The sequence below is a fragment of the Rhamphochromis sp. 'chilingali' genome (genome assembly GCF_963969265.1).
Source record: "Rhamphochromis sp. 'chilingali' genome assembly, chromosome: 18".
In the NCBI taxonomy this organism is placed as follows: Eukaryota; Metazoa; Chordata; class Actinopteri; order Cichliformes; family Cichlidae; genus Rhamphochromis; species Rhamphochromis sp. 'chilingali'.
Genome location: NC_137945.1, coordinates 10,000,279 through 10,072,367, shown reverse-complemented (window position 1 = coordinate 10,072,367; position 72,089 = coordinate 10,000,279). Strand labels below are relative to the sequence as shown.

Below are 72,089 nucleotides of genomic sequence, written 5' to 3'. Positions count from 1 at the left end.
GCTATGTTTCTCTAAGAAGACAAAGAACAAGAGTTCTAAGAACTTAAAAAGAGAGTGGGGTCAGAAGAGCAGGTAACATGTAATAGACAGGCTGGTCCACTGTCCACAAATGCAGATGTGGGATTACTGCATGCAGAAGTTGCATAACCAGGAGGAGGAGATTTGAATGTTTTTTATTCACTACCGACTTCTTGCGTTAAAATGTATGAAGTGCTTTCCGGGGTGCTTAAATGCCAGATATGATTAAGCTAGTCAGCTAACATGTATATCTATGTAAATGTGTTAATAATACCTGTTTAAGCGATTTCCCATGATTATTTTCATGTTGGCTCAAAATAAATTATCTCTCCCTCCTGTTACTGCAACTTACTCCAACTTCTGCATGTGTGTCTGTCCTCTTCATATTTTGGAGAGGCAAAGCATGACACGGTGGACCGGCATGCCTATTACACATTTAGCCGTAATATTGGGTTGCATCACAATTATGGAGGTGAAGAATACTTAAATGACTTACAGTTTTCCCCCACAGGATCCATCACAGTCAAGCGGACCTTAGCTCGCCTCATCACCTCATTGTTTTCGTTTTTCCAAGCCGTTTATAGCATGCAAGCATTTAACTAACAATAAACTCATTATTATATGTAGTATTTCACATAAAATGAGAAATTGTGGCATTTTTTGTTGTCCTTAATAATGTGAAACTGTAAACGTGAAATGGAAATGTAACAGTGTGTGAATCATGTGACTTACAGGTCAGAGACAAAGGTTGGCCCTTTTTTTTCTACTTAAGCACTAAATGTGGCTAAATATGTCTTTCTTTTTGTATGAAAGTCACACAGTGTGGCAGTGTTACATCAACTTTCCCTCAAGGTGAACTGACAAGATGAAGAGTAGTGCAAAAGGTCACAGAGAGTTGGAACAGCTGCATTTAACCAGAGCCCACTGAGGTCAAGGATATCGGTGAGCATGTTTTTAGGGAGCTGAGGCTGAGCTGCAGCATTTGTCTTCATCGCCGTGATCAGCCGCAGGATGGAGAGAAAGAAAAAGGATGGAGATGATGAATGGTATTAAATGGCAAGATAACAAACAAGCATCACATGGCTGTGTGCTCATGTTGCATGTGTGCGTGCACCCAGGTGTAAATCAGACGACGTGCATGTGTGGGTGCATCTGTTTGAGAGTAATTTGCTGTGATGAATATCCTCATTACTCAACGTGTTTTTCTTTTCTTCTTAGGAGCTGTGAATGGGTTGCCAAAGGAAATGTCAAACACAGTGATTGAATGGATGTGTTTAAAATATTTAAAATATCACATAAAAAGCACGTGGCTATAAAGAAGAAAAGACCCCCCCCCCCCCACCCCCCTTAAAATAATAGCTCTTTAATTATGATGCAAAATAACCACAAATAAATGAAAACTTGCAGGCAGGATGGGATTACAGTTTAGTTTTATTATGTTTTCATGAATGCTTGACTTTTCATGTGAAGATCTCTTAGTTTTGGAAATTTTCATTTGCACTGTTCTTCTAGTGTCTGTGACTTTAGAGTGTACAGACATTTTTATTAATAAGACCTCAAATTGCACATTTGTTCTACACAAAAATGGAGTAATTAAAAAGGCTTAACACCTTAGAATTATGTGACGAAGACAAAGGACAAGTTACCAGAGGAAGGGAAGCAGGAATAATTATTGCGAGAGAGACAGATGCACAGACAGGAGGGTATAGGGTTGAAAAGGAGAGAAGCATGCTGAGTGCAAATTATCACACTGGGAGGTCAGAAATGTATGGTGAGCTTATAAACTGACAAGATAGTACAGAACGTGTCTAATAAACTGGGCTTGGGTGGGACATTTGTTTTGATCTATGTCCTCCTAGATGTCTTCATGATAACAGTTTTAGATCTTACAGCTGCAGGTGAAAGGGCTCACTTGTTCCCACTATTCACTACATCCATTCCCCAGATATCAGTGTGGAGTGCCGTCAGGTATCTTCAATTAATTAATTCAATTTTAACCTTTTTTTTTTTTTTTTTGGATGTTCTCCTTCTCAAGACCTGCCAACCTGACAGCTACCCTGGTGCCAACTTCTGCCACTTTCTGAGAAGGCTGGTGTAAGCTGTGAGAAATCACTCTGGGTTTAGAGGAGACTTGGAGGAAGTGGGGGAAGGGAGGGCAGGGGAGTCCTTGTCCTTCCCCTTGATTATTTTGAATCTGCCAAAGGAGTTTACTTCATTCTCGGTACAGGTGAGAAGGATCTTACTTTCGACCTTACTTTCGTTGAGCTTCGACCTTCGTCAAATCTTGGAATATATGGGGGTCAGTGAATTAAAAAAAAACATGATTTATTGTCCTATCCAACTGGGAGCCAGACTGGGAAGCCTAAAGTAACCCTGTTAAAAGTTTATTTAAAGCAGACATCTGTGCATACAAGGACTTTAAACTGGATGAAGAAAGGCCTGAGCCTTAATTGATGCTGAGAAGCAGATGATTAAGGAAAAACATGGGTATTGTCATTAAATTGGTCAATAAAAGGCCACAAAAGAGTTCTCATGGATAAACAACAGTATAGGCTGTAAGCAAATAGACAGCTAGAAAATAAACAATACTTTAAGCAGATCCCCAACACAAATCATCATCTAGTCCAAGGAAATTAGAAGACAATACACTTTCCATATCATGCTAAGTCCATACTGTACCTGTAAAGCAGAGGAACCTCTTAAGGACTAAGGACCTGCTTAGTCTGTTGTATCTGCTGCCCAAGATCCATAAAGCAAGCGCTTTATGGATCTTGGGCAGGTAAAGGTAACGTCTCACCTGACCAACCAAGCTATGTGAAGGACACCAGGACTCCAAGAAGGATATCACTTCTTGGAGATTATCCACCTGGCAGCCATGCCCCTAAGAAAACCCTCCTCTTGACAAGTGATGCTAATACTCAAATGGCTTTGAGGCCTGTTTTCAGACAATGTCCCAATGTCAAAAGACTGGATTAAGGAATCTGAAAAAAGCCATGAGGGGAGAAATGTTCACAATCATATGCGAGCATATATATGAGCGAGTTGGAGAGGGGTACACTGGCTTTGTGCTCTCAACACCAATCTTTTACTTTAGGTTCTGGGATAATATGTGCTCAAGGCTATGAGCGACTTTGAGGCTTTGCATACATACCCAGTGTGTATGCAAAGGCACTTTACTAGGCACTGTGGTGTAGTTTGAGCAGATTCAGGGAAGAAACCAAAACAGGATGTTGACAAAGGTCTGCTTCAAGTAGAATGATATGCATGCACTCTTGCATAGGTCCACCTAATATTCTTCACACACATTTGGGGGTATAGTGAAGTTTCAAATGATCCACTTCCACAGAATAAGAGTAATTTACATTGGGTGGCAGGAACCCTGTTTCAGAAATTCAGAGTCTCAAACGGAGGGGATTTCTGTTCAAGAAACAAATTTGCAGGGAAATTCTGACATTCTTCTCTTACACCTCTGACACAAACCCTCAGACACATGTCCTGTCTTCAAAGAATGGAGAAACTGTAGTTCATGTCCTTCAGAGGCCCCAGATATACAAGAAAACTATTTTTGCCCTTCTTGAGTACTTTCAACACTATATTGTTCCGGAGAGAACTTGAAAGAATTGGCTAAAATTATGGTTTTTGAAATGAAAAAAATTAAAAAATGGTTTGATGTAAATGAGTTATCACTGAATTTGGAAAAAACAAAGTTTATGATATTCGGAAACCGTGTAAAGGAGAAAGAGATAGTATTATCTATAGAGGGAGTATTAATTGAAAGAGTGACAGAATTCCGTATTCTGGGTGTAATAGTGGATGACAAGTTAACATGGAAATCACATATTGAACATGTTAAAAAAAGTTGGCTAAAAGTATTTATATCCTGGGTAATGTTAGATATATATTAGATTACAAGACAATGAGAATATTATATTTTTCATTGTTTCTACCCTATCTGAGCTATTGTATTGAAGTATGGGGAATACATACGTGACTAATATGAAACCATTATATTTATTACAGAAGAGAGCGCTTCGAATTATGCATAATGTTAAATATAGAGAACACACTAATAATTTGTTTATAAAATCGAAATTGTTAAAACTAGAAGACATAGTGAAATTACAGATTTTAACTATTATGTTTAGGGCGAAAAATAAAACACTACCTCTTAAGTTACAAAGTTTATTTGTATTGTGTTCAGAAAACGGGGACGGCAGAAGGAAGTTTTATTTTAAGCACCGGTTTGCTCGAACCACACAAAGGCAAATGTGTCCAACACTCATAGGCATAAGAAACTGGAATTCTCTCAGTGATCATCTTAAGTGTTGTATAAATGTTTCTCAATTTAAAATCTGCTATAAGAATAAAATGATAAACCAATATGAAGAAGTTGAAAAGAATAGAATTTAATTGTAGAAAAATGATCCTTTTAGTTTGATATTTAGTGGTATTGCTCATTGTTGAGTATATTGTTCTGTTTGCTTTGTTTTGTTATGTGCAGAAAATTGTCATAGTGTCATTTTGGTTGCCTACTTGTATTATCACAGATAGGGGGCAGGTATCAATAAGAATTTATTCTTCTTCCTGCTCCTTTTCATGCATGGAAACAGTGTTACTTTAATTGAAAGGACGGTTGTGTATGGGAATGCATTACTGCTGTACCATGTGTGAAACAAAAAAATAAAATAAAATAAAAAATATTCCCTTTCAATAAATCCTAGAGACAAGCTTTGAAAACATTCAGGTGGAGTTATATGCCTCGTAGATGTAAGGGGTCATGAGGGCATAAAAAAACATAGACCGATAGAAGGGTGGTGGGGGGTGGGTTTTGCACTCTTTTGCTTAACTATTGTCAGCAACATCCTGTCACCGCCTGGAGTGGTTGACTGGTGGTTGTAGATTCAGAAAGTAGGTACTTATGTTGAACATTTTTCATTTTCAGTGTGTAAGTCACAACAGATGTAAAGTTCCCCTCTTTACACAGTGTTTTGTAGAATACACTTTCCCCTTCCTGCTCTCCTCTTTATTTCTTCTCACTCTGCCGCTGTCTAGTTATGTACTATAATGGATAATCCTTAATATCCCAGGGGTGGCTGTAGCTCAGGATGTAGAGCAGGTTATCTACTAGTTGGAAGGTCGGTGGTTAGATCCCTTGCTGCTCCATGTCAAATAACCTTGAGCAAGATACTAACCCAAGTTGCTCTCCAGTGCATTCATCAGAGTGTGAATGCTAGATAGAAAGCACTCAAGCTTAGAAAACAGTCCTTGTATGAATGGGTGAATGAGGCATGTTGTAAAAAAGTGTTTTAAGTGCTCAGGTAGAAAAACATTATATAAGAACAAGTCCATAACCTCTCCATCATTGGTGGATAGCCACAGGAGCACATTTCAGGAAAAAATCTCCATTGATGCAACACAGGAAGTCATCCCAACTAGCAGTCATCTAACATCACAGCTCCTCCCTAGTTACTTATTTACTTTTGCCATATTGGCTCTTGAATGGCCTTAGTTTTTATAGAGTTGCGTATGGTTTTGATATTTTTCCTGTCTTCATATTTTCTATCTTCAGTATTTACTTTTCAGTTGTCTGCAACCAGTTTCCTTTTGGATTAATACAATATTCTGATTGTAACAGAACTGTGTCATTTCATAACTCACATTAAAGTTACCCAACATTCTCGGGATGCACACATTTAGAGGCCATTTTCATTTATGACTATAGCTTTGTAAAGAAAGCACAAGTAGCTAGATGTCATGTTTTTTGCACTTTGAAGGGCTAAAAAACACAAGGATGGGCTACTCTTATTTTTTGGGCCCAAGCTGAGGACACAGTCAGTGTTGATTGTAATATGTCAAATTAATTAATCGGCTCTCTCAGAAGTCCCAGGTGGCCTACATCTGAGTTAAGTTTATTTATTTATTTATTTGAATGACTCAAAAATTCAGATGAGTGGGTTAACAAGTCCAAAAAGGAGTTGTTTTCTAATAAGGTCCTGCTTGTCGCATTTAATGCATCCCATCTCCAGTTGAACTGATTTGGCCATCACATGTAAGTCACCGGTTAACTGAACAGAGCAGCTCTGATCACACTGCAGACACATCTGACATCAGGTCTTTAGGATGGTGTCCTTTGTCATTTATACATAATTATGCCAATGTGGATCCAAAATCACACTTCATGGTGTTGGGAAATATAGACTTCTGAAAATAAACCCCAGCAGTTTGTGAAAACAGAATGTCAGGATTTTGTTGTCAGTGAACATGAAATTGTAAACAACATTGTCAGGAGAATGTTTGTTTGTTTTTTTATTTATGGAGAGAAAGCAGGGAGCATGTTTTGCCAGTTACCATGTTACCATGGTAACTGGCAAAACATGTTTTGTTTTTTGTTTTTTGTTTTTTAAAAAACATGTTTATAAATAAGTGGCAACATTGTATCCAACACATGGTATTTTTCTAAACCTAACAAAGTAGTTTTCAATGCCTAATGTTGGCAAATTCACACTGAGGAAAACACACACACACACACACACACACGTGAAAAGTTGTGTCCATCTACATGAAACAAGATCAAAGGTTGTGACTGTATCATGACCTGCCATGAGACAGGGTTGTTGACTTATTCCTCGTGCTCCATATTTGGTTTCTGTTTAAAAACAGGTGGCGTGATCAAATGCCAAGTTTTAATACCACAGATTTCTGGAAATACTATACAAACAAGAACTATTAAAGTGTATGTTGTACGGGTTTCATTAACTTGCCACTGCTAGTTTTGATTTGGGGATAAGAGGGGGCAAAAATAATCAATATTCCAAATTTTGGAAGAATACTGAAGTTTGAAATGCTCTAGGTCACTGCTGATTGGTCAGATGTAATAACGTCGCTGCTACTTTCAGGTGCTCTTACTGTTACTACTCTTACTGATGTAAATCAACACAGCGTGCATGAAATATAATGAGCTGACAATAATAAGCAATAATAAAAGGGCATCCAGCTGTGAACTGTCTATTCAGAATAATGAAACGGAGGCTACCTCTGTCACCGGCATGACTGTCACTGAAACCATGTTGATGATTATCCCATCATATCCTGTGGTACTTCATCAACTGGTTACCTCAAGCGAAAAAGTGAGTCAAAGGTGGCTGACAAAATTATTTTCAGGCGAAATTGAACATGTGCTTCAAAAGCACAAAGACGTGTAACCAATCACGTAGAGATGAACTGACAGTTCATACAGAAGAAGCGAGATTTGTCTTTGTCACGTAAAGAATATGGAGATGAACGGCACTTATTTATTTGCTTACTTCCCAGACACTGTGCTTTACATTTTCTGGCAACCACCTCTTTAGCTTTCCTGTATTTGGTTCTTTAAAAAAAAAAAAAAATTTAAAATATATATATATCTTTCAGTGCATTTTGCTCAGAAATATAAACAAAGAGCTCTTTTTTAAAAAAAAAAATTATTAAGCGCTCAGTTTGACTTATTGCAATTGTCAAACATTTTCTGACTCACTAATTACTTAATTTGGCTCTTGTAATACAAAACATTATATAACCTACTGGTACTGTTATTTCAATTTGTAACATTCAGTGCCTGCAACTTCTCAGTATAATTTGATTAAAATACAAGCGCTGTGTTATGACACTCCATCACAACAGAGTAACTGTTTATGATCTAGTGTGATATAAAGGGCACTGCAGTTAGTTGGAGATGTCTGGATCTGATAATCTGCAACCATCTAATCTGTCTGATTATGTAATTGGTGTCTCTGCAAGTGATAAGGCCATGCTGCACAGTTTATGATTACATTCCAGACAGATAGATTCAACACAACCTTATATGTACATGCAGGAAGAAAACCTACTGTGAAATATTATATTCATGTTGAAAAAAGGCCAAAGCAACTTCATGTTTAAAAAAAAAATCTATTGAAAAAATTAATTCTACATGTTTTTCTGTAGTATTTATGCTGTTCCTTTTATAATATTTTAATAGAACTGGGTTGTCCTTGCAAATAAGCTTGAAATAACTTCAAGCAAGTGTGATTCTCAAATGCACACCAGAACCACTTCTTCAGGGGATTCAGTCATTTTGGTTTATAAGCCTTCATCCATTTCTAGCCTAGCACAGCATGGTGCTAATTCCAAAAGGAAGCATAGGTCTGTGCAGCAAAACATTTTTAATTGGCTAAACTATTTATGCAACATGGTGCAACATCATCACTCAAAAAACATCCTTAGATTACCTCACATGTGCAAGCGTGCATCCAGTGTAATATACTGAATAAGTTGCGATATTGAACACATAGTGTTCTATGTGTTAGTATTATAAATTGGTGACACTTGGACTTCCTGTAATACCATCTCACTGTACCTTCTATCTACCTGACACATCACTAGCATGTCAGAAAATGGGGCTCCCCTCTAACACAGCAGTAGCTGACACTCATGTACAAATAGTGACTTTGCTATACCTCTTGTACTAAACCTCTCTACTACCTCAAAGTTAGAAAATGATTTGCATTTCACTGAGATAAGTATTTGATCCCGAACCAAAACATGGCCTATAACACAGCAGTAAGATGCTTCTTGTAGTCTGTTACCAGTTGGTTACTCAGGATAGATTATGGCCCACTCCTCTTCACAGGAACTCTTTAAATCCTTTAGGTTTCTTGCCTGCTGTTTGTCAATGAAAAACTTCATCTCCCTCCATAGATTTTCTACAGGATTGAGGCCTAGAGATTGGCTACTACATGACCTTAATGTCTTCTTTAACCACTCCTTTTTTGCCTTGGCAGTATACTTTGGGGCCAGACCTGGGGTGATTGATGGTTATTTTATATTTCTTCAGTTTCCATATATTAAGGTCAACAGCTGTCTTCTTACCAACTTTCTTGCTGATGGTTGTGTAGCCCATTCCACCTTTGTGTAGGCTCACAATCTTATCCCTGATGTCCCTTGACAGCTCTTTGGTCTTACCCATGGTAGTGGGCGGTGTGGAGTGGAAGAAATAGATTTTGCAGACAGGTGTTATGTGAGCTGAGATCAGTAGTACAGGGAATTGACTGATTATAATCTGTGTACCGCATTTCTCTCCCACTGTAACATCTTTTTATACCTTCTAATTTCACTCCTCAAAAATGGATCACAAACTTTTTGGACAAGCTATGCCATCACAGCAGACCATATTATTTTTTATTTTATTCAATTAAAATGCTTCAAATGATACCAGCAGTACAAATATAGTGGAAAGGTTCAGTTCAGTGACTTTAATTAGAGTAGGGGAGGGCTAGCAGATGATATATCCAAATGAATAAAAATTTCCAAAAGACTTCTAAGTAGCCTTCAAGTCTGCTGGCTGTTTGATAATAAACATGATAAAGGTGTCACTTTTCATACTGGAGGAACTATTTCTTTACACTTTTTGGGGCCAACTTTAAGCGGCAGTTAAAACTGTTTTTTGGTACTTCTCCACTGATGAGGTAGTGACCTAGTGGTAACATGTATGAAACTAAAAATCCCTGATAAAAGTGTTTTCAGTGTAATGTAACTGAAACTGTGTGGAGCCACACTTAATTCCTGCAGCATACCATCCTCCAAAAGATGAGATCAAGTAATCCACTATGAAACCTCTGCTACTGACTTGAGTGAGTGTGTTTGCAGCCGTCAGCTCATTACATATTCATGGCCGTCATTTTGTAATATTCCATTCGAATGCTCCAAATACTGTTTGCTTCTCAAAGAGGCCAAGACTGGTAATCTGTTTACTGGTAATCTGTTTTTCTCTCTGTAATAATGCCTGTGTTAATAATTCATGGATTAATCACCACATGTGAATATGGAGAAAGTAAACTGACACAGTAACAGTGAGCTAAAGCTTCTCAGGAAAGAGACAAAAAAAACTTTCAATGAAGGAAAAATACTGAGACATCCCAATCTGTTTCGGACATTATTTCATTTATGTTGCATAAGCAAAGGAAAGTACATTAGGAGACAACACAAAACCACACTGCCACCAAACAGAGAGACGCAGCAGTTTTAGAAATATCAGCAACTCAAAACACTGAAATACCTTACATGTCCCATGTAACGTGGTGGAAGGTCCCTTTAATGGCTTTTGTAACAGTCCCAGCTCTGGTGAAAGGAGACTTATATGCAGCAAAGTGTAAATAAAGATCTAATAAAAACCATCTCAGTACTAAATTGCATGAAATTACTCAAAAAATCCTTAATACTCTGTATCAAATCCTCTAATAGCCTACTGGTTTGGAAATTGGGTCAGGAAAAAATGCTTACCCTCCTTCTTCAACCAAATTGGAAAAAAAATCCTGCTACAGTATCTGCAAACATAGTTGACAAAACATCAAAAGCATCATCCAGGTAAGGAAATTCCAAAAAGTTGATTCTGCTTATCTGGACGTAGCGTTTTCATCTAAGTGACTTCTTCAGTCTCAGCTGACTGCAGGTTTCCGCAACCTTATAAACAGTGCATGTGCATTATGAATGAAACTAGCACAACTGACGAACAATGGGCCGTGATATCAGTTTCCTGATCACAAATGATCAACAACCACTGATCAAAGACCATTGATTAATGACAATTGACAAAGGGCCACGAGTAACAATTTACAGAGTTCAGGAATGGCTGCAATCACAGCATTGTAAGATGGGGAAAGATGTACCCTTAGGTCCCCTCCTCGATTCAGAGATGGCCTTTCCTTTTTCACATAAATGGCCTCCTCGACTCCCTGATCAAACCAGCGTTCCTCCCTGTCCAGGATGTGTACATCCTCGTCATTGAAAGAGTGTTCATGGCCTGTAGATAGGCTAAGGAGTCTTGGTCTGACGAGTTTGCTCTTCTGTGTTTTGCATTTCACTTATCCGCAGGTTGTCTGGTTTCCCCGATGTATAAATCATGGCACTCCTCCTGGCACTTGACAGCGTACACTATATTACTCTGTTTGTGTCGGGGAACAGGATCCTTGGAGTGGACCAATTTTTGGTGCAGCAGGTTTTGGGGTTTGAAAGCCATGGAGATGCTGTGTTTATAGGAAATGCATCTCAGCTGTTCTGATACTTCTGACACAACAGATCACTAAGGGCTTTTGCTTAAGCAGCAGTTGTCCTTATTCTCTCCTGGATTGACCTGGATTTCACAAATGTCCAACTAGGATAATCACATTTACTCAGGGCCTTCTTGATATGATGTTCTTCTGCTTCCCTGGCCGCTGTATCTGTGGGGCTGGCGTTGTAGTGTCCTGAGTATGCCCAGCATACTCCAGTGGATGATGAGAGTCATAGTAAAATGGACTGATTCTTATATAGCGTTTCTACTCTCCCAGAGTACTCAAAGCGCTGTATACAACATGCCACATTCACCCAATCACACCCATTCTCACAAGCACTGACTCTAAACCGAGTGCTTTTCTAACGACATTCACACACATTCACACTCCGATGGATGCATCGGAGGTAGTATCTTGCCCAAGGATACTTGGCATGCAGACTAGAGGAGCCAGAGAACCACCAACGTTCCGATCAGTAGGTGACCTGCTCCACCTCCTGAGCTACAGCCACCCCGGAACCTTAAATAATTAGTCAACCCCAAGGATCAGGTCCCCCAGCACAGAGTAATATAGTGTACGTTGTTAAGTGCCACAGGATTGCCATGATTTATACATCAGCGAACCTAAACAATCTCTGGCTAAGCAAATGGCACCACACGGTATAGCTAACTCGCCAGGCCGGCAGTGTATTCACACCTACAGACAAGTGGACACTCTTTCAGTGATGAGGATGTACACACCTGGACATTGAAGGCCATTTATGTGAAAAGGGAAAGACCATCTCTGAATCGAGGAGGGGGCCTAAGGATACATCTTTTCCCATCTTACAATGCTGTGATTGCAGACATTCCCCAACTCTCTGTGAATGGGTCAGTGGTTGCTGATCAATGGTCATGACACTTTGCATATTAATGATCAAGGAACTGACCTCACAGCCCATAATCCCTTTAGTGTGCTAGTCTCAGTTATTATGCAAATGTACTGTTTGTGAGGTTGGGGAAACCTGCAGTCAGCTGGGACTAAAGAAGTCACTTGGATGAGTGACAAAACGTTTGTCCCAATGTAAACACTACGTCCAGTTGAACAGAATGAACTTTTTGGGATTCCCCCTTTGCACAAACAAAACAAAATGAAAAAAAAAAAACAGGGATAGTAATCATCACCAAACAATTCAGTGGTTCTGCAAAATGTTCCTGAATTGGTTCTGTTAGTTACATAAAAAAAACACACACATATCCATACAAGCAAAAAGCTTAGCTTTTTTAAGCACTCTGTGGTTTTTTTCATTTCTCTTTGTAATTGATTTACCGGCACATCTTCCTCTCCATTGGGACATCTGAATCATTAAAGTGCAGTCGTGCTTATTTCCATACCCATTACTGACATACTAGCAGTGGCCTAATAAACATGCTAATTACACACACACACACACACACACACACACACACACACACACACACACACACACACACACACACACACACACACACACACACACACACTTGGCCTTGAAAAACTAGGCTTTTTTCTTTAAGTGCCAGCTTACAGCCTCGCACAGGGAACACAAGCAAAATTACATTTCCATAATAATGTTTGTATGTGGATCGAATAATTGTTTCCAACATGCCTAATATCGCCAACTAATTAATAGCAATTTTCATGTAAATTTGGTATGAAATTAGTTCATGGTTTTTAGTCTCGGAGCGACCCTGCTCCACAATGATAAGACAACCCCACACTGCGTTTCCCTTTCTGTCTCTCTTCCTCGTCCTTGTTAGAACCATTTCTGTTTCCCTAGGGAACACGGGGAACCTTAATGACTGAACTATAAAGAGAAGTGATCCAGTGCCTCCACTGCAAACAAACAGTACAATCAAAATTAACTGCTAATGGTGTAACATTTATTAATGTCTAAACAGCTTACAGTAAGTTCATTCCTCACCTTGAAAACAGTGATTTTTGTTTTTGTTTTTTGTTTTTTTTGGGGGGGGGGGGTTGCCGACATTGACTATCTTTAATTTTGGCAATCAGGAAAACCAGGCTCTCTGATGACCTTAACCAAGGACGGAAGCAAATTCAAAGTGCCATAAAACTTGAAAACCTGAGGACAACGAATGAATGAAAACACTGTATAACACACAGGGCAAAGTTTTCCTTTAAATCCCTTCAATATTAATCTTGTGGCCCCTTCTCGTGTGTAATCCTGCAGCTATAGGGGCCTGTGTAATCTGCCTCTGGAAAACGCTGACTCTGTCTTGCTTTGACCTCTTTATCTTGTCGTAAAGTGCAGAGATGATGCAAACATACAGTATGACTCCCTTGCTTTCTATAATACTGTATGGGATTGACCTTGAGCTTTGAGATGAGGGTCTGTACACACACACACACACACACACACACACACACACACACACACACACACACACACACACAAATATACACATCTGAATACACGCAAATAAAGGGTTTAATTTCAAACGCAATTAATTACATAAAGACACATACTTGCAAACACATTACAATGTGCTATAAACCATTTAGTAAATCTGTATATACAGCTAGTAACTGCTAAATAATGGGGGTTCAAATCAAAGTGTTGTCGATGTATCCGTTCCAAATGCACTGTTGTTAAAACCAAGCATGAGTCCGTCCACAAAAACAACCATTATGTAAGCAGAGCCCCCATCTCATCGTGATTAAACATTTAGTAAAAGCGAATATCCACTTTTTCTAAAACAGCAGGCTTCTTGTTTTGTAATCTTCCTCTCCACATTGGCACTGCGTGGGTCATGTTCTGACCATACATCCCTGACCATTTCTGCAGAATTAGGTAGAATTATCCGTCTTCCAGTGTGAAAGAAATACATGGTCCTTAATGGTAAACTTTAGGCAGAGGTAAGTGAGCTTTAATGCAACATTTGTGCTCTTGTGTACAATGGATGTGATTATGTCGGGTACATCCTAATGGCAGAAGTGTGTGGTTTTAACACATAGCACTCTGTGTAGCCCTAATCTTCAAATCTGTCTTCTGATTTGTACACAGAGCCTCTATCCCTGTTTGCCGACCTCACACAGCAATGATAACCTGTTCTGGGATTAAAGCATCCCAGCTTGTATTTAAAACTCCCACTGCGGTCCCACTGCAATCGTTCTTTCCAGCTATTAAGAGGATTTGTTTCTTAATTGGAGACCTGTTCTCCCGCTCGTTTGCGCCTTCTTGTTTCTCTGAGCAGTCACCTCCTGTTGTCTCTGTTTTTATTCCCTATAGTGAGCCACCAGAATCAGTTTAGGTTTGAGGCTGACAGCAGTAGGAGTTTGGGAAACCACACAGTCTCTTTTTGTTGGAGATTGAGCCACGTGATTGGCTTCCTGCGAGGACTCATGAATGGAGTGGGGTGTGGGCAAGGCTGTGGATGGAGCGGCGGCAAACACCTGGGGTTCCTTCTCATGGCGGTTGGAGCGGAATGTCTTAGTCACCCGAGAAAACGTCTTTAAGGTGGAGCTCTGCTCAGGGATGGAGCAGCTGAAGAATGCTGTGAAACACCTGTAAAACTACACAAAAACACACAGACACACACAGGATTAGCCGCAGAGTGGTAATGAGTTTGTTAATGGCTGAAATCTGTAGATTTGGGTGTTTGGTTAGGAGGTAAAAGAGGTGAACGTGACTGCAGGTGACTTTTGACTTGATGAATATTAAGATCTCTGATCACCTTTTCACCTCACCAGATAAAGCTTGTAACCTCTTACCAGAAAGAAGGCCAACTTTTTCTAAGCACATTTTGCAATATGTGTAATAACATGATTGAAACTATATGTGTAATATATTGAATAAATGTTTTAATCAAATGCCACTACTCAAAGCTTAATAAAAAGGATATCGAAGAATAAACATGATATAAAAATGATATAATTCCCACAAGAGACATAACAAGACTTGTTTCAGTAGTTTGCAGTAAAATTTAGGAATAACTTAAGCTGCTTTAGACTGAATAGAACTGTGGTACATCTACACACTGCTTTGCAACCCACCTCAATGCCAATTCACCCTTTCATGACTAAATAATTCAGTGTCACCTCTGTCACTGATGCTTGCTTTTTTGTGTTGAATACAGATTACTGAAGTTCAGAATAACCATCTTATTTTGACTTCCAGGGGTAAAATCCTAATGCATGCTGTAATGACATAGTACTATGAGTAGAAACAGGTTTGGGCTCCAAGAAGTGACTGACAGCGTTCCGTTACGTTTGCGTGTGTTTTATCCTGCTGCACATCAGATGCTTTCCGCATGGTTTTGCATGGTGGATGGTGCTTTTCTGCAATCATAATTGACTTGACTCTGGACAAGATGTTGATGAGGAATTGAACCACATATCAGACCAAATGCCACTGATCTTCAGTCCAGTTTGTGTGTAATTTGGCATACTTCAGCTTTTTCTCACTGTTTCCCTTCCTTAAGAATGCGTTTTTGACAGCCATCCTTCCACTGAGTCCATTTCTGATGAGGGTTGAGCAAACAACAGATGGATCGACTCAAAGGGCAGCTGTATCTCTCAGGCCCTGAGTCAGGTCTTTGCTGTATTTTTTCCCCTTTTTCTTAAGGACGTGCCTTTCAGATACTTTTATTTTGCTGTAAATAATGCTTTAGGATATCAGTACACACAGCACACCGTTCTGTGATATATCGTGTTTTCAGCTAAAGCTCTTTGGGAATCCCTTTGTTGGATCAAAAGTGCTGTTTCATGCCTGTCTGACGGTTACCTTTTGTAATTTTTAGACAGATCACTAATAACGATGTGATTGAAGATTCTGAACTGAAAATGAGTGAAAAATCAGACAACATCCAAAGAAAAACTAGGAAAAGAGATTCAAAAAGGATGGACAAGTTTTGCACAATACTGTAAATCCTGTACTTACTAGTAGTAGTAATAGTATTTAACTGAGGTTTGCACTGAGTATAAAAAGTGAAACAGACAGCACAGCAGAAAGACTGGAAAACAATGGAGAAAAAAAGTAATAGTAATCATTCAGCAATAACAGCAAACACTGAAAATACTGATAAGAATAGATGTTTCTCTCCAGTGTTCATAACTTTGGTATATTTCAGATATTTGTTAACAGAAGTGTATTAATGTAAGGAATAAGAGACAGCAACGAAATGACCAAGAGATCAGAACTAACTGGATGTTGCACAGACAGAAATACCATTTAATGATAATCATAGTGAAGTCATTGAAAAATAAGAGGAGGTTTGCAATTACACACTTTCAAGTTTTCTGTCTTCTGCATGTTTTGAGTCCGGCAGGCATCCCCTGGATAAACGTAGTGTACTTAGTATACTCCCCAGTTCCACATGTATACTTAAAGTCTACTACATTTCCCCAGGGTGCTGCAGATCAAACAAGCGTGCTGCATGAAACACGACACCTCGGCATGCAGTTTCCTCCAGCATGTTAGCACCCTTTGAAAATGTAGACACCCACTTATTGATATGACAAATGAGACCAGTTTGTAGTGCTTTTTAACTAAGACACTTGAGCAATTGGCTGATAATTCCTCATATGAGCCAATTAATTTCTGTTACCCTGAGGAAATTATGCAGCTTTCAAAATTAGCTGTGTGCTTTAAATCTGCTCGTCTCAAATCCCAGTGTGTTAATCAACTAGAGAGATGTGCCTGGGGGAGAAAAAAAAGAAAATGTTGGTTTGAAAGTAAAACCGCAGAGAAAAAAGAAAAGGAGAGAAGTGGGAAGGAGAAATTGGGGAGGAAGGAGGGCGAGCTGACGTCAGGTGGGATTACAGCTGAGATCAGACACAGACTGGGATCTTATGATGAACTGATGAGTGACCAAATCCTCACCTGCCACTCCAAACCTGTGGGAGTGATTAACACAAATGAACATCTGATACCACCTTGATGTGAAGTGTGGTCTTTAATGCAAGAGACTGGGGTTGGTGGGTGGGAGCGATGATGTGAGGGTTTCACAGTTGGTGGTGTGTTTTTCATCTTCGATGGGCGTCTGCAGCTATTCTTTGCAGTGCAGTGTTGAAAACAAAAGCCAGGCTCATTCAAGGGATTTACTTTATTTTTCAGACGTATGAAATAACACCTGGCAGTGTTAATAAACATGCTCAATATCATCATTTCTATTGTGCAGAAGTTCTGGTGGTATACAGCAAATAGGAGTTTGCAAAAGGTAAATAAATAGACAGTCGTTTTATTATTTCAAGACAAACTGGAAAATCTATTAAACCTCTAGAGTTTGTGCTGTGCTGGAAAGGTGTTCACAAGAATAGAGCCCACATTTATGATTCCAAGAGGAACTTATTTATTAACTTATTTCAGTCATGTATACTGTTAAAACCTCTGATGCTCGTATTAATGTGGCCAGAGTTTCAAATAATGAAGTAAAAATGCAAACAAACCCTATAACTCCAAAACTTTAAATACTCCAAACACTATGCTACTTTTTCCTGAAGAGATATGTAGCCCTCACAGCACACCAGAAAACATTAGTAAAAACTGGCATTAGTAATACTAATCCATACATTGAAACACTTAAAAGGGACGATTTTCTGCTGAATAAGTACTTTTAATTATTTATGTACAGTTGGCCAGTCATACATTTTATCTGTAGGTGTTTTTACATTGTTGTATTGCTCAGTGAATAGTTCTACAAAAGAAAAAGAAAATACCTTCAACACACGACATTGGCAGCTAATGTTAAACATTTTGCAGCTCACTATATAGGAAATACTATTTTACAATTCCTCAGCCAGGAAGCAACGCTAAAAGATGAAGACGTCCATACAGAGTGCAGCAAGATGCAGGCAGTGAGCACACAAAAAGAATAAAATGCATGTTGTACAAAATCATGAAAAGGTCCAATTTACCTTGGTATACTGTGGAGGAAGGTTTTTTTTTGTGTGATTGCCCTATTCACAAAATGTTGTTGTCTCCACTAAACTATGACATCATTGTGGATATTAAAAGCAATAAAAACGCTTGGAAAAAACAGACCTGCTTGTGTGGTAGCCTGCTTACATGCTGATGGTGGTTATATTGATTTCTTTATTTGATTTCTCTCAGCTTTGGTAACTCTGGTGAAATGGACTGCATCACAAAGAGAGACTGAAAACGTAGCTGTGTGGCCAGTCTTCTGGAAACAGACACAAGTGATCAGTGCTGCATGTGTCCAGTTGTTTCATATCTACATGATTTCACCTCTGCGCTGCGGTCGGCCCCCGTGAACTGTCTTTATGTGTAGTTTCTGTGTTCGTTCATCTCCTGTGTCTCCCCAATCAGTCGTGTCTCCTTGTCAAGTCCGCGTCTCCATGTCTGTCTCCTGTTTCCTGCTTTATTTTGATAGTCCCTGTCCTGTGTGTGTGGTGTATTCTGCTTTGCTTCCTTTGTCTCTTTATGTTTAATTAGTCCCAGCTGTGTTTCCCTCATCCTCGTTGCTCCCTGTGCTTTCCTTTGCTCTTTGTTGTGTCTCCTCCATATTCCTAGTTATCCTCACTCCTAGTTTAAAGTTCCTAGTTTCCCAGTGTCTTAGTTCCCTCGTGAACCTTGCAAATGGTTTCTGAAGTACAAACACAGATGGCCTATTAAAGTAAATTAAGTACATAATGTCAGATAAAAAATATGTAACAGCCTCCAGCCTGAATTTGTTAAAAAAAATCAAAGAGCTGTGTGCAAAGTTATATTCAGTTACATCATCGTTAGCTATAGAACAAAGGAAGCTCCCTGAAGATTGTTTCTAATGTAACTGAAATAAGACTGAAGTCCACTGTATTTTTGTCCATTATATGATAAGTTTAGAGTGTGGTAAGGTGGATAAATATTGAATTTTTGATGCGTTCGCCTGGAAAGACGATTATAAGAAGAGCGTGCCCATATGGAAAAGAAATAGTAAAACCTTATAAAAGACTTGCATAAGATGTGGCCTACTTCATATAGTGAATATAAGGCTTATATGATTTACTCATGAAAGTGGCCACTTTCTCATTACTTTCATATATTATTTTAGTAAAACATACAAGTTTCATTTATATAATTTTTCAGGGGATCTTATATCTGTTTTCACTCTTGTATGCTTTTCATATAAGTTTCACACAAGACAGATACAAACTTTATAAGATTTATATATATCTTTTCCATATGGGTGGGGCTGCTTTTGTTTTGGTGAGCCTACAACAGAAGACAGTAAAGCTCTTTGTTTGTAATGTAAGAAGTGGGTTTTTTTTCTTATTATAATTGTGGGCTGAGTACTTTTATGCGCTTGACACAATTAACTAACCACAGTGTGGCAACTCTAAATCAGCAATATTAAGATTTCTTCTTAACTGAAAGCACATGTGCTTTTAGCATCAAATCAAGCCAAAATCATGTCTGTTAAGTTTTAAAAAAGAAATTGGTTAAATATACCGCTGCTTTAATGTGTAATCAACTGAATATTGTAGCTAATAAAGATGAGGCTTTTTTGGAAATGTTTGATTTCAGGGCATGAGAAGTAACCACAATGTAACAGCCAATAAAAAGAATTTCAAACACATAATGAAACATCACGTTACACATGGAATGTCTTAAGAGAAATCCTCGAGGCAGGTTTGTCTGTCTTGTGACTGATAAATAGCTAGTGACCATCGCTTGTGACTAATAGATTTTATCTCGCTCTGAATTGGAGATTGCTATACATGCATTTATTTCGTCACGCTTGGATTATTGTAATTTGCTGTTTATGTGTCTAAGCAAAGGTTCTCTGGATCGTCTGCAGGTTGTGCAAAACGCTGCAGCTAGACTTTTGACAAAATCCTCCAAGTACTCACATGTGACACCGTTGTTATCTCAGTTACACTGGCTTCCTGTTAAATTTAGAGTCAATTTTAAGATCCTGGTCTTGACCTACAGAGCTGTGCACGGACTGGCACCTGCCTACATGTTTGATCTGCTACAGCCCTATGTCCCTAGCAGGTCTTTGAGGTCATCTGATCAGGGCTTACTTGCTTTAAAAAATACTAAGAGGAGGACTAGAGGTGACAGAGCTTTTGCCACTGTGGCCCCGAGACTGTGGAACTCTCTCCCCCAAACATTAAGAACTGCGGACTCAGTAGCTGTTTTAAAAAAAAACAACTCAAAACTCACCTTTTTAAAACTACTTTTGGTTAATTTTTTGCCTGTTTTATTTTCTCTTTTTATGACTTGTAATGTGCAGCACTTTGTGATTCTGTCTTGAAAGGTGCTATATAAATAAAAATGTATTTATTTATTTATTTAAGGTGGTGAAGGCTGAAATATTGAGAGCTTCAAAATCAAGATGGTTGCCAATGACGATAGCTTAATACATCACTCTACGGATATAACAGATCTTTATAAAAAAAAAAACCTGATGATGATTCATTCAACATTCTCAGTAATCCTGTAAGGTCAAATTGTTCATGAGTCACGAGCCACTCAGTCCACAGTGTTTTGCAGCACAAAATATCTTGGTGGAGAATTCAGGGGAGAGTCCAAACATACACCACCCTCTCCAAAATAAACAAGCTACCAAGCAGCTGGTCTCTTTGGGATGGAACTGGCTTTGGGCTCCACATTTGTAGTTCAACTAGGGGCGTCAATTACATTAAAACATCATAATTCCTCATTTTATGGCATTTGGCACTGGAGTAAAAAGCATTTTTCTTACACATGATGAATTTGAATTATAAGGAAGAATAGAATATAAGTATTCAAGTCTAAATTCCTATACATTGTACTTACTTTCAATATTTAGTTGAAATATTGGAAAAAAAAAAACATACAGTGGGTAGGAAATATGCACTTGCTTAGATGAAATGTAACAGAAATATAAAAGATAGTGTTAAACAGCCAACATGTAAAAAGTAAATAAGATGCTCATTACATTGTCTGTATAAACTGGGCTGGAAAAAGTAGCAGCTGAGGTCCGGGTCGTGAATCTGCACAGCGCTTAAAGTCTTCAACTCGCCTCAACACATTGCTGCCATAGTTATGGGCTGGGAGGAACTGAAGACTGAAAGCGCCACACAGTGCGGCCTCCCACATGGCCTCCCGAGAGCTTATCCGAAGTCTTGAAAGTTCAGTTAGTTGCTTAATCGTCACATACAAACCCTAAAAACTTTACCGTCGTAATATGTCAGCCATCAAAGACGGTTTAAATGTCTCACGAGCTCAAAAGTGACAACTTCAGCACCTGAACGACAGGCAGAGGCAGCAGATAAAAACAGACAGAGGCAGATAAAAGACTGTTTGCGTGAACGTATGAGAGAGAGGAAAAAAGGAAAAGGTCACCACGGCACTGTGTCGCTCCCTGATAGTAACATGCTAATCAAAATCAAAGCCACGCTACCTTTGCAAGATTAAAAAGAACTTCATCCTTTACTCCTCCTGCCCATCACCTTTCTCTTTCCCACCTTTCCTTCATCTTAATGTCTTGTATACTTTTCCAACTTCTACTATATTTCTGACATTTCTTCTTCACTGCCAGTCTAACAAATTTTCATTTCATTCCTTCTTTCTTGAAAAAAGTTTCTTCATTTTCCTCCCCTCTTTTAACATCCATCCTCCAGCCTTTACGTCCAGCTTCCTCATTACAGTTATTTCTCCTGTCCTCCCTTCCTCACCTTGGATTTTTTTCTGTTTTCCCCTTTTCCTGTGTCATTTTCCATTTCCTTCTGTAATTTTTTTTACCTGCCTTCTTTTACTCTTTCATCCTTAATCTAACCTTGCATATTATTTCCTTTTTCCCGGTCAAGTTTAGCTTTTTCCTCCACCCAATCAACACGTTTGAATACCTCATATTCCCCTCATTTTTTCTTATGATTCATCGAGATGTCACAAGGTATTAAAAAGAAATAATTTTGTTGAGCTCTGGAGGTCACCGCTCATGAAAATGTAACACGGGGCATCTGAATCCTGTCAAAAACCATCCTGCCGTGACAGATTAACACATTAAAAAAAAACGCCTTGCGTCACTATACAAAGTACCATCAGAAAACATCAAACGATAGCTGAATTTAAAAATGCATATATCACAGATGACAGGATATGACGGAAAGAAAATTTTGCAAGAATACAAATGGATGAGATACGTTACGTTGATTTTGATGTAATTTGGCTGTTTTTCTGAGCTTGTTTTTTGAGTAAAAAAGGAGAAAAATATGTTTTAAAATTTAAATTACTGTGAGAAACTACTGAGTGGTTGTTAGGACTGTCATCACTCCTCCTGCTCAGCACTTTATTAGAAGGTTCCACTCTTGGAAAGAAATTGGCAAGAACAGCGTGAATCCAAAGACACAACTGGCTTTGTGTCAGCAGTTTGCACTCTTCCTGGTGTTGCTGTGAAGGTGTGAGGAAAGTTTTCTTGGCAGAATTTGTGCCCTTTAACACCAGTGATTTGAATACCACAATGTGAATGTCACTGCTGATTATACACAGCATTATTATGCTGGCTTGCTGCAGCATAATAATGCACCATATTACAAAGGAAAAATCCATCCATCCATTCCGTTTATCCTTTTCAGGGTCGTGGGGGTCGCTGGAGCCTATCCCAGCTGTCATAGGGCGAGAGGCAGGGTACACCCTGGACAGGTCGCCAGTCTGTCGCAGGGCTAACACACAGGGACAGACAACCATTCGCACTCACATTCACTCCTGCATTCACACCTATGAGCAATTTGGATTAATCAATTAACCTATTCCCACTATGGAAAAATCCAGTTTGGCTAAAATAACAGGCTTCTCTAGTCACCCAGACAGTTCTCACTCCCAAGATGTATGCTGAGATTTTGTCAAAGCCACGGGCATAAAGATATATATAACATCAGGTGTTGTAAACGCTTGTATCCATTCTTCCTACTATATGCCATTTTTCTTGGGAAACAATCCAGGTAGTAAAAATGATTAAAATGGGGAAATGAGTGCACCTGAAAGGTGGGAACAGCCAATGTTTCAATTAAGTCTCTCTCCATTTGTTTGTACATCCATTTGTTTTGTTTTGTCATTCTCACACCCCACTGTATTTTGGTTTAAACAGAACTGAATAAATAAACTTTTTTTCTTTTTTTTGAGTTACAGGGAGGCTGGAGCCTATCCAGGCTGTCTGTCGCTGCCTCTTAAGTTCCAAAACAGAAAAATAGTCCACGAAAAGGCCGTGGGTGGCAACAGGTGGTTTGTTTCAGAACACACTTCTGACTTCTTTGAAAATATATGGCGTTTATTTCATGGTAAAATACAAAGAAAAAAATCAACCCAATAATGTCTTACAACTTAAACATAAACGAAAGTTAATTTGATTATATTTCAAAAAGTGGTCAACAAATCATTTTAAACCCTCGTCCCAACTGACATTTGTTAAACAAACAAAAAAAAAAACATTTCCACCACACCCCCTAGTGTGCTCTTAATCCCTTAATTAATGGGAGGGTCCAAAAGTTACCAAACTAACCACTTTTCCAAAACTTTCCCAAAAGTAAAATTAATTACAGACTGACAAAGCAAACTATGATATTCTTATTGTATTAAAGAAAAATCAAAAATGGATACAAATTATGTTTCATAAAAATTCAACAAAAATGGCCACAACACTGTCCTAGGGTAAGAGACCAGGTGCATACTTACAAGTCACTAGTGGCTGGGCTAATGCAGAGTGATGGACAGCCACTTACACCCACATGTACACGTACAGCCAAATTAGACCAGAGTCATACTGATATATCAGTCATATGTGTCAATATTTATACCAGCTGATGAATGAAACTTCAATAAGTAAAGCGGAGGGAGCAGAAACACCTTTCACGCATGTTTTGAGTTTTGACACTGCATAGTTTGTCCACTAAAGGACACTCTGCTCAGATGGGCTGGTTGTTGCAGGGCGTAAAAGACTAATTCATAACTTGCTCTGAGAATTATAAACAAGATTATTTTTAAGCTTCATTGTCATCAGTTTTGTGAGGATGAGTAAATAACTATACATAACAAATGTTTGGGAAATATGTTTTGTGTGTCTGAAAGCAAATAAATATAAACAAAATACTCAATATTGTCTAGTATCAGTCTAAAAACTCCCACATTGGTCGGGCTCTAATTTAGAATCCCCATAAACCTAACAAGCATGTCGTAGTACTCTAGGAGAAGGCTGGAGCGCTTGGGGAAACTTCTACAGGAAACTCTACACAGAAAGACACCCCTCCCACCCCCCGACAAGTTCGCAGATCTGAACCAAGTGCTGAGGCAAGAGTACTGATCACCGCATCACTTATGTTTTTCCCTTACTCAGTAAGGCAGGAAGATGAGTCCCAGGTGGACTCTTGCTTTAGATGTCAAATGCCCAGCATCCACCTGACATGACCTCCTCAGGAGAGGTTGTCAGGAGAGAAGTCTGACTGGAATGGTACACCTGTCAATCTACAATTCAGGTGTCCTAAGATGAACTCAGAAAGGACACGAACCTCCCCTGAAGAACAAGAAGGGCAAAAACCTGCTTGCTTTTGATTTCCAGTATGAATATGAATGAATGAATATGAATGCAGTGGATAAATCTGCAGAAATTATGCGATGCAATCATGTCTACATGGGGCAGAAGCTCAAAGGAATCTTTCTAATGACTTGTAGAGGTAAAAAAGAAAAAAGAAAGTAGATTTTACCCAGTATCATTGTTTAGATGAACTTTTGACAACTGTGATAAGGTTTTAAGGTTTACTGACATAACAGGAGAAACCATAGAAACCATCGTTTTTTTCTCACTGTAATAAAAATAATTGCGTAAAGCCATCCTCTGTGTGCTGATCTGATTTGTTTGCAGTCATTAAATTAATCTGCTAATGACTGCTTTAAAGATTTATCTACAGTGAAATTGCTAAAAAGCACCTTGAAGTTTGATCTGCTGTCATTTAGGAACAGCAGTAACATCAACTAGATTTTCCATCGTCCGTAAATGTCACTGATGTGTATCACAACTGAACAGCGGGGCGAGGTGGGGGTGTTTTATGACTTTGACACCGTTAGAGTAATGTCAGCTCTGTCTTTGTCTGCGCTGCGTCTTCATGTGTGTTCTAGCTGAATATGTAAAGAAAGAGACAGCAAAGGGTGAGAGGACGTCTGCTTGCTTTCTCCACAAGTGTAAATCCTATATTTCTTTAGTCACTGGATTTTTGCATAGAAACCTTTTGATACTCTGACAATTGAATGTTCTCATTTTTTTTTCCAAGCAGCATATTAATGGACAGAGCATCAGTCCTTACTGTGTGCAAGCATACATCACTGTAAATCACTGCATTTCACCTGCTTTGGTACTAACGAAAGTGAAAACGGGTGCACTGGAGAGGCAACAAACAGGTGACTCCCAAAAAGTGATTTTTCTAAAGAACAGCACAACAGAGAGGCCTCCCAGTGGCGTCCGCTCTGTTCACAAATAAGAGCAAAAATGAGGTGTAAGAACATTTTGTCCAATTTAAATACAGCACTGTTTTGTTCTCTAACAGATCATTATGAGCCTTTGGTAGGGACAGTGGCTGATATTCAGATTATTAACAAGAAAATATTTAACTTTTATTGTTGCCTCTGGTTGAGAAGTTTATGGATTTAATTGGAGTCAGAGCTGATACAAATGGCTTCTGGCAACGCTCGGTTAAATCAGCAAATCCACTGAACAATCAGCTGCTATGTAATATTTTTGTTTAGCTAAAAAAAAAAATATCAAGGAGAGATAAAAAGATAATAGATTATTTTGCCTTGAAGATGGAGCGAGTGATGTTTTGCTCATATAAAGCCACAATTCTAAAGCCTGCATATGGCAGTTCAAAGATGAGTTTCTTTGAATGTCAGTGGAAGATGCAAACAAAGATGACGCTGCCTTGATGGTCGGCATGTAGAACGCAAAACTGAGAAAATGAATGTCCTTGAGAACTGTGCAACAAAAAAACCAAAATGACAATTGACTGCACTCCTAGAAAAGTTGCAAAGAAGCATTAACAGTGCAGTAAACCTTAAACAACCAGCAGTGAGCAACTGCAATATGAAGTTGAACCAGTCTTAATAACTACACCCAGTCAGCCATCAAGACAAGCTGAACTCTCTGTTTTAAGCATTCTTTAAGCTATCTCAATAAAAAACATCCACCCTCCAATTGTCATCCATATTTTATGAAAACCCATAAATTTACCAATAGCCTCAGAATAACAACGGTATGATCTTTGGAGAAGGTCAGAAGGATGTAGTGTCCTTTACATGCCTTTTATTATGGTTGCACTGTGTGTTTCTTTCTAAGATATCATTGATTTTTAAAGTTGTCCCTGTCAAACAAAGCACCTCTCTGTTCTTGTTCTCATGCCGCGTAGTGCTCATGCATTGAAAATGTCTGCAAATCCTCAGATTGTGGTAGTATATGTGCATTGTTAAGTGAATGCAAGTCAGCTGGTTGGAGTTTGAGGGTGCAGCTGTCTCTGGAACCGGCTGGCCATTAGTGATAATGTTTTCCCCTACTACTCACCAACGTTGCTTCTGGAATGACCTAAGGGAAGCTCCTCAGGGACATTGTGAGTGGAGTTAATTACATCATCAAGTATTATATCAGATTAAACTTGCAAACCATGTGACAGACTAGAAGAAGACTCAATCTCACTGTTTAAAAAGGTTCTTACTCAATTTATTACCCTCTAAATGTTAAATGTATACATCTCTTTTACTCTGTGTAAATGACATTAAGCCAGTGCTGTGAGAAAATTTTTTGCCCCTTTCTTGGTTTTGAAAACACCTAAATTTTATGGTTCCAGCTTTTAAATGTAATGTAATGTAAACGATCTCGTCTGCCTTTCAGTAATTTTGATAAATCTAGAAATTTGCGCTGTTGGTTGAACCAAGCAAACATTGAAAAGGTGTCATTTTGAGCTTAGAGTAGACTCAGTTAAACCATTTGTGCCATCAATCAGAGCTGTGAAATCACAATTTAGTTTAGATATAGCTTCCAGGTGTGAAAAGAGTCTCTGTAAAAGGGTCAAATGTTTAATTTTTCATTTTGTCACAGAAAAACTGCTTTCGGTTTGGTTTAATTATAGGTAGGAAGGAAGGGCCACACAACATCCATTTGGGTAGTTACCCGCGTTTATGTCTGCATAAATTAGGTACCATAAACTGTATGCTTATATCTCCAACACTAACTAATCCAAACAAGATGTAGACAACCTTAAATGAATTATGATGGATCTACAGTTATAAAAGAGATGCTGCCTTTTCTACTGTAAGCATGTTTTAGAATAAAACTGAAGAGATGTTGAGAGAGAGTGATGTTTGCAAAAAAGTCATTAAGACAAATAAAGAGCACTAACCCACCTGTTTGTTCATGAATATGTAGATAAAGGGATTGATGACAGTGGACAATTTGGCCAGCAGTGACGGCATGATGGTCGCCTCTGGGGTCAAAAGATCATGCGGGCCGAAGGTTGCAAGCAGAGCTGCCACACCATAGGGCAGCCAGCAGACCAGGTAGCATACCACCATTGTGACAACCATCACCAGCACCCGCTGTTCTCTGCGACGGGTCACCACTGAACTCACGCTGCGGACCTGACAAAGAGGAAAAGACACTTTACTGATCTACTGTCATGATGCCAAAAAAAAAAAAAAACAGACAAAAAAACAGTGGTGCTGCAATTTCAGCAGCTTGTAGACTTTTCTCCCCCAACAGTGGCATTAATCTCTGCTTTATTATTCCCTATGTCTGTGCCCCCCTGACCAGTTATAAAGCTGCCATACCTCCCCTCCAAAAGCACAACTCAGAGCTGACTTGTGTAAAAACACACCTTAAACCAGAATGCAAACATTAGTTTTCAAAAACCAAAACACCTGATGCACAATAACCTAAGACCATAAATGCAGACAGCAGCACGATGAACATCAAATAATTCAATCAATTGGCGGGACCCACAGAGGCCTAGAGCAGTAAAAGCAATATTCTTTTAGCAACAACAGAGACTAATCTGTATGATTTAATACGCTGGAAATCATAAATAAATAATTTCTATCATACATAAAAGATGCGATTTTACTCAGGTAAGAAAAGAAAAAGGAGAAAACATCATAAAAAGTTACTTTTGTCTTTTTTCCCCATTTAATTTTCATCAAACTGAATTTTCAAGGTGGGTTTACAAACTCACAAGAAAAGAAAGAAGACGTCCTCAGACAGAGTGCTTGGAGATCAGTAAGAATTTTATTTAATCTAATGAATAATTAAGTGTTCATATTCTTCTCAGTATCTAGATTTATACTTATTTTGTTGATGAAACCTTTAAAAAAAAAAACACAGGTATGGCTTTCTTGTGTTAGTGAGTTTATGACGTTATCAGTTAATGCCGGTGAACGCTTTAGTCACTGGGATTAAATCAGAACTGAAGCATTGTCTGTGCTGTTAAATGTTAAATGGACAAACATTAAATACTGGTCTCTTGTGGCATGTAATTAATTTAAACATGGACGTCATCCAACATGTCAACTACTTCCAGGTTTAAACATGCACTTGGCACGCACTGGTTTGTATTACAGACAACAAACATGCACTTGTGTTTAGGCACTTGTGCTTGTTTCCATTATGTGTCAACTGTTGAAATTTCAAGTAAAAAAATGAACATTTGGAGAACAAAATCACGTCTTCCACATTACTCTCAGCAAACTGTAGCCTCTCAATCCATGTGACAGCTGCTGTGTCACCTTTACCCCCTGAAGCACATTTTTAAGGCAGAGTGTGCTAGAAAAACTAAGATATGTTTGGACATGTGACAGCATCAGGTCAGACATAGCGCACAAAGTGTCACACGATCAAGGACATGTTCCATCACATTGCTGGGTTGACGGTTGGAGTTTGCATACAAGCAGAATGTGTGAGCATCTCTAGCTTTTCTTTGGAAATGATGAATCTGAACTAAGTTATAGATGTTAAGTAGAATGATAAGTAAAACATGGGCGTCAAAGGCTCCTGTACACAGCAGTGGACAGAAGCTCAAGACTTTCCCTGATGAGTTTCTGCAGGAATCAAAATCTCATCAGTACTAAGCTGAACAAACATTTGCCATATTTCATGCCTGAGAGATTTAAAGCATGTCCTACAGACCTCATCTGGTTGAAAGAAGAGTACATCTGGATCTTCTCTGTAAATAAATATTGTCTAATGTTATGAATATAAATGATTTTTAGTTAGTTAGTTTGAACTAGTCTCAAAGTAAAAAGTGTTTGTACTGTGGCACAAAGGGCAAAATTGCAATTCAGCCCTTCTGGTCATTTGTCCCAGGCAAAAGCAATTCAACAAGCAGTCTATGCATCCGTAATTCCTGAATGGAAGGAAAGTCCAGACCTTACTGTCCAATATACTGAAGGAGCTGAAGGATGAATGAGATTAAATGTGTACAGTTGTATGCAGAGCAGAAGGTTCAGTCTGCATCCTGAATCTTAAGTCTGCAACTCTTCACAAGGAGGAGATGAAAAGTTCTTGCCAGCCCATAAAACTGCAACTCTAGGCAGCACAATGTTCTCATCATTTCCTAATCAAATAGATCAGTTTTTATGGACATCAACTTCATTTTTATAAAATCACCTAAGAGATGACAGCACGGGGATAGAAAAAAGTATTATTAAGCAAGCTTTGCGTAAACCAGAGGGACAGATGCAGAAAGGAGTGGAGTAGTCAGATTACCAGATAAATAAAACTGTCTAGAGGCAAAATGTACAGCTCTGTGAAAAAGCATTCTTCTTAGTTTTTATATTTCAGATAATTAAGCAAAATTTAATATTAGACAAAGATAACCTGGGTAAATCCAAAATAAAGTTTTAAAATGATGATTTCATTTATTAAGGGGGAAAAAAGCCATCCAAACCTACCTGGTGCTGTGTGGAAAAGTAATTGCCCCTTAACCCTAATGACTGGCTCTGCTACCCTTGGCAACAAGAACTGCAATCAAGGAATTTGAATTAACTGACAATGAGTTTTTTGACTAATGTACCCCAAAACTTTCATTTTGTTTTTTTGTCCTGCTGCCGAACCCAAGCACCATCGAGCCTCAGGACATAAACCAGACATTATCCAGCCCCAGACTATCACACTACCACCACCATGTTTGGTATGATTTTCTTTTTATGAAATGCTGTTAGTTAGATTTTTTTGGAAGGCTTAATTTCTGTAACAGATTAGACTTTTTCTCATCAGTCCACAGGATATTTTCTGTGAGTCTTTCTGTTCATCTTGGTTAACGGTGGCTTTCACCTTGGATCTCTTTCTTATTGTTGAATCATGAACTCTGACCTTAACCAAGGCAGCTAATGCCTGCAGTTCTGTAGATGTTATTCTGTTGCTCATTTAACTGCATTTTGCATTTACTCGGGTCACCATTGTCTAACATCAAACTTTGTTTGATGATGTGAAACATTTAAAAGCGAGAAATACTCAGTGCTATTGAATATTCTGACCTCACATTTAGTCCTATTTTGGTAATATAAATTATTACAAAAATTCCAACTTAAAGGGGTCAACTTCAAGGGGAGGTATTAGATTTAAATTATTTGCTCTAATTGCATTGGTGGATGCTTAAATTAAACATAGATTAAAGATGGTTTAAACAGGTTTAAGCAGAGATGGATAAACTCGCAAAAAATAAGGTCAGCCAAAAGCTTAGGCTTTGTGTTCTGACCTAAATGCTTTAATTTAATAGTTTAATTCTTAAAACATTAGCTCAATTTTTTGCTAAAGAATTGGAGACAAATAAATGAATTGAATTGAAATAGTGTGCAGACTTGTTCCCCCTTTTAGAAAGACAAAAATATATTAAATGGTGCAGCCACCATTTAAAGTGCATGACTATTAAATTTTATCAAAATTATTTCGCATCACATCAAACTTTGGCAACTGTTTAATACATCTCATAAGCTGAGGGTTACATTAAGAAAGCTCCTTTTAAAGTCCTAATGGTAGTTATACAGAATCTCCTCGAAAAGACAACCCACGGTGAAATTTCCTGTCTGTTTCACCAGTTCCAAAGTATTAAATTTAACCATATTAGTAAGACTGTTACACATAAAGCAAGCCAATGGTTTGAACTTCCTTTCATTTTCAGTCTAAGAGTGGTGAGGTTACTCGAGGCTGTCACTCTGTTTAAAGTCATCAAGGTTGCAAAGAAGGTCTAAAAGGTCAGGGACAAGGGCACAGAGTTCCACAGGAGGCAACAGTAATGTTGCTTTTTCCACTCACTGGGGAGAAAGCTGTCGCATCCCATGTCAATTACAGTTTTGCAGACTGAGTCTGAGTTGCTCACCTTAACAGTGAATGACTTGCAAAACAGCTCTACCTGCTCTATCTGCAAAGCTTCTGCTGAGGTGTTTTTCAATGCTGCTACCAAACCACTCCTATAACCTGCTATTACTGGAGGGATCTTCTCTTTTGGTCATTTGTTTACATTCAGTGCCAGTACGTACACTCTACTCTTTCATCGCTATGTTTGTCATTTTAGCTTATTTTAAAGCCTCCTTTCTACTTTCTTTTTCAGTCCTGACTGGTAATCATGGGTACCTACTACTCTTTTTCTTGTCTCTTCATTCTGAATAAGAGAAAAAACTGGAATCCAATAGCTTTATTTGCACTCAATAGCCAATTCTTGCCTTCTGCTGGAGGCCTCTCTATCGGTTGTGTTAAATGAAGAGAAACAAACATATCTTTCATTTCGTTTTCTCCTTTCTTTCTCAGCTACTCCCATCTCTCTCACTGACACAGCCACATAGACATCTCCAGCTAGTCTGTGGAGATGCATTTCATCGCCTTCCTCTCGTCAGTCATGTGTCACATTGTGCTTTTTGTTTTTGTTTGATTTGAGGTGCAATATAACTTTATTCTCATAGGATGTCAATCAAAATTTGATCCAAGATGATCGTCATGGGGTTTTTTTTCAAGCTAAAATAATTGTGCTTGCCTTTGCATGTTTGCAGACTGAGATTCGGAGTCATTTTTAGTAGTAGCACCTGTAGTATCAGTTTATAAACCTGTGCATCAGCAATCAACCAAAAGTAACCTAATAATAGAATAAAATCTATATAGGCAGAAAACAACAAGTACATTTAAAACAATATATTGATATATATCATTATGATAATTAATGCATAAAGATTTGATGACAAGTCTTTGTGGTACTTCACACACAAAAGCTCCGTCAGCTGAAAATTATACACCAGGTTCTTGCAGTACACGTATTCTTAAAGAAGCTTTAAGGCTAAGAAACAGAAACATTTTAATAAATATGTTTGAAATCTCTGATGGGCCCCATCAATAAAACAGATACTTTGCTGACTTTGTTTTTCTGCCAGTGAATGGGAGTAGTGCATTTCAGTAGATTCTCATTTTTTTTCAAGGTTTAACATATCAGCTGTCAGTGTTGTGTGCTGCAATAGAAAAGAGCGAAGTGTTTACAGAACCAGGATGCTGTGTTTGTTAAACCAAGAGCGGTTTAGTTATGAGATTGTTTTAGAATGGGGAACACTTTCTGATTAATTTCACTTAATTTAGCTACTTGGGGATTAAACTATTTTTATTACATATTATCAGGCACATTAAGACTATGAAGGGAGAATGATGGTTTTTGTTCTTTAATTAGTGGCAAAATTAACCAGCTTTAAACCGCATCTTTAGCCACTTTGTTAGCAGTTTGTCTTTAAAAAAAACACATTTATTCATATAATTATGTAGCTTAATCTGTGAAAAATGCCACAGATAATACAGTTTGACTGGCATTAAACGGTATTTCTGCACCAACAAGGTGATTCCCAAAGAACTATTGGTTATTGTCCACTTGACATCTCTCAACATGGTGTGGAGAGAGTTTAAAGAAGTCTGAAGAAATTGAGTGGAAGCTCTGTCATGGTTAGGGGCTGCATTTCAGCCAGTGGTACTGGCGATACTGGAAAATTGAAAGAATTATGAACATAGAAAAGGCCTGCCATGCAATACCAACTGGCAACAGAATTTGCCTCCCCAGATTTCAACATTATTAAAGCAGTGTTGGATCATCTTGACAGATAAGAGAATAAAAAGCAGGCAATATCCAAAAAAAGAGCTTTGAATGCATCACACCAGTTGCACCTTGCTGCTGTCTGTGAAGGTTGTATGACGTCACATCAGTCACACAGGTTAGAAACGCGCTGCTGTCACACCCGTCACACTGCCCGTCACACCTGTCACACCGTGCTGCCTGCGCGGTTTAACTGGCAGCTCGGTTTAACGGGTATTACAGTTTCATGGGTAGTGTGTTTTTATAGGCAGCGCGGTTTAACGGGCAGCGCGGTTTAACGGGTAGCGCGGTTTTACGGGTAGCGCGGTTTCACGGGCAGCATGATTTCACGGGTAGTGTGTTTTCATAGACAGCGCGGTTTCACGGGCAGCGCGGTTTCATGGGCAGCATGGTTTCACGGGTACCACACTGTCATGGGTAGCGCGGTTTGTCACACCTGTCAAACTGCGCTGTTTATGAAGGGGTATGTTGTTCGTGTGAACTGACCATGTGAGATCCTCTGCCAGATGTACAGCTAGGAAACGGAAGCTGTTCAATCTTTCCACAGCAGCGCTGTTGATGGTGATCGGGTATGTGCTTTACTACACCTCTAGAAGGTCATGGGTGACTGTGGCTCATGGGGTTGAGAAGCGCATCTGTAACTGGAAGGTCGCCGGTTCGATCCCCGGGCTCTCTGTCCTGGTCGTTGTGTCCTTGGGCAAGACACTTTACCCTACCGCCTACTGGTGCTGGCCAGAGGGGCCGATGGCGAGATATGGCAGCCTCGCTTCTGTCAGTCTGCCCCAGGGCAGCTGTGGCTACAACTGTAGCTGCCTCCACCAGTGAGTGAATATTCATTCGCTCACTGTAAAGTGCTTTGGGTGCCTTGAAAAGCGCTACATATAAATCCAATCCATTATTATCATTAGAAGTCCACTATCATCTCTTCTGTTTTTGTGACATTGAGGGTGAGATGGTTCTCTTAGCAATAAAGTTTAAAGGCACTGAGATCCTCCTTCACAATAAAATAAGAGATACTAGTGGCCGTGCAGTCGTAGGTGTAGAGTGAGGACAGGAGAGAGCTCAGTATACACCCCTCACGTAACAACGCGCTGCCATCTGCAAAGGCTGCGTAACATCATACCAGTGACATCGGATACACAGGTCACACCTCGCTGCGGTCATACCCGTCACACTGCGCTGCGTGACGTAACACTGTGCTGTCTATGAAGGTGTATGCTGTTTGTGTGAACTGACCATGTGAGATCCTCTGCCAGATGTACAGCTAGGAAACGGAAGCTGTTCCCTCTTTACACAGCAGTGCCATTGATGGTGATTGGGGTATGTGCTCTTCTACACCTCCAGAAGTCCACTATCATTTCTTCTGGTTTTGTAATATTGAGGGTGAGTGGTAGTCTTATCACTGGAGTAAAAAGGCACTGACATCCTCCTTGTAAACTGTCACCCACCATTGTTGTGTCATCCGCAAACTTGAGAATGAAATTTTAGATTCCAGTGGCCGTGCAGGCGTAGGTGTAGAGTGAGGACAGGAGAGAGTTTAGTATACGCCCCTGACGTAACGCCGCGCTGCCCTCTTCTAAAGCTGACTGTTCAGTATAAAAGAAAATTCCCACTGATTGCATCCATTTAGCTTTTTATTACAGAGTGACAGGAAGGATTTATTAGCACACTTTCTCTACCACTGCAGTGATTGTTTGGCTGTATAATATAGCTGACATATTTATCAAGTTACCTAACAATTCTCAACCTACATGTGTCTCCAGTGAATAAAAGTCCAGTATTTACACTCCTCGTTTGCTCTGCACCAAGTCCTGAGACACCAACTTCTGGGTCATTTTAGGCGCTCTCCCTTAAAGCCAACATTTTTCTGATTGGATGCCGGTGGCCTAGCAGGTGACTTTGACTGAGATGATTGAATAAAGGATATCTGCTCTCAACGACAACATATAGAGCCAAGAATAAAAACTCCCTGAATGCTAGTGTCTGGATCACTCGTACATGTACACATGTACATATACTGACTTAATTATATAAAACTTTGGCTACTTATGCTTAATCTGAACCATGTTAGGAGTGCACATTTGTAGACCAATTCTGCTTTACAATAATGATCTGAGATCATGAATGAAGATGATCTGTTGTAATCTTACAAGAAATCCAACTCTACAGATGAGCCTTTAATGGCAGATGCAAATAGGAAAAATATGGAGTGCAAAAATGTAAAGAAAGTGGAAATCAAAGCACAAGGAAGCATCCCTGAAGAAATTAACAAAGAAACATTACCAGACGACTTGACAAGGACAGAGAGGAAACACGGGTCTTTATACACACAGAGACTAACTGGTAATGAGAAACAGGAAGGAGAGGGTCACAGATGAATATAATTAACAAACAGGTAAACACACTTCATAGTAAAACAGGAAGTAAACAAGGGAAACATGGTCACAAACAAGAAGTATGAGACAAGGAAACAAAAAGGACCAATGCATAAACACAGAGTGAGTCAGGCACAGATATAACAGGAATGCTGGGAAACCTACTTTGACCATATAATAATAATAAAAATAGATTAAAATGAAAAGACAAGAAAACAAAACCTCAGAATATATGTCAAATAGACACAATAATAAAATATTTTGCAATGTAAAATTCTGTCCAGAGACCAGTTGGCAACCTTCTGGCAACCACTGATCACAGGGGAAACGTGTATTTGGGGCTAGGTGAAGTTGGTTGTGGAGAGGTGTGTAGTGCTACACCACAAGCATCCTTGCAATTGCTTTGGCAGTGGATAAAGATGAAACCATGAAGTGCAACAGATACCAGAACTGGAGACAAACCAACATGTTTCAAAAAGCCCAACTTTTACTTTGAAGGGTAAAGTTTCCAGTTAGCATCACACTTTCCTCACGTGTTTTCAGTGCAGCAGCCTTTTTCCAGCTGATTTTACCTGGAAATAGTCAGCAGACATTCACCAACTTGCTGCTGAATCTACATTTTATATCTCTAGACCTGTGTGACTGAAGACTAAAGCTACGTCCACACATACCCGGGTATTTTTGAAAACGCAGATTTTTCTCTGCGTTTGCATCTTTCGTCCACACGTAAACGACGTTTTCGGTCACTGAAAATGGAGATTTCTAAAAACGCCTGCCAGGGTGGAGACTTTCAAAAACTCAGTTTTTGCATTTACGTGTGGACGAGAAAAATGGTGAAAACGCAGCGTCAAAGGTGTGCGCCACGTTATTGTTTCAGTGAAATGAATTTCTACAATACTGTTACTGTTAATTGTACTCTCTGCAGTGTTTAAATGCTTACATATACACACACAGTTACTGTCCCTCCACACATATGACTCGGTTCTGCTTCTATGCCCCATCTTTGTTTACTTTTTCCCACCGAGGCTTCTAGACTTCTGATTGGCCAACATTTCTGCACAGTTAGGAATATATCTCCACCTGTTGCTTTGGCATGTTCCTAGCAGCGTTTTTCTTCATTTCTGCGTTTACGTGTGGACGGGATTCTTTTTTAAAACGAAAATGAAAAATCTCAGTTTTCAAGAATACCCGTGTACGTGTGGACGTAGCCTAAGAACCATAGATGTAGAAAGTAAGCACCAGCACAACAACACAGAGAACATTAACTGAGACTCAGAAATCATCAGAAACAAGAATGAAGACAGAAGAAACCATCTGTCTATGACTATATCTTTTTTTGTTTGTTTGCTTGTTTGTTTAACACACTTGTTTAATATGAATAAAACCAGACACAGTTTTCTAAAAAATCTTAATCATTACCAAAAAAAAACTGTTTATGTAAGATGATCCAGGTTTGACTTGGTGTCGACCACAGGAAACTGTGAAGGGCATTAAAAAAACGAAGTGTATACAGTAACTGCCAAAACGACATTAAAAAAATATCGCAGCTGTCAATCTCAATAGTCATCTTCCTGCTCAGCTATACTCTCTGCTTGTTTTTTTTTTTTTTTTTTGGGGGGGGGTCCTTGTTCTCTACACCTACATCCATCAATGTACCTGCCATCACTGACAGGATGCAATATGCTAAGAGACTTCTCACTACATCTGGCCCGTCTTCCTCTGCTTAATTAATTCAGATGGCGTCACTGATAAAGTAACCGAGTCTGCAGCATCACTTTCTTTATCTGTACCAACTGCTCCACTCCTTGTCTCCATATCTTAAGGAATTTAATCACAGTTTACGATAGAATGTGAATTTAAATGATGCTTTGAAATCTGATATGGTTAATGTAATAAGGTTTAATCCTCTTTGGACAACAAACATGCACATTTGCAACATATTTTTGGGACAATCCATCTGATGGGTTGAAATATCTCAGTATGGATAAAAGGAAGCCAACTGATGGTGACCTCCAGAGATTACCAGCCTCCACGTTAGCGATGCAGAAGAAGACTGACTTTGAAAAGTTACAATGTGACGTGTTTGCATTTAGTATGGGGTCATGCTTTTAATGTTAATACAACCAAAACAGTTGCATTATTGAGACTTCAGTGAAGGTGTGTAACTATTTTCTTCTTCGCTTACTCACAGGTAACACTGCAATACAGAGAATATTTGAACTAGTGATTATTGCATACAGTTACACTTAAATTGAGTCTCTGCTCCAAACAACTAGTAAAAAAAAGTTCCTTATGCTTGCAGGCATGGAAAAGACCCAGAGAAGCACGGTACATGAACCAGCAAATGGTGTGGCAAATTAAATTCTTGTGCAAACAACATCAACACAGACAACACCCACAGGGCTAATAGAAACGAACAGTTCCCACAGTTAATGTGAAGACATATGATGCACAGCCGAAGACTGAGGCAACCCTAATTCTTAGACTCACTGTGCATGTAGCTGTCACAGATTAACATGAAGGACATACATCACAACGAAGGCAATGACAAACAGGCATCCATGCAGAAAGAGAACAAGGAGAATTAAGGGAGCCATTGTTTGTGTATAAACAGACAAGCAGAATATTTACAGCAGTGATTTGGAAATAGTTTTATCAATTAATTTATATTATTTTTTCATCCATCCATTCGCTTATCCTTTTCAGGGTTGCGGGGGGCGCTGGAGCCTATCCCAGCTGTCATAGGGCAAGAGGCAGGGTACACCCTGGACAGATCGCCAGTCTGTCGCAGGGCCAACACACAAGGACAGACAACCATTCACACCTAGTGGCAATTTGTATTATCCAATTAACCTATCCCCACAAGCTGCATGTCTTTGGACGGTGGGAGGAAGCCGGAGTACCCGGAGAGAACCCACGCAAACACGGGGAGAATATGCAAACTCCACACAGAAAGACCCGTCCTGATGGTGGAATTGAACTCAGGACCTTCTTGCTGTGAGGCAACAGTGCTAACCACCGTGCCACCGTGCTGCTTTTTTCAAATGAATTTATTTCAACTATTTGACGGGTTAGGCTCAATCACTCAACATGATCTTCACTTAGTTTTATATTTGTGAAAGACATTTTCAGATGATTATTGTAAATATTTCCCATTTTTCCTTCAATCATCACAGATTATGACCCTAAACCCAACACTAATGCTATACAGAAGACACAAAAATGCCCATTCTGACATGCTTCAAAAGCTATATGTTTGGTACTTTTTGATGTTCTCTAAAGTTAGTGTTGGGGTTACCACTGACAGCTTAAACACATTTTGCCTTTTTAAGTTTGTTGCAAACTGATTTTGCATTACTCTGTTAAATCCTTCACCGATTTCTGGTTGAAGTGTAGAAGATTTTAGCCTAAACTCTGAACCTCAGAGATGGTTTTATTAATTTCATCAGCACATATAAACTACTAGGTACAAATCTTTATAGGTTATGAGATCCTAATAACAAATTTTGAGATCTGTGTTTATATCACAAACTAACACAAAGAAAACTATCTGTCCTTTTAGCAGTACAGCTGAATCAATGTGTCCTCTGCTGCCTGCAGTAAATAATGCAGGATTATCCATGATGGATTACAGTTTGTTCAGTGACCTTTCTTCCACAGCTGTAAAAATGTCCAATTTTCAGCCAGTCACAGAAACAGCCTTCCAAATACGCTTATTCAGCCTGGTGGTGTTAATCGCTCTGATGTCTGTGTAGGTTCTCAGTCATCCAGGAAAAAAGAAGGCAACTGGACTTCTTTAAGTTTGTGAATACATTTCACTTGGCATCCAAGAGGCTTCTCCAGAGTCCCAGGTATTAGACACCTGGAACTACTCACCAACTTAAAGAAGTCCTCCGGTCGCTTTCTTTTTTCAGATTTCAAGCTGCTAGCTAAAATGCTGCTCTCCCTGCAGACCACAGCTAAGTGCACTACTTCATTTTGCTGCACACATTGAAGGATCAGCTTCCTTAGAAAACAGAGCTCTTGCTCTTGCACTTTTATGCTACAGCCTACTGTTGAAATGGACAGCCAGGTACACGTACCCCTCTACCACATAAACATCCCATCCTAGGACAGACACAGACTGTAGCTGTCTTTTTCCTTCTGAAGTTGATCACCATTTCTCTGGTCTTATTCAGGTTCAGAAGCAGATTCCTCTCACACCACTCCACAAATCCACTAGTGTTTTGTACTCCTACTGCCCATTCAACCACTGTAAAATCAGATTATTTCTATATGTGGCATGGTGAGCAGGAATGGAGGAATGGAGACAGCACAACCCCCTGTGCAGCTCTGCGCAGTCTGACATGCTGCAGCTTGTTTGTCGGGTAGTCAATTTTTGCAGCATGTCATAAAGATGACACAACAGTAGGACAGTGGGAGCACTGTTTGTTCACAATAGGAGGGCCCTGTGTTCAAATTCACCAGCCAGCTGTGTGGACTTGTGCCTGCATGGGTTCTGCAGCCTCGTCTCACAGTCCAAAGACAGGCATGCTGGGTTAAATATCCCTAGATGTGAATGTGAATGGGCATCTATGTCTCTGTGTTTGCCCTGCAACAGTGGTGAGCTGTTCAGGGTGTACCTCACATTTTGCCCAGTTTGATTGCCCAGTGAGATTGCTATTAAACATGAAGGAGGAGGTGGGACCTCAATATCACATCTCCACCCCCATCTGCTTTACAGAATATCCTTACAAATGAGCAGGGAGCCCACTGGCTCCACTTCTGTTAAGTTTTATCCAAAGATTCTATGTTATGCACCCACCATCATATGGTCCATATGGTTTAGTAACTCATCTCTGACCTTGAGTATGTAACTCATCCCATCTCTCCACCTAAAGAACAACTTACTTTGGAGCTGCTTCTGTGTAAATTGTTAAAATCATAATATTATAATGTTTAACCTAATTAATGACCCTAATAGAACGACATATTACAGACAGGCACCATCAGCCTGAAAAGAAGAATGCATTTATATTCATGAATAAAAAGAAGTTAACATGTGTCACCATCAGAGATTGGCAGTAACGCGTTACAAGTAACGCGTTACTGTAATCCGATTACTTTTTTCAAGTAACGAGTAAAGTAAGGGATTACTATTCCAAAAACGGTAATTAGATTACCGTTACTTTCCCGTAGGAACGCTGCGTTACTGCGTTACTAAAACCGTGATTTTTTGCGAGAATGTCTCATGACAGTGACGTAAGCAAGTGCAACGTTCGTGACTACAGCTGTGTGCAGATCAACAACGGACAATATATCGAGTGCAGGAGAGAGTATGAGCATGCAGCATTTAAAGCGTGGAAGTACTGACCTTACTTTGAGTTTGATTCCATAAAAAGTGACAAAAACATTAGTGTCCGTTGTGCGTGGGAAGAAAACTTCTTTTTACAGCGAAAAAAACCCCGTAACTTCCAAGCAAGCACCAAGTGCGCTACAACGTAATGGGAAATTCACAGAGAAACTCGCGGAGTCTTCCACTGACCGCTGCGGCACACCTGCACCAGGGTAAACCTCCGCCTACCCAACTCCTGCTTTACAGGTGAAAATAGAGCAAAAGGACCGCTAGTCTTTGACTTTATTTATTTTCTGCTGTGTTTTACTTGCATCTATTTGAAAGAGTGAGTGTAAACACACAAAAAAAATTATTTTATGTGCTGGAGTGTGCAGAAAATAGGTTTAAATATTAAACAAATTTCTTCCAGTCAGAGAATGTTGCATATAATTAAATTTTTGCTTGATGCATAAAGTTAAAAGATTAAAACGAATAAAATAAGTTTTAAAAAGGGACTTTTCCATTTGATTACATTTTGTATGATGGATTATGCAGAAAAAGTAGAATTGGGCTATATCACCTTTTCAGGTTGTAAATTGTGTTTTTAAAAAGTAACTAAGTAACTAAGTAATTAATTACTTTTAAAAATAAGTAATCAGTAAAGTAACAGGATTACGTTTTGGGGGAAGTAATCAGTAATTAGTTACTGATTACTTTTTTCAAGTAACTTGACCAACACTGGTCACCATATTACATGCAATGAAATAAAAGTAAAAGAAACATTGGCAAATCAGCGTTCCTTCTCTTGTACATTTTTCATAACATTCACATGTTTTTTGTTTGTTTTTTATTTGGGCTTTTCCATAAAGAGTTTTCGGCGCTACAGTTAGCCGGCGCTGAGCGTGAAAGCCTGTATCCTCGAGGTTTAATGAAGTGCCTCAGCAGTGTGTAATGGAGACAGTTGCCTATAATCTTGTCATTAACACCACGCTGCAGACTGAAGCTCTGTGCTGCTCTTCATTTTTCTTACCAAACTACCATTTTCAGCTTTCTAATGTGAAAATCAGTCAAAGTCAGGCTTTAAAATATTGAATGTTACTGTTACTAGTTATTGATATTCACTGACCAATCACAATATTTACCTGATTGTTGTTGTTTTTTTATTACATGAAGATCTTGAATGACCATTTGTCATCTGTTTCTGTGCTAAGTATAGTACGATTGTATGTGGCAGGTAATGGAGTATTTTGCTTTACAGTCCACTGATTCGTGCTCTTACGTTTTAAAGTTATATGGATTTTACATATGAGTAATAATGTCACACTGATGATGTAGCTAATGCTACTAGCTGGTAAAAACACTGTGCAAGGCAGACTTAATCTCATTATTGTTGGAATGATTGAGGCATTTTCTATCTTTGCATATATATCTTGCCCTTATGTCTGATTAAAATGATGTATTTTCATAAATACAGCAGTATGTGGTAAGCAAGATAATGCAGAAGTTATATTTAAGTTTAAATTAGCAGAAATTCCATTATTTTAAATAATGGAAATCCCTATGGCCCAGAAGCTTACTTTTCTCCACTCTTAGATCCTTATGGTGTCAAAAAGCCAAGAACTATTTAATATGGGCATAAGGCAGAATGCTAAAAAAGAATGAAGCTGGAAATAAGCAACAAAATCCTAGTTTAATCCATAGAGCAAAGCACTTTAAACCAGGAGAGGAGGGAAATAGAAAGATTACACCTGAAGGGAATAATAATACTCTAAATCCTAAAGTGTGAAATTTATCTTCAGCTTTTTCCTCCAAGTTATAGTCCTGTGGTTTGTGTTTGTATTATGTGAAGTTAAACTCATTTTGAAAATAAATAAATAAACTACATCAAAAAGCACTCTGAGAGCATAAACCTCCTCCAAAGTTCACTCTCTAGGTAGTATTTAATTTTAAGGAAAAATTATTAGAATTTGACCTCCTTCAAGGTCATAAATACAGAAGTCAAATGTGAGATGATATCTTAAATATCTATGCTGTACTTTCTATATGTTGACAATACACAACACACAAAATGCTTGAACTAGAGGAACTCCAAACCTCTGATTGGTAGTGTAAATAAAACCATTAATATTTAAAACAGAACTGAGCACACAACCTAGTTTCAGACATAACCGGAGCCGTTACAACAGTTCACCGGCTCAGCAGCAATATGAAGACACAATTTATGACTGTCATCCAGAATTCAGGTCATGATTTCCCATTTTTCTCTGTCTGCTCTTTCTTGCTTCGAGGTATCAATTATGCTCTGGCACATATGATGTGGCTTCAGAGGCTTTTAAAAGAAAACTCACAGCTGCAGTTTGACCCGAGCCTCCCCGACCGGCAGCGAAGGCGTAAAGTTAAAGACAAGAGAAGAAAACGATGTTGGCAGCTTTAATGGACGGTTGTTGAAAAGTCAAACCTGATCGGTGGTTCAAATTTCTCAGCTTTCAAGCTCAAGTCTTTGAAATGTTTGTACTCATGTTACCCGCTCTCTTGTCGGCTTTGCAGCCCCGGGCTATACAGTAAAGAGAGGCTTATGATACACTCGTGATTCGATTGAAGTCGTAGATAAGGGGCCGCTCTTGTGCTCTACATATAAATCACATAATGTATAGATGACCTTGTGGTGTCTCATCTCAAATCTGGGTCATTTCCACACAACTGTCTTGACAGTCACATCTCATGACAGAATTAGTGTTCTGTTTTTCCCGAAAGGCTCATTTTCTCACTTTGGAACAAACGCTCTCATAACATTTATATTGCAGATTCGCACCTGTCTGATGGCGTGCAGCAGCTTGCCGTAGGAGTAGAGGATGACGCCGAACGGCAGAACGAGGCAGAAGGTGAACAGGCAGATGATGTAGGAGATATTGTTTGGCGTACGTGTCCTCCAGTCAACCGAGCAGGTGGTGCCGGGACCCTCGGGACCATATCTGCTCCAGCCCAGCAGCGGAGGCACGGTCCAGGCCACGGAGTAAAGCCAGGAGAAGCAGATCCCTGCCAGGGTTGGGCGGAAGTCTCTACCGTCTGCAATAGTCTGCGCCATCATGGTGCAGTAGCGCTCGTAGGACAAAACAGCCAATGAGATGAGGGAAACAATACCTGAGGAGGGAGAAGTTCAGAACAAGTGGTCAGACCCAGATATCAAGCAAATTTTGGGCTTTTGGGAGTCAGTGAGCAGAGGAGAATGAAAAAGCTTTCCTCAGAACTGGAGCAACTGCGTTCTGTTTCCCTCAGAGTTATTGATTGATACATTTAGATACGAAGTCATGTCAATTTTCCGCTCGCTTTGATCATCTTAATAGCGTTTAACTTTGCATTGCTGGGGCACAAACAGAGGAGAATGAACTTCATTAGCTGGCATTTGCTTTGAAAGCTTTACAGTAACTGTGATGGCAAAGGCCTGCTAGATTAATTTCAATTTGTACATCTTGGAGCGCACTAAGATTTGAGCTTTTTGTTCATCCACACGTGTTTACTTCAGGCATTATCATATGTCAACCGAATCAGAATGTTTTTGTCTCTTTGCTTATGTACTTCTTTCCACTACAGGGCCTTCAGCCTGCTCCACTCTGGGTGTAGTGGGAGGATCACACATACAACGCATTCACTGTTATTTGACTTTCTACATTCATTCATATTTATGAATTCCCATGCCTCGTAATCCCAGGTTTAACCCTCAAACAAGTCTTTGAAATGGTATGAAAGGTAAAGATAGGTGGCCATGTTTAAATTAAACTGATTGTTTCTGCCTTTGTTTTCCTGTGAGAAAATCTTGTTTCAATGACTGCTTCTTGATAAAGCGGCAACCTATAATCTATCCATTCTGCACAGCCATGTTTTGAGCAGGTGCAATCAGACATACCCCCGTTCAGTGAGTGCTTCTGTATCACTTTTAGCATTTGGCAATCATTTGTACCTACAAAAACACGGGTTACAAAGAATCCGAATAGTATTCAACACATGCTCACATTTCTTTTGGTTAACTAGAGTTTGCATACTGTTTTTTTCCCTCTTTTTCAGTTCAATGTTTTGATTTTGTGCTACTGGCAGTAAGTAAAAAACTACTGAACACTGACTATTCGAACTGCAGGTAGTCATTTCCATTCAAGCTCAATCTGAAGATTGGTTTCATGATAACCAGAAAACACTAAAAAACTAAAAGGACTTTTGAAGAACTTTTTCTTCACAGAGGAGAATGTCTTAGTTAATTGACAAACAACACTGGAAACACGCATTGCATCACAATTTAACGAAACCTCAAAAGATCTTTAAATGCTTCTTTTTTCTGACCAACACAATAAAATCAAATCATAGTCAATATATTCTTTGGTTAAGAAAAGAAAGCAAATTAGCCTAAACAACTGATAGATTATTTATTGACAGTTTTAATCATTGTCAACCGAGTAGCTCTAATTCATTTGGGAAACTTTCAGTTAACTGAAAATGGAGTTTATTCAACAGCAGAAGTTGTGTCGTGGACTGATACAAACCCTGAGTCGTTGTATCCTCTAGTAGTTTAAAATATCATCACAACCTGTTCACACCAAAAAATGAAAAAAAGAAACACCACTTACAGAAACACTGATTTGCAGACAGCACAGCCATGTGCTGTCTTTCCTCTGTGTTAACTGCAGATTGATGAAAGAAAATTGTTGCTGAAGTGAGTTAAGTCTTAAATCAGAGCTAATCAACACATACAGGCGAAAGTACTGGTGCAGAGGCACTTTACCTCCATTATGCTGAGTCTGCTTGGGAAAGAGACTTTGATTACAGGCAATCAGAGTGCCTTAATGCATAATGAAGCCTTCTGATTGGCTGAAACCATGCCATGTTGGCGTGGACAGCACACCGGGGCTGGGCGCATGATGTGTTGAGAGGAATAGCAAAGGGTGAGTGTCTTGAAAATAATGGAAATGATTTGGTGCTGGCATGTCTTGTGAAAGATGTGTGTGTGTGTGTGCGTGTGTGTGTGTGTGTGTGTGTGTGTGTGTGTGTGTGTGTGTGTGTGTGTGTGTGTGTGTGTGTGTGTGTGTGTGTTTTCAGGTGGCTGAAGAGGGAGTGAGAGCTCTCACTTTTCATTACTGGCTAGATAAAGCATGGACACTTCAGATGTGTAGTTTTCCAGGTCAGACAGAAACTTCATTACACTCTGTACTAAGACAAAAACAAAAAAATATCAGTTTAAAGTTCTTGATAAAAGCCAACACACTAAAAAAAAAATGAAAACAAATATTTTAATTGCCATATATTTAAAGTCGCCACTAGGGGTCTCCAAAGTCAGTTCTTTGGCCAGGTTGGCTTTGCATTTCTTTAATGTTTTTACCCTAAAAATGTATTTTTTCAGAGTGCAGCAGTAGTGTTTTATAAAAATGATCTAAACAGCTTGTGTGAGTTTGTGGTACTGTGTACCACGTTCAGGGAAGCAATCTGCTGATACATTGCAAAGAATGGTTAATGTTACACTTTGTCAGTCTGCCCCAGAGCAGCTGTAGCTACAACTGTAGTTTGCCTCCACCAGTGTGTGAATGTGAGAGTGAATGAATAGTGGAATTGTAAAGCGCTTTGAGGGCCCCGAAAAGTGCTATATAAATGCAATCCATTATTATTAATATTATTATTTGTGGATTTTGTGCTCACTCCTCATTTTAAAAGGATCGCCTCCAACAGTGTGCAGCTACTGATTGTGAACACAGCTGCAGCTGCTTCACCCAGCAGCTGATGTGGTGGCATCCACGGACACATCCAGCTGTTACTGTCTGAACCTGTGTGCTTCATTATGTTGCCGACATACAGTAGCTTCAACACAATAAACCATCTCTGCATACATACAGAGTCAGACTCATTAAAAAAAAATAATCAGAGCAAGAATCATAACTAATAAATCTTAGTCATGGTTAAAGTCATAGTGACAGCCGTATCATCACAGCAGCAGTCTGTCTCTGTTTAGAGAGAACACTTCCCCCAATCCACTCATCCATTTTCCACCAGAGGAAGTCTCAGAAGACTTTTCCCACTCTGTCCCCACCATTCTAGCCTAGAGACAAACCCTCCATGGCATGTTCTGCATCTGCCCTGGGGTTTCATCCCAGTTGGAAAATTCCTACATAACTGACCTAGAAGCTCTTCCACTTTTCCTTCTCAAGGCAATGGCTGAGACTCCTACACACAAAATAAGAGAAAGGCACACCATAGAAAAGACACAAATTGGCGAACAAAGTGTTGGAAGCAGTGCAAAGAACCTGGTCTGAGTATAGAGTCTGTATGTGTGTGGCCTGAGTGATGAGGGGTGCTCACACCGTGGCTCAGATTGGTGAGGTGAGTAGGGAGGAGAGGGGGGTGGGGGATAGTGTTTGTTGGCACTCTGAATGGCTCAGGGGAAGAAGCTGTTTGTGAGATAATAATATTGTATTGCTGATTACGTTTAACCATTAGTGTCAACATTAACCTGCACTAAAGGAGCCATACAGATAAAGATTATTTTTGAATAACAATAAAATTGGACAAGGAAAAATAATAATTTTTTCTTTACCTCCCTCTGTGTTTTTTTTTTCTTAATGAAAAAGACTTCCATCCATCAGTTTTCTTAACTGCTTATCCAGTTCACAGTCGCAGGGAGAAAAGGCTTACATCCTTTAATACAACAGCCCCCAAAGGACAAAGTACAAACAAGGCTGATAGCAAAACATTTAAGAGTGAAATTCTGCAGTTCGGTAAACTCAACATCCACAAATTAAAACAACAACAACAACAAAAACCCAGCATCTCATTAGGCATAAGGTTGACTCCTGAGCCAGGCCTATTCTCATCTCTTTGAGTTCTTAGGTAATTTACAATTGACTCCAGTGTCCAACATCTGATTAAAAAATGTAATTAAATGAAATTAATAAATGAAGCTTGTAATATTCTTAAATGTACAGTTATGTGAACTCTAGCCCATATTTTCTTTCTGTATGACTTTTTTCACATTTCTCTTAAGGTCCCACCACAGCATTTCACTATGATTGAGGAGTAGACTTTGACTGTTTCATTGCAACACCTTCTTTTCTTTTTAAGTCATTCTGTTGTAGATTTGTTGCTGTGCTCAGGATCATTGTTCTGATGCATGGGCCAGGCTTTAGCTGTCAGGCAGATGGCCTCTAGAACACTTTGGCATACAGAGGACTTAATGGTCAACTCAGTGACTGCAAATTGCCCAGGTTCTATGGCTGCAAAGCGACCCCAACATCCCTCCACCACCACACTATATTTGTGCTGACATGCTGAGTTTGGCTTACTCCAAAAGTGAGGCTGTGCATGATGGACAAGCATCTCCACTTTGGGCTTGTCTTTCCAAAGGAGATACAGAAGATACAGAAATCTTTGTTTGGATGCAACTTTGAAAACCTAAGCTGTGCTTTCAACCTCTTCTAAGAGAGAAGAGGCTTTCTGCTGGCAACACTGTCCACGTGTCATTTGCCAAAGAAACAAGGGGGACAAGCTGAAAGAACCACTGACATCTATCCATCCAAAAGGGTCACCTGTTAAATCTAATACTTGCGCCACACTCATCTTATTGGTTACTTCCCTCCCCCCCACCCCTAAAACACTTCTAAATACTCTCTGTAGTGTGATTTCTTTCATATTTTATATAATTATTCAATCTATTTGCACAGTAAAAGTATAGCATTGATCTTACTGTTGTTTTAGGAAGCAATATAAAAGCTCATGAAAAGGACAAGAAAACCAAATGAGTATTGTGGAAAGAAATTAATTGCATAATCTCCGGTAAACAATACACTCTGGTAAATATATAGTGGATTCTCTTCATATGAATGGTCTGCCACCTCAGCAACTGGGCAACTTCTAAAGGCAACAAATCTTCCATTCATTTCCTATATTGACTGCACAGTCTGCACTTGGAGCCTGGTTAGAATATCAACCCCTAAAAGTTGGCTTTGATTCAAACTTGGCCCACTCTGATTCTGCAACATGCATTTTAATGGGATTTTCACCTGAGGCCCGATTCTTCCCCATCCAACTCCATACTAGTGTGGAATAGATTTATGGTAAAATGAATGACCCCACGTTCCAAGCCTGAGTCAGCACAGGAGCTAATCATCTTTCATTGTCTTTTTTCTTCTCATTCTTTTCCTTTGTCTCACTCTCTCTTTCTCCTTCTTCATCTCACTCCTGCTGTCTCTTTCCATCCATCTTCCTCGTACACTCCAGCTGACATAATTTTTTTTCTTCATTTCTCTGCATTACCCATCACTGCCACCTCAGCACAACATGCAGCACTATGTTTACTGTATGCAATTCCTTCAGTATTATGTAAATACCTAACCTGGTTTCTCTGATCAGGTTAGGAGATTCTATGAGTCTGATTTCTGCCACCACATTTCTGAGAGCAAATGTCATGTCATCTGCAAACTTTAAACAGGGGACGTATTGTAAAATTGTAATATAAGCACTATTAGATTAAAAGAATAGGGAAAAGAAAAGAAGAGAAAAGTTTCCACAGATATAACAAATCCATTAGACCACTAAATGTTTTACCTCTGAAGTGGAGACTTTTCTATATGTGAGAGTAATCTAAAAACTCAGACTTCAAACTCAGTTTCAGACTGTTTTTTCTATTCTTGGCTCTGTGATGATATTAAGAGTGGATTTAGCTGGAAATGATTGTAACAGGTCCACTAAGTATGACTCAAGCTGGCAACTACAATATTAATTGCTAATGACTCCTGTAAGTTCAGCTTTTGTGGGTCGGGCTTATTCCAGTGCATTCGTGAAATCTTTGGTGTGCCGTTGCCTTGAGCACCTCCAGGTGGTCCTGAGCAGTTTTTGTGTTGTTGTAGTTTGTCCCACTGAACAGTTGGGGGCAGCCACTGCTGTCTACAGCCCAACTGATTCATCCGCATATTGATTTAGCTGATATTAGCTATTTGGCATCAGCATTTATAAACGCTAATAAGAGAAAATTGAAAAAGTAAATTAGAGAAACACCCTTCAACCCCTTCAATGATGTTGCATCATTTGTCCACCAGAGGGCAGTCTCTGTTGCATACACAAATAGCTTTCCCTCAAATTTGTGTATGTTTTGTGTCAAAGACAAAAAATTGAACATATATCTAAATATCTGATTTTGAAATCACCAAATATCTGTATCTGTCTTAAAGACTGTATAACATTGAGGCTCTCTCAATGAGTGATAAGTGGCAAAGTCACATCCATATGAATTCTAAAACCACAGGAGTTGTTATAACAAAGTGATCAATGTCATTCACTTCATCTGTCAAATATGTTTAATCTGCAACAGAAAAAATGTTCAGTGCCAAAGTTGACACAGACTGGTGGAATATAAGTGACATTAGCACTACTTCCACATTTCTTTCAGAAAATGATTCATTCCCCCAACACAGTTAATCTGATCTGAGTATAATTTCTTGAATAACATGCACACGTTTGTGCATTAAAGCAGGTTCACAAGAGCACAAACATCCAATAAACTTACAATTAAAGCCATAGAAAGTCTTTCCCATGTCTGTTACCCAATTATACACTTCCAATAGCTTGCCCATTAATCAGTGTTGGCTTGTTCACAGAGAAACAAAACAACAACAAAAGACAGAGAAAAAGAGAAAATGGTTGTCAGTGACTTCATGAGAATGACCTTATTCCAGCAAAAGTGACCTGATGAGGCTTGATGACAAGCCTGCTAACCATCACCACTGTAGCTCTGCTGTGCGTGCATCAGAGCAGACAATGTCTCATTAGCGAATTAAAAAACAGACAGAATTTCACCTCAGCTCACCCAGACAGGGGATGAAATTAGGTCTCAGCTCTGTTTTCACATCAGTCTCGACAAACTGAGTAGCTTATTTCTAGACCTATAAATTTTGCTGTATCCAGTTTAATACATATTTCTAGTAACACTCGGATAAATAAAGGTAGTTCTTATTTATTTCTTCAATTCAGTTATTTAGTTTTTTTTAGTTGGAGCTGCTTCTAATGCAGGCTGGTAAGATTTGTAGCAATTGAAGTGCACAACAGAACTCTGCCATCACTTTGTGCCACTGCATTTCAACAGTATGAAGCTTCTTACATGCAAACAAATTGCTGAAATTTGTTAAGCTGTTGCAAATATTTAATCCACTGAATACAAATAGATTTTCACCAGCAGAAACTCATTGAAAAGATTGATATGTAGTTGAAAAGTGAAAGGGAATGTATGGGCTCAAATTGTGGTCATAAATATTTTGTACTTGTAAATCAGGATTTGTATGTGTAAAAAGAATTTGTGTGTGTGTAAAAAAGATTTGTGTGTGGACTTAGCCAAAAAATACGTGCGAAACTCTGCAAGTTACAAGTACGAATTTTGACCCGACTTTTCTTCCTTTGATCTGATTGGCCAATGTCATGTCAATCACAAATTTAACTATCCAATCAGAGAACAGATGGGTTTGGCTATTGGAGGGGTGCTTTATGGTAGGGGTGCAACGATACACAAAATTCACGGTTCGGTTCGGTTCGATACTTTGGTGTCACGGTTCGATATTTTTTCGATACAAAAAATGTTCGTGCATTTTTAATTTGTCATTTATTAAAATTATAAATATATATTTTAACTCAAAAGTACAGTTTTTAAATTTAACCCTAACCCTTGTGCGTGTTTTTTATTTTGACAGCGAATGCGCACCTGCGGACCACTTATGTGCAGCCCTGGTTATTTAGCTCATCATATTGCAGCCACAGAAATTCTTTTGTCCATGAAACCATAAAGCTGCACTTTCTTTTTGCCTTATAGTTTGATTTGTCATAACTTCTCCGTTTTGTGGTAAGCTTTTCTTTGGCTGTCACTTCTTCACCCTGACCTGTCTTATTTGGCTCAGCAGAACTGAAATGCTTTTACACACGCACTCACATAAGCTCAGCGATTCTCTGCGCGATCAACCTCTCACATGTTTAAGCTTGCTGCGTCATGTTTGCATAGTAAGCTAACGATTAATAAGACGATGTCAGAGGAATTGGTGCACAAATTATCATCACTCACAGATCAGTGCTGTTGCTCTCTATACACAGTTCGCACGATTGCAAAGTGAAAGCAAAAAAACAAGCGCAAATTCAAACGCGACTTCAATATGTCACATATTGACAGTGGCTCACCGATGCCAATGACATAATTACCCAGCTACATTTCTGAAAGAATGCAAAAGCATTGACATATATTTTTCCTACAATAGCCCGACGGGCAGGGCAGAGATCGATTTTGGTAGCCCGACTGAAAAAATCGCTAGCTCTGGGACGTCGGGCTAGCGATATTGCAAGCCCTGTGTCTGATTGAGGAATCACTCATCTTTGGAAAAGAGAGTTTATTACAGAGAAATGGCTCTTTCCAAAATAAAAGCTATACTATCCGCTTCTTCTGGGCTATATTCTCAGCAGCATAAGGAGAATCATGTGCTAACAGCTGTCTAAATGACTCGGCTAAAGTTTGTAGCATGCTTGCTTTTTTTTGTCTGCTTCCACTTGTCTTTGCACTAGGATGATGTCGGCGTAAATGTGCAGTCATATTCGTTGTGTTCCCACTAGTGCTTTCAGGTTAATCTCGTTGAAATGACCTTAACGCCACAACACGGCAAATCTCCGTTAACGAGCTACCGCCGATAGCTCCGTGCATGGGGCTAGACGGCCAACACGTTAACGAGCTAACTGCACTAACACACTAGCTCCCACCCATGTAATTGAGCATTGCATGGCACATCCAACATACTGTTTTACTTTAGTCCATGACTCGCTTACCTTCAGGGTCATACGTCACATGAAAACCAAAATAATTCCAAACGCCAGATCTGAATGAGGGTGGGGGAGGTGCCCTGCCCTCTTCCTTCTGACAATGCTGTCTGTGTTGAGCGCTCAGTGGATCTGCGCTGGACAGTGCAGCCTAGGCGGAGTAGTCGAACGCAGATTCACTGAGCGCTCAACACAGACAGCATCGTCAGAAGGAAAATTGATAAAATAAATTACAAATGTTGTATTGTTCATACATATGCGTACCGAACCGAAAGCACTGTATCGAACGGTTCAATATCGATACGAATATCGTTGCACCCCTACTTTATGGAGCTTCAGGTCCTTGAAGGGAATTGTTAGATTTGTATTGTTGATTGTCATTTATGCTTAGAAATATTTACTTATATATGCTTAGAGTTTTGTAATTAGTTGTAGATTGGTAGAGGTTTTGATCCTTGATAGTCTGCAAACTTTGTGTGTATTAGACAGCACTTTGGGAGCATGAGAGGTCATACCGTGTCTTATTATTTTATGGTAGGATTAACGTAGCTACGTCTGTTCTAGTCTAAGTGCTCTTTGTTTAGATGAACTGCAGGACTTCCTCACCGTGTTATCTAGGATGAACCATCTAGGGTGAGGGGGAGGCTACCCTCTTCCTGACCAAGGATGTTTAACCCTTTGATCAGCAACACACACACACACACACACACACACACACACACACACACACACACACACACACACACACACACAGGCAAGGTACTCTTTGTTTGTATGTAGACGTCGTATGTTAATGAACCTATGCATATTCATGTAACCTCAATAAAAGGACAGTGTATGGGAGCACGGACGAGAGCTACTGGGGTCAAGCGAAGGAACGGCGTTTGTCCGGTTCTCTCCCGTGCACGAGTACCATGAAGAAGTTTGCCTACTTGTGTCTTGCTTAGCAGTGTAATTATATTGTCTTCAACGTTCCAGCGGATGGGTTCAAGCTACAAACCTAACATTAATTGGTCCTTCGATGCCGGATCCCTGGGATCGCATTCACCGAGGGGGGGGAGGCACGCTGAAAGACTGACGTCAGCCAGGAAGTTCCTGTGGATTCGCTGTCTGTCCTTCTCCTCGATGAATGGCGATCGGCGGGATTCAGGCTGATATTACACGCTAAGCAACGCCAAGTAAGTTTAAAGAGGCCGACTCTATAACCGTGTCGTTGTGCAGTCTCCGCCATTTTGTGAGGCGTTGAGAAGTTCGCTGCTTTGTGGAGCGATAACTGGGTTAGTGTCCCGAAAAAGAAGTTTTGGTTAAATCGCCCAAGGGTCCCAAGCGTCCGGTGAGTGTCCGGTTTTGAAATCGCCCTGGGTGTGTGTCCCGAGCGTCCCTTCATTGGGTTTTGTCGCGCGAGTGGGTGAGCGTCCCACAACTGGGTCAGGGTCCCGAGCGGTCCGGTGTGAGTCCGGAGTAGGCCTATTTTGTGTTGTTGTCATTGTTGTCGTCGTCGTCGTTTTTGTTGTTGTTGTTGTGTGAGTGCGTGCGGAGCAGAACACGTGGTCTGTAACACCGACTGTTGTTGTTATCATGGGTTTCTAAGCAACCAAGAGTGAGTTAGAGGGAGAAAGACGTTTGTGCTGGACTTTGCTCCTGGCAGCACAAAGTATTTATGTATAAAAGAGAGAGAGCGAAGGCTCCACAGCTGCGTGGGTGCACGCGAATGCGGTCGCGCGGGTTTCACGCGGACCTGAGCCGTGCGGTTAATCGCAGGCTTATAAATGGAAGAGATTCAAATGTTAGAAGTTTTCAGAAAACACACCAGCCTTGAAGAGTGTGTGGAAAAGGCCAGCCCACATCAGCAGCTGTGCTCTGGTGGGTGGCTTTCCCCCCACCCCTTCCTGACACAAAATGTTAACAGCCTGTGTGCCAAACCATTGAGGTGGATAGTTGTTAAAAGTAACCTACATTAAGCTTGTGGTTGCTTAAATTCAGTACAATGACATGTGAGGTGAAGTGTTATAGGTAAATATTTAAACTAATGAAGTGCATAGAGGCACTTGACCTGTGTGGAAGACTTTCGTCTTATTATGAACCATTGTTGAGATATACAGCACACCTGTGAAAACAACTAATATGCTGAACCCTGTATGAAACATCTAAAAGTACATGATGGAGAAGCTGAGTTGAATATGTAAGTGTAAGACTTTGCCACTGTGGGCAGAGCATGCAACTACTGTGTGATGTCGCGTTGCAGTTTTGTTTTTGTTTTTTGAGCTGATGAGCAAGCTACACATTATCAGATCAAGAGCTGTCTGAGAACTACTCAAAGAGAGGGAAACAGAGAGTGTGCAGCGTTTCCATGAGCAGTTTTTCTGCACCTTGACTCGTGTGTGTGTGTGTAGCATCAGCATCATGTTTTTGTTTATTTGTTTTGTTGGATTAAAAATAATTAAATAAACTGGTGATCATGCTTATGGATCACCATGGCACATATCTCCAGCCATATGGTTTATTTATGCAGATGAAAAAGTGAGTGTGAATGTGTCTGACATCACAGTGTTTTTGTGCGCTGTGTAAAAGTAATTGCCTTTGATTGTGAGTGAGAGCGGTGATTCTGCAGGTCACCAGCTATTGTAACGAAAAAAAAGAGTGAAAAAGAAAAATCATAGGAAAAAGGTTTTGTGTTGATCAGCCAAAAACAACTACAATTTCATTTTCTGCTTTTAAGAAAAGACTGTTCACAAAAACACACACAGAGAGAGATGTGTGTTGATTAAGCAGTGATGATAATAATGAAATGTCTTAGTTTGTCACTTTCAGGTGAAAAGCAGACCTGAATCAATTTTCCACATGCAGCGGTCGGAAGAAAGTTATAGTTTAACATCATTGGAAACATGCAGGCCAAGTTTCTGGCTGACTTATTTACAGTGCCATGTGTTTCTCAACCTCACAAGCGAGCTCACTCCTCCCTGAAGATAAGGAATGCAGCTCCATGATAAAGAGACAGCAGCAAGTCCTGAGCACAAAAAGTCCCAGCAAAGCAGCAGCAATGTGGATAAACAGCAGCAGAAGAAGAAAGCAAACCCATCTTCCTGTCTGATTGGTTGAATTTCACGGAGGGGCGAGCAAGATGGCAGCGTGAAGAGGAGTTTTTGTTTGAGTTCTCAGCACGAGACACTTATTTGACGTCTTTCTGGCCTTCGGGACTTTTTTGGAGATCAGCGCGCTAAACTTGCTGGATCTGAGGCCAGGGTCTGCGGCGGCAGCATGTTGAAATGCTCAAAAAGGACTGAGTGACTCGGGCAAGCCACATGCGGCTAGCGACATGAAAGAAATGGACCCTTCATGATGCGTTCAACGTGCCAGCGCTGTGGTGGGAAAGGCTCCATCATAAACACGCCCTGCGCCGAGGTTCAGGCCAAGAAGAAGAAGACGATGACTTCCAAGCCCAAGAAGGTCGGCCTCAGCGTGGGCGAGCTGATTGTGAAAGCCGTGGCCGCTTCCAAGGAGCGCAACGGCCTGTCTGTGGCCGCTCTCAAGAAGGCTCTGGCTGCCGGAGGCTACGATGTGGACAAGAACAAGGCCCGTGTCAAGACCGCCATCAAGAGCCTGGTGGCGAAGGGCACCAGGACCTCCGGATCCTTCAAGATGAACAAGGCTACTGAGAGCAAAGCCAAGAAGCCCGCCGCAGCCAAAGCCAAGAAACCGGCAGCAGCTGCTAAGAAGTCGCCCAAGAAGGCAGCAGCAGCACTTCAGCTACTAGACAGGACAAAGCTGAAGGAGAACTGCCGGGACTGTTGAAGAGGGAGAGGACAACAGAGTGAGAAGACTAGGTGAGAACACATAGGAATTATTTAATGTGGGAAATCAAAATTTGGGTTAGCAAACCTGGGGAAAAGAAAACTGACTGCTTAAGTTGGAAAATTGAGACGGAGTCTGAAACATTGCGAAAATAGAAACATATACAAAATCACACACACACAAGCAGAACATGCATTAACCCTACTAACAATTCCAAACACAAAATGACTCATGAAGACTCATAGCACATTAGTTAAGAAATGATTAAATAATAGCAGAGAAATGTGTAGGAAAGGCAGCTTTAAGAACATGCTCTGCTGGAGATGCAGCTCCACAGACATGCATTAGACCTGCCTAATAACACAAACCCATGCAATGAAAATTAGCTTGTTATCTTTCATCAGTGTTACAATAGTGTCAATTTAGCAGACACTTGTTATCAAATGCTGAATTTATCCTAAAGAAAAAAATTGACTCTCCAAGTTGCAGGACAACAGTTTAACTTTTGTGAGAAAAAAGATCCTGGTTTGACCAACCAGTGATCAGACAATAAATTTAGTTGTTAAAATGGTAAATTGGGAGAAGCTTCCTGTTTGATTGAGGCAGCACATGTAATTTACTGTATGAGGGAAATTGTCTTTTGTGATACTATTTTGAACATGCTTTTCTGTCGTCCTGTCAACTTAGTGGGTTAATAGCTGATATGCAAATTAGTTGATCAGTTTTAGATTAATGAAAGGTGACTGAATTCTAGTATGAGTGAATGAGATGTGTTGGAGTTGTTGTGTGTTGAGTGGAGACTCTAAAACACTGAGTTTCCTGCTTTGATGTGCGAGTGAATCCTGTATTTAGATACACAACTCTGAATACGTCAGAACAGACTGTTTTGTGAAGTGCATGACAGCATGTCACATGTTTTATGATGAAGGGAAAAGGGAAATTGAATAAAATAGATCTGTGGCCTAAATGAGTGAAGAGCACAGACCTGGTAATTAAACTCATAGCTAATAAGACATTAGGATTATGTTGTGTGTTGTGCAGCTGATGATTTTTCTTTTGTTGTGAAGTTGAGCCTGCCGATTAGTATGATGGTATGATAAACCATGCTAATGGTATGATTTACCCTCCTGAGATGAGGAGCTTGTGTCATGACTTAACAAGGCCTTTTTATTTTGATACTTTCACAGTGCACTGAGAGTTTGGTTTGATAATCTCTGTTATTTTTTATTTTTCATTTTTGAACAAGCACTGATTTTTGCTTGTGAATTTCTTTTCTTTGAGCAGATCTGCAAGTCGGGAATTAAAAGCGTTACACGTCGTCAAGAAAATTGTTGCAAGTGAGTTTCTCCACATTTAAAATGGGTTCAGGAGAAAGCCACTTATTTGGGACAATTAGGAAATGAGAGTCCCCCCCAAAAAGGATTCAACGAGGAAATCCAGTCTAAATTATTTTTCTTTTTGAAATAACGTCGTTTTGCTGAGCGTGGAAACGAATGCGATGATAATTTCCACAATTAGCAAAAGAAGGAACCACTGAGTGAATGAGTAAGAATTTTAAAATATCTGACTGACTGACTGACTGAACATGATTGTGTGAAGCTAACCCCCACCTGACAAAGGTGCAGATGAACCCATGTGTTTCCTTTTACAGGAGCAGAAAGATGACAGCAACACTCGAGGTTGCATGATGATTTAACCTTTTAAATGCCATTTTCTGTGTCTGTGCATTTATCAGGTGTGTTATTCATAGGCTTGAGTTGCTTACAGAGATATCTGTGACAAAGTATGCATACGCCTGCGCAAGCGCTAATATTTGCATTTTCTTTTCTTGCAGCATGCCAGTTCTTCATGTGAATTGATGATGCGATTTATACCAGGACGACTGGTTGATGTTTTTTCCTACTACAGGATTTCTGGGTTTATGTGTGAGGAAAACTGTGTTTACAGGTTATGAGTGGTGATGCTGTTGCATTGTGTTGATGGGAAAATGTGAAGGTTACTTTGATAATGTGAATAACCTGTGTGAAATTTCCTGTGTTGAGAACTGGTGTTACTTCTTTCCACAGCTAGGGTTGACTTTATGGTGTTTTTATGGCACCTCTGGAACCTGTTGACCTGTGTCTGACCTCTGTCTGACTACAGTCAATGTGTATTGCTAATGTTAGTTTCTTTGAGAATGCTGTGGAAGATTCAGCTGAAACGGACAAGTGACATGAGTAAAAAAAATAAGAGATACAGTGTTTCTGGGATAGTTTGATATGGGCTCATTAGCTGGCCACTTTTGAGCCCATAGTAATATATAAGTGGAGTGTCTTTGCTTAACAGCAGTCACCGATTACATTAATGTTGCCTGAGTACATGGGATGATCCATGTCTGAGGCGACTTATGAAAATAATTGTAGTTTACTGATTTGAGAAAACCTGCACATGACACTTGTCTTGCTGATGTTGAATGCTTCTTGTCCTTATGATACAATTGTTTACAGGTATGGAGTTTGATTTTACTTCCAGATTTTGCTTTCCAGGCCATGATGGTGTGTATGCAGGCTCCTGGGAGAGCCAGGTGTTAAGCAAACTTAATATGCAAAGCACACTAACATTTTCATTGCAGGGTTATAGGTCCAGGGTGGTGCTGCTCCAGGGGAGGAGATGCCCTGATGTTGCCTGGGATATGATCTAGCTAATCTTTTTCTTTAAGACTGGAATCCAGGTTTGGTGAGTTGACGCATGGGAATGTCCATGCGTCAAGAGGTGGAGTCCAAGGATTAACATTAAACAATGTTTTTTATTATTGTTGCAGTGATTTGTGTGATTAGCCGTTTTATTTACAAATATTAAACCTATGCAAGTGGTGCACCCATGTTCAGATGAGGCTTTGATGGCCTATAAGTGAAGTTCACTGAACTAAAGAATGTGGTTTGATGATTGTTGACATACTCTCCAAATAGTTTGTCTTCCTAGCAAGGAAATACAGGTGCAGCAGTAATCTCCTGAGAAATCTTCAGAGGCCCAGTGAGAAGCGCATAGCTGACAGGACCAGGCAGTGGTTGAGGTCAAAGATCAAGCTGATTGGGGCCCATCATGAAATCAGACCTTGGAGCCACAGCAAGGACCATGAAACTGCCTGCAAAATAGAGGAGAGGATTGTCCACAAGATGGGAGAGAGGCTTCAGGAGGATCAGAGATCATCTTCAGCACAGCAGACATCACACAGAGAGCTGTGCTACTAAGCTTCCAGGAAATCAAGAGGAGACTTCCCACAGCAAGATTTTAAATAAAATGAAAGATTCAATATTGACGCTGAGGAAGACGACTAAGGTGTACGACGTGCTCTGCCTTAAACCTTCAGCAGCGTTGGAACATAAACACTCAGGGGATGAGGAGCGTGCCAAGCTCCATCGACAGCGTAGAAGGAGTTCGAGGATGACATCATGATTCTGTGAAAGCACAGGAACCGGAAGCTATGGTGGTGATGACAGCAGTTTCCTATGAACATCACCTAATGCTGTGCCACTGTACTGTGCATACGATGACACTCTGAAGGCTGCTGGGATCATAATAGCAGTAAGACAACCCTGCACCCTTTCCACAGAGGTGTTTTCTGCAGAGTATGGACAATGAAGGACAATGAAGGAGTCATAAATATCCCCCTCACAAGACGAAGGTCTGAAGTGAGGTAATGGGAGGCCATAAAACTAGAGTGCTGAGAGGTCTGCAGCTTGGAAATAGCTGAGACCCATGTTGATGAACCACAAAACCAACTAGTATGTTTGAATGTCTATTCTACATACATTTGGACTCTGGTCCTATGGACAGTGATGGAAACAACTGGAAGAGACATTCATGACGCCCTGCAGAGCTTAAACCACTCTGCAGAAAGACATGTGATGTGCACACCCGGAGGAAGCACCACCAAGTTGAGATGTTTTTCAAAATGTTACTTTTTTAGTTTCACTATTAAATTAACAATTTCTTTGGTTGCTCGTAAGATGCAGTTTGCCATGAGATGAGCTCAATGAATGGGGTAACTGCTAATACATTTGTTGAACTGTGTACCTTTTCAGTAATTTAGGGTGATTTGACATATGCTGAGTATAAAAATGTTTGCATTGAAACTGTCAGACATGAGGTATTCATACCTGGGAACTTTTCAGGCATAAAGGTCAAAAAGGGGGGAAATGTTAGATTTGTATTGTTGATTGTCATTTATGCTTAGAAATATTTACTTATATATGCTTAGAGTTTTGTAATTAGTTGTAGATTGGTAGAGGTTTTGATCCTTGATAGTCTGCAAACTTTGTGTGTATTAGACAGCACTTTGGGAGCATGAGAGGTCATACCGTGTCTTATTATTTTATGGTAGGATTAACGTAGCTACGTCTGTTCTAGTCTAAGTGCTCTTTGTTTAGATGAACTGCAGGACTTCCTCACCGTGTTATCTAGGATGAACCATCTAGGGTGAGGGGGAGGCTACCCTCTTCCTGACCAAGGATGTTTAACCCTTTGATCAGCAACACACACACACACACACACACACACACACACACACACACACACACACACACACACACACACACACACACACACACACACACACACACACACAGGCAAGGTACTCTTTGTTTGTATGTAGACGTCGTATGTTAATGAACCTATGCATATTCATGTAACCTCAATAAAAGGACAGTGTATGGGAGCACGGACGAGAGCTACTGGGGTCAAGCGAAGGAACGGCGTTTGTCCGGTTCTCTCCCGTGCACGAGTACCATGAAGAAGTTTGCCTACTTGTGTCTTGCTTAGCAGTGTAATTATATTGTCTTCAACGTTCCAGCGGATGGGTTCAAGCTACAAACCTAACAGGAATAAATGCCCTTTTACATGCCAGCCCAGCGTTTTCCTTCATCACCACGAAGGAAAACAGTCTGTGGTGGTTTGGTGATTTTTGTGTCGCAGGTTTATGTGCTTAATACAGGGACTTCCACAGCCTTTTCAACAGCACTGCGAACCGCGGGGGAGGGGGGGGCAGTGTTTTGGAAATGACAGTCTTCACTAGTGGGGATAGTTACAAAGCTTTCTTCGTTATGAATTAGCATACATGTTTTTGTTGAACATTTGAAGAACTGGCAAAAAAAAAAAAAAAAACTCTTATAGAGAACATAAAGTCAGAGATAGAAACGACAAGGAGCAGGTGCATCTAGTACAGGTAGAGCTGCTGCAAAAACCCACAGAGCTCAGCAGCCAGCGCCTTTGCTTTTAGTTAGCATTAGCAGCACATCCTGCACCCGATGTGAAAGGACCTTTATGCTGCGCACTGTGACTCACAGCCATGGTCCTGGGTCTGACTTTGTGTTAAACTAATCCTAAAGTAATAATGGTATTTCTAACCACTGATATACCACAACTTTACCCTTTCAACAGCTGCTGAAAGTTATGGGACCTCGCTTCTATCGGATATTTATATAGAGATCCTCCAGCTTCAAACTGTATTACCCTTCAAGGACCAGGGGCCCGTTCTTCGTACGTCGCTTACTACATCCAAGATCAAATGACACATCCAAGATCAAATCATCGCGCTAACCGTGAGCTCGCTAATCCGGTTCCCCGAACACACCTGCTGTTGACGATTAGTACAGCTGGACGCAGTAATGTGACATCACTGGGTGTCGTAAAAGGGGCCACGCATCGATAGTAGAAACATTGATCGGCAACCCTCTGATTGGTCGGCGAAAATGTCGACGGAGCGCGCTCGGCTCGGTATTTTTCGGCAGCAGAGCAAGAACTCTTGAGTGAGGGATTTCAGGAGTTTCAGAGTTTAATCAGAACGCAAGGGAACACTGCAAAGGCTGCAAAAGCAAGGAGCGAGGGCTGGCAGGAAGTTGCTGACAAATTAAACTCGTAAGTAATTTAATAATAACAATAATAATGGAGTGGATTGATATAGCGCTTTTCAAGGCACCCAAAGCGCTTTACAATGCCACTATTCAGTCACTCTCACATTCACACACTGGTGGAGGCAGCTACAGTTGTAGCCACAGCTGCCCTGGGGCAGACTGACAGAAGCCAGGCTGCCATATCGCGCCATCGGCCCCTCTGGCCAACACCAGTAGGCGGTAGGGTAGATTTATTATATTACACTATATTATCCAATATTATATTACATTATATTATAATATGTTATATTTTATCCTCTTTCACATTAGAGCCACGACAGGACCCACTAGAACATGGGAACAGGTAAAAGTGAAATATAAGAATATCCTACAGAATGGTAATATTTATCACTTATATTGCTTTTAGTCTCTTGGAAAGAGACCCTGGAATAATCTGTTTGTTTGTTTATAACAGCAACCAAGAAAAGGGCAGAGGAAAAAAAGACAGGTGGTGGTCCTGCACCCCCTCGTCAACAAGTTGGTTAAGTGAATAATACCCTCACGGGAAAATCGATATCTCTCTATGAGCACACTGTCGCGCTGAGCTAAAGGATCCTGTCTGTCCCGCAATATACGCTGAATTCTGAGGACTCTCCTTATCAATCTTGCACCTTCCGCAATGGGTGGCTCGCGTATACGGACAGGACATGGCTGCGACAGGCTTCCCAAATCCACCTTCGCTTTTATAGCCGTGGTCTCTCATCTTGATTACACGAAGTAATTTACAATTGCTACTCTGAAATATGAATTAAATCTGTAATAATCACATACATGTAATAGAATGTTAATAGTACATTTCCCTTTTTTAGGAAATGACCTGTGTGAAATCAATAAATGGATCAGGTGCTGCATTGTCTTTAGTTACATTGATGTTATTTATTTATGGTGAAACAGTGGTGGAATATCGCTGTTGCTTTCGTATGATGACGCGGACATACCTGCGTGGCCGCGATCTAATCCTGTTTACATAAAGTAAACCTGCTCCCGAGCAGGTTTACGCTTACGGCTCTGTTGCTATGACAGCAAGTCCCGGATGAGCTTCGGGGAACCGACTGATCCAGGATCACGCGAAATCGTCAACAATCTAATCCGGCTAACCTACTTAGCGAGGTACGAAGAACGGACCCCTGCAGTTCAAAAAAGCGCCCCTCCGACAGCCAAACCAATCTGTTCTCTGATTGGATAGTAAAATTTGTGATTGACATGACATTGACCAATCAGATGAAAGGAGGAAAAATAGGGTCAAAATTCGTTTTTGTAACTTACAGAGTTTCACACGTATTTATTTTGGCTAAGTCCACACACAAATTCTTTTTTTCACATATAAATCCTGATTTACAAGTACAAAACCGATTTACAAGTACAAAATATTTATGACCACAATTTGAGCCTATAGGAATGCTCTGATCTTTGCAAACTCCTCAAAAAACAGAAAGTTGGAACCCACTACTGCAACACCATGACATCACAGCATGCAGACAATAAGCTCTGATCTTCAAGTTGCAGGTATAAATAAATTCACAGTGCATATGGAGCTATGAGTCTGTGTACCCAAGTAGGTGCTCTGTAAATGTGATTACTATCAAATCATAACCAAATCAAATGTCATGTTAAAGCATCCACTAATCTTTTTTTTAGATAATAATAACAAATTTATGTATATAGATTTTTTTTAACATTATTACTTTATATTTGGGATAAAACCACACATTAAAGATTAAAGATAAGTATACATGTCCACACAGTCAAACATACAATCCTACATTCATTCTTGCATGCACACTTTCACACATACAAGAACAAGAGCTAAAAGTAAAGAGCAGAACGATTAAGAAAATGAGTCAAAATGAGTTTTCAGCAGATGTTTAAAATTAAATTAAGCCAGCCTGTTCCAAAGTGTAGGAGCTCCAACTTCAAAAGCGTGGTCACCTCTTAAAATAAAAGCATGAAACAGATGATCAGATGATTGGAGAGGCCAAATGTTGGAATAAAATCTCAGCAGGCCTGGTATACATGCCTGCCGTGTAGGTCTTTACATGTTATTAATGAAACTTTAAAATTCTGAATTTCCCAGGCTTGTTAGGAGCCTAGCTGCTGAGTTTGGGCCTGTTTGACACAGGCTAGTTGATCATTGAGGTTTGTTTTTTGTGATGTTTCTTAAATGAAGGCAACAAGACTGGATTAGATATGAGATTCAAAATGCAAATACTGATGAAACATGATACCAAGGCTCTTAGCAGATGATATGATATTGCTGGAGTGGGAGCCGGTGTAATGACTGACCTCCTTAGAAAAATTGTCAGGGTCGAACACAAGTACCTCAGTTTTGCCAGAAATAAGGTCTTTCCAAGCATCTGAAAAGATTACTTTTCTGTGAAATGCAGGCAGTGATGTTTGTTGGGTTATATCTAACTATTTATTCTAAAGAGACAACACAATTCAAGTTGAAGCTCCTCCTCGAGTTCCCTTTTATTCCACCAGAAAACAGTCTAGCTTGAGCTCTGACTCCTCTTCGAGATGAAAGAAACAAATCCCACAGCATTTTATAAATAAATACCACAAGCCTCACTCAGTATGATGTGAGGTTACCGTCTGTCCATACTGGGCTGCACATTTCCTTGTTTTTCCACTTGTCTGATCAATTCAAACCAAAAAGTCATCAATCACTCCCGACTCAATTCTTTGATGTCAGGGTGCCCATCTCTGAAACATCTCTGAAGCATCTCACTCAAGGGTTTTTTTTTTGTGTGTGTAATTTTTCAGACAACCCTTTGATCCCATTACGTACAGTTTTGATCCTCTTGGTTATTGCTTGTTTATTCCACAGTTGTTCCTGAACGTGCACCAGTGGAAAAAATTATAGTCCAAACTTAAGTGCTCAGTTTTCTGGTTATAGATATATAACCAGAAAACTGGTTATATATCTATAACCTATATAGGTTACCTGCTCTGATTACCTATATAGGTATAGGTTATAGATTATAGAAGACGATGCTTGTAGCATCCAGGGCTTTATTGAGCAGCTGCTGACCAGGCCAGTAACTGTGAAGTTGAGCTGGGTCAGTGGGGAAAAGATGAGAAAACACAGGCCAAATTGAAAGTGGTTTGAGGGGGGAGAAACTATGCTGCAGGTTAGGACTCCAAAGAGAAAACGGCAGATTTAAGAGTGACAGACTCCATAAAAAAGTAATTTAATTTAAGAGATTTGACAACTGACTTCACTAAACCGTCCTGACTCCAAAGAGAAAACAATACCACCGTAGAGCACCTTATATCACACTAGACTACTCATAAAATGGCTGAGTCAAGTGCAATATTGTACTGCACCTTCCTCCAAGTGCAGACTCAGAAGGTAAAACAATATATTTAGAGGTGACAGCAACATCCTGCTGCACCTTACACTGCTTGAATTCCAAACTTCTAAGTGAGAAGAGATTTAAGAGCAACAACATCTCAGTGCACCTCCCTGAAAGTCCAGGCTCCACCATGAAAACAGCTAAATAAAGAGCAACAGCAGCGTACTTAACTTTACAGCAAGTTCAGACTCCACAGATGAAACGGCAACAGCTTACTACATCTATGTTCAAGTCAAGGTGTAAAGAGAAAACTGCCAAAATCTTCCCAAACTTCACTCCAAACTCCACAGACAAACCACATAAATTAAGGGGAACAGCACATTCTTGCAAATTCAGACTTCACAAATGAAACATCACATTTAATAGCACTCAAACTTTGCTGTCAAGACTCCTTAGAGAAAACAACTGGTTTTATAGTGACATTTTTGTTCTCTCTCTTTACAGGTGAAGACAGGTCTGTATTCAAGTCTATGGGCAGGCTGATTGTTCACTTAAAACTTGAAAGTCCCTTTAGTGCAAAAGAAGAACATCTGCATTCAGGGGAGAGAAAAAAGTCTGGCACAGCAGGATCACCTCCCAATCATCCTGGTGTTCTTCCCTGGTTTTCATCGCTCCAGTGGGTAGAAAATCAGGATTCTTTGGTTTGTGAACATGGGGCTGACATCAATCAATCAATCCCAGACAGTAATTACAGTGATTGCCCCGAAACCGAAAGGTCACTGGTTTGATCCCAGCTCTGTCAACAGTCCTGTGCGCACAAATCTGAGACAAGACCTCTGAGGATCCAGATAAGAGCCTTACAAGAGCAGATTTATTGCGTAATGCGATCAGAAATGCTTTTTCCATGTTTTATGTTTATTTTAGCGTTCATCTTTTCAACGCCAATCATCTTCTCCCTGCAAAAAAATGAAAATAAAAAATCTAGCTACAGAGTCCTCTTCACCAGATCGCATTATTTATGTCCCTGTAAGGGAAGTTTGGAAGCACACCACCATCAGATGATGCCTTCATAACAAAACTCGAATTACCTTTAATTAATATTAATCGTTTTATGAAATTACCTGGAAAATTAAGCTGTTAATCATGCCGAATTTCTGTTGCCCATTGCTGCAGTCGAGGAATGCATTGCAAGCTGCCATTTAATTTTGCCTGTGAAACAGCTTTGGATAAAAATGATGATGACATGAGATTTTCACACAGGCTAAATTTGTTGGGAAAAGACGAAAATTGTATGAAATTATAAACAGACCCGGTCTGACAGGCAACAGAATACGATGCAATAAGTATTTCGATTTTTGTTGAGGGGAAATAAAAGGAAAGCGAAGATTAGACATTAAAAGAAATTAAAAGAAATACTTCTGTTGTTTTGGCCATTCATTCTCCAATGAAACATATTAATTAAAATAATTATAAAAATAATAAATTATTAATAATGATAATAATAAATATTCTTACCCAAACATGAGTTAACGAACCCATACCAAACGCACCCAGCGCGTCCGATCAACCACCGCCCCTGGGTGCTGGCTGCGAAGCTGAACGGAGTCCCCAGCACACTAACCAGCAGGTCGCTCGCGGAGATGCTCACCAGCATGAGATTCATGGGCGTGCGCAGAGCCCGGTACCGGCAGAACAGCGTGAGCACCAGGAAGTTACTGAGAAACCCGAAAGTGCCGATGAAGCCCAGGCACACCGCCACCACAAGGTGCCCAGTCGGGCTCAGGGACGGAGGGGGCAGGGAACCGGATACCTCCTCGTACGCGTCCGTCGCCTCAGTGCTGTGGGCTACTCCCTCGGGACAGTGCGCGCAGCTCAGGCTCAAGTTGGAAATTATCATACCGGGATGAGCCGCGAAGTTTGCACCAGTCGGAAGTTTGTACCTCGGGAGGGAACCATCCGGTCTCGGTGCTTTTCACTCATCTGGAGAGGCGAAGGCGTACGGATGTCTCCACAGTCTGCGCGCATGAAGGTAAGGCAAGGGGGTAATTTCTGTAAGTATTAATCTACTTTCTAGTCTGAGAGAGACACTTTGCGAATGAATGAGGAGAAGAGATGCTCTGTCCCGTTAGACCCGCCCCTCCACCGTGCGCTCCGGAGAGGTGCGCTCCTTTTCAGGCGCGGCCACTTAAGTGCGCCTGAGCTTTTATCACCCACAGCGCCCTTTAACGGGCTGGGAGACAAACACCTCAAACAAGAAGCGGTGGGTGGTGTTTGTATGTGTGGATGTGTAGTGGATGTGTGTAACAGGCTCGAGCCACGGTCACACCTGCACCATCAATCAACGCGTTACACAACAACATGTAGGGAAACAAACTTAAAAGCTGCGTGACGGGTGAAGGGATTCAGATTTGTCCTGATTTTTCTAACATATACGTGTAATTAAAAGGAATCACTCAGTTCTCATGTCAGGATTGAAACAGAAAATCCATAAGCTGTCTGACAAGAGATCAGTATGTTACAGCCTGAAGGGGGAAGGGCTCCATCCTCTTTTGAGCTCTCTGATCTGCTGGCTGATCACAGACTGATAACCGTGTTTGTATATTTATAATTTACATAGGGACCTATTGGTCACAGCTTGATTTCAAGGTCCAAAAGCTATGCTATGCTTTTGACAGCTAACTATCAAAAGCATTTTGATAGCACACTATCAAAAGCATGGGAATCAATGATACTGTCTCCAGCTCACAGCCTTCCTTTCTGTCAGTCAAGGGTTTCCTGTTGCTCTTGCTGTGCTTATTCTTAGATGCTGCGTCTGCTGTCTTTCCCTCTCCACTTTTGACAAACACACAAAGAGACATGGCATCATTTCAAAGGGAGTTCTTAGTAAGAGCGAACAGGAAAATGTGGCATATATGACTATTAGCAACTCGTGGTTAGAAAAATACACTAACAAGCACTTTGTTGCTATACTAATACTGGGTAGAACCTCCCTCTGCTCTCAGTCGGTCTCTGTGTCTTTGTGGATTCCCCAAAGATTTTGGGAATAAATCTTTGAGGTTCTGCTCCATGTTGACATGATTCCGTCATATACTTTCTGCAGATTTTTCAGATGTCAATCTCCCATTCGTGCGCATCTCAAAGCTGTCTGCCAGATCCAGATCTGGATTGAAGGGAGGCTGCTGAAGTCTGAGGAACTTTCGTTTTTTTTTTAGATATTCATCATCCTGCAGGAAGTAGCCATTAAAAGGTGGTAAGTGAGTTACTCAGGAGCTCAAAGTGTGCCAAGAAAGCTGAATTCACTGTTCTGGTCTCATTTATGTTTTTTCCTTTGGCTTTTACTTATTTTGCTTTTGTGGTTTGGTTTTTCCGCCCATTTTCCTGTGACTTATACTTTTCTCTGTGGCACCCCCTGTTTGTCTTTGAGTTTCTTTCAGTCTACCTCATCCTCATTAGTTTTATCTGTGTTCACATATCTGTGCATTTATCATCCCCCTCTTCTGCTTGTTTTTTTTCTTTCTTGGTCTTGTGTTTTATTAGTTCCCCCCTTCTGAGGTTTGTGTTTTCCAAGACTTTTTATGTAAGTTCAGTGAGCTTTGTATTAACCCATAAGAACACAGACCCATTTCTCCTCAAAGGTTGTGAGTGAAATGTAGACATGCCAATAGGGTCTGAAAATGGCTACCTGCCACAATGGGACAGCTTGTTTCATTTTCCCAGTACGGATGGTTTCTTGGCATTTGGCACAGACCCATGCACAGACAGAGGCCAGTCAACATGTTGCTGTGACTTTCAGAGATTGTACAAACGTGTCTGTTTCTTCAGTAACACAAAGATGTCTGCTGTTTTGACCTTTGTGAACACTCCAGGGGAGTATGGACATCATCTGAAGGTGTGAAACTCAATTCTTTGAATTTAAGCACGCAGGGGTCTCAGAAGAGGAATTTCTCCAAGAAAATAGTTTTCTGTATATTTTTTTCTTGGAATCTTAAGTTTTGCTGCCCAGGATACTTCATCACAATCGATAAACACTATCCATCAATTATCTCCCGCCTATCAAATTCAAGGTAGCAGGGTGGACTTGAGCAGGTCGCCAAACTATCGCAAGACTAACACAACAGTTCACACTCACCAATTTAAAATAGCTAACTAATCTAACTCGACACGCCTTTGGAACTTAAGTCAGGAGTTCGACTGTATCCGGTAAGGCTAGACCCCCATGCTAACTTTAGATATGAGGGAGAGAGAGAAAACTGAAGCCGTATAGACTCAGACGTCGCCTGGATTAATATGGTCCGTGTTAGGTGTTGAGGAACCAGGACACAGTGATGAGAAGTGGGCTCCTGGCACAAGTGGGCAAGAGATGAGAACAGGGCGCTGTTGGAATGCTACTATGCAAGTATCCCCAGCGGAAGGAGTTACATGAATAGGATACGGAGAAGGAGTACGGAAAAGGAATACGGGAAGCTTGAGAAGTACCAAGGGCTCAGAGAAGAGCTCCCTTTAAGGCTGGGAAATATCGTGATAATAGTTACCGACTAGTCTAGAAACTCATCATATCTCAAAAATAAACCTTTTTTTTTAATGAACCTTTTTGTTTAACTGACTCTGAGTTCCTGATCAGAGTTTGCCACTTGTGTACATGATCTCTGTCCAGAAGCTTTGTGATGATGGAACAACAGCCAGTGAAGGAATCAAGATCTACACATGTATTCTGTCTCTGTGTGTGTGTGTGTGTGTGTGTGTGTGTGTGTGTGTGTGTGTGTGTGTGTGTGTGTGTGTGTGTGTGGTTTGATTGTTGCTTTGGGTTCATAGTTGATCACCTGTGCACACTGAGACACAGCAATCTGTTTCTTTTGACCTCTGCGTGTTTGTACCTCTGATTCTAATAAGGTGAGTCCGAGGAGAGATTGGATTTGGCTGTATGCTACCAACCCAGTCAGAGGTTAGAAAAGGGTGCTTGTACTTTCTGTGCTGCTTTTTCCATTTGGAAAACAATTTTTTTACTTTTGACTGGGTGGGCAAGACGACAGGTCATTTGGCTGAGCCCACCCCTACCTGTAATTAGATACCAGAAAAGGATGTTTGATACTGATACTGGTATATTGGCATCACGTACCCCAGAATGACGAGAGTGGCATAAATAGACCAGAATAGGGGTGCACTACTCAAAGACACCTGGCTTCAATTAAGCCACTGAAGCAGAGGCAATTATGTGAACCCCCCCCCCCCACACACACACACACACGCAGAATCTCTCCAAAAGCAGTGCCCATTAACTATAAGGCAAGTCAGTGTAAAAATGATGCATCTCTACCTTTCTACTTGTCATGGACCGACTCATTAGACATAAAAAAATGACAGGAGAGGCGTGGATTTGCAAGTAAAGTAGATAACTTTATCTAAAAAAACACACACAATGAGTCAGTCTTATCAGTTGGGCCAAACCTAATCAACAAGCCAACCAACGATGGTGCAGGGAGAATGGACAGGTGCTCCAAGGTGCACTGATGCACTCCACCTGAAGGGACCTGCACAGAAACAAAGAGACAGGGCAGAATACACTGGGGCATCACACCTGGTGAGAACAACAATACTTATATTTGAAAAACACTTTATCTTAAGTGACAAATTTATTTATAGTTACAGGGTACGCCTCAGTTTCCATCTCATTTCACAAAAGCTGACATCATGTAGCGATACTAGAATTATTTGCACATCAAGATGGTAATCAGTATCAAGACTTTCATGCATTTACACAAGATACTAATAATGTTGTTTTTTCCTGGTAAGGACTGTCATAAAAAAGACTCTTCTACTTATTATGCAGGGAACGGGTGCTGTTGCTCCCCCGCTCTCTCATGTCTTTGTCTCTTTCACTCTTCCTTTGATTTCTAAGGTAACCTTGCCAACAGGTGCTCTTCAGTAGGAAAATGAATTATTAATTAGACAAAATTTGATAATTTAATGAAATTTGCTTCATATAAAAATCATCAAAACTTAAATACAGGACCTGTTCCCAGCACTTTTGGTGGCGCCCTTATTAAAAAATAATTTTATTTAAACTTTATGAATATAGTCAGGAACTTCTTTTCAAGTCTGAATTAATAATAATGGAATTTTTTAATGTGTGATTAAAAATATTACTTTATGCCTGAACTTGTTAGAAATATTTCCCACTTTAAGTTTAAATTTGAATCCAAAACTGCCACCAAAGTGCTCTAAACCTTTAAAGAATTTTCAAATGATTTTCAAATTTGTACCGTTTATGAAATGCTTCAAGTGAAACAAATTTTTTTTAGAAACCATTTCATTTATGTGCAAAAGCCTGTTTCTTTGCATATGTGTGTATGTGTGTGAGAGATGAGGAAAATCTGCCAGCATGAGGTTTGCTGACATTCAAAGAAAATCATCAAAGCTTTAACTTGTGAGTC

The 72,089-nt window shown here is 40.0% G+C and overlaps 2 protein-coding genes across 2 annotated transcripts; one reads left to right on the top strand and one right to left on the bottom strand.

Moving 5' to 3' along the window:
* Window positions 1-13,571: 13,571 nt before the first annotated feature.
* On the bottom strand, window positions 13,572-67,817 carry tmtopsb (teleost multiple tissue opsin b). The gene is made up of 4 exons (XM_080864156.1): window positions 67,174-67,817; window positions 43,639-43,967; window positions 27,430-27,663; window positions 13,572-14,636 (listed from the first exon to the last, which is right to left on the bottom strand). Exons 1-4 carry the CDS (start codon window positions 67,553-67,555, stop codon window positions 14,340-14,342), a joined length of 1,242 nt encoding a protein of 413 aa, XP_080720282.1. The 5' UTR covers window positions 67,556-67,817; the 3' UTR covers window positions 13,572-14,339.
* LOC308385314 (histone H1-like) lies at window positions 53,482-61,207 on the top strand. Its single transcript, XM_080864157.1, has 2 exons — window positions 53,482-58,167; window positions 58,267-61,207. The coding sequence occupies exon 1, from the start codon at window positions 55,977-55,979 to the stop codon at window positions 56,430-56,432; it is 456 nt and encodes a 151-aa protein (XP_080720283.1). The 5' UTR covers window positions 53,482-55,976; the 3' UTR covers window positions 56,433-58,167; window positions 58,267-61,207.
* Window positions 67,818-72,089: the final 4,272 nt, after the last annotated feature.

Bases quoted from the DNA above. Each gene is read 5' to 3' on its own strand.
- LOC308385314 (XM_080864157.1), top strand. From the start codon at position 55,977: ATGATGCGTTCAACGTGCCAGCGCTGTGGTGGGAAAGGCTCCATCATA.
- tmtopsb (XM_080864156.1), bottom strand. From the start codon at position 67,555: ATGATAATTTCCAACTTGAGCCTGAGCTGCGCGCACTGTCCCGAGGGA. The intron at 43,968-67,173 runs GTAAGAATATTT...CTCCCTCCTCAG, and splicing joins GTTCGTTAACTCATGTTTGG to GTATTGTTTCCCTCATCTCA. The intron at 27,664-43,638 runs GTGCGAATCTGC...CCTCTTTGTCAG, and splicing joins TGCTGCACGCCATCAGACAG to GTCCGCAGCGTGAGTTCAGT.